The following is a 72,089-nucleotide window of genomic DNA, read 5'->3' on the forward strand; positions in this document are numbered from 1 at the left end:
TCCTGGTTATGGTCACAGCAGGCCCAGAGCCAGGACTCCTGGTTATGGTCATGGCTGGCGCAGGGTCAGGGACACTTGGCTATAGTCATGGCAGGTTCAGGGCCAGGGACTCATGGTTATGGTCATAGCAGGCTTGTAGCCGGGGACTGCTGGCTATGGTCAGGGCAGGCTCATAGAACATAAAACAATACAGTGCAGAACAGGCCATTCAGCCCTTGATGTTGCATTGACCTGTGAACTAATCGAAGCCCATCAGCCTAGACTATCCCATCATCATCAATATGCTTATCCAAGGACTGTTTAAATGTCCCTAATGTGACTGAGTTGCCTATATTGGCAGGCAAGACATTCCATGCCCGCACCACTCTCTGAGTAAAGAACCTGCCTCTGACATCTGTTTTAAATCAATCACCCCTCAATGCCTCCTTGTACAAGCAGATGTCATCATCTTAGGAAAAAGACTCTCAAAGTCCATTCTATTTAATCCTCCGATCATCTTGTCTGTCTCTACTAAATCTCCTCAGTAAAAACAATGACCGCAGATGCTGGAATCCAGATTTTGGATGAGTGGTGCTGGAAGAGCACAGCAGTTCAGGCAACATCTGAGGAGCAGCAAAATCGGTGTTTCGGGCAAAAGCCCTTCTTCAGGAATATCCTGATAAAGGGCTTTTGCCTGAAACGTCGATTTTGCTGCTCCTCAGATGCTGTCTGAACTGCTGTGCTCTTCCAGCACCACTAATCCAGAATCTATTAAATCCCCTCTTAGTCATCTTCTCTCCAATGAGAACAGATCCAAGTCCCTCAGCCTTTCCTCATAAGATCTTCACTCCAAACCAGGTAGCATCCTGGTAAAGAGCTGAAAATGTGTTGCTGGAAAAGTGCAGCAGGTCAGGCAGCATCCAAGGAGCAGGAGAATCGACATTTCTGGCATAAGCCCTTCTTCAGGAATGAGGAAGGTGTGCCAAGCAGGCTAAGATGAAAGATAGGGAGGAAGGACTTGGGGGAGGGGCGTTGGGAATGCGATAGGTGGAAGGAGGTTAAGGTGAGGGTGACAGGCTGGAGAGGGGGTGGGGGCGGAGAGTTCGGGAAGAAGATTGCAGGTCAAGAAGGTGGTGCTGAGTCCGAGGGTTGGGACTGAGATAAGGTGGAAGGAGGGGAAATGAGGAAGCTGGAGAGATCTGCATTCATCCCTTGTGAGTGGGATGAGGCGCTCTTCCTCCAGGCGTCGTGTTGCCATGGTCTGGTGATGGAGGAGGCCAAGGACCTGCAAGTCCTTGGTGGAGTGAGAGGGGGAGTTAAAGTGTTCAGCCACAAGGCGGTTGGGTTGGTTGGTGCGGGTATCCCAGAGGTGATCTCTGAAACATTCCGCAAGTAAGCTGGTGGGTGGCACGGTGGCACAGTGGTTAGCACTGCTGCCTCATAGCGCCAGAGACCCGGTTTCAATTCCTGCCTCAGGCGACTGACTGTGTGGAGTTTGCACATTCTCCCCTTGTCTGCGTGGGTTTCCTCCAGGTGCTCCGATTTCCTCCCACAGTCCAAACATGTGCAGGTTAGGTGGATTGGCCATGCTAAATTACCAGTAGTGTTGGGTGCAGGGGTAAATGTAGGGGAATGGGTCTGGGTGGGTGCGCTTCGGTGGGTCAATGTGGACTTATTGGGCCAAAGGGCTTGTTTCCACACTAAGTAATCTAATCTAGGTGGCCTGTCTCCTCAATGTAGAGGAGGCCACATTGGGTGCAGCGGATGCAGTAAATGATGTGTGTGGAGGTGCAGGTGAATTTGTGACGGAAATGGAAGAATCCCTTGGGGCCTTGGAGGGAAGTGAGGGGGGGGGGGGGCAGGTATGGGCGCAAGTTTTGCATTTCTTGCGTTTGCAGGGGAAGGTGCCGGGAGTGGAGGTTGGGTTGATGGGGGGGGTGGTGGTGTGGACCTGACGAGAGAGTCGCGGTGGGAGTGGTCTTTCCGGAACGCTGATAAGGGAGGGGAGGAAATATATCCCTGGTGGTGGGGTCCGTTTGGAGGTGGTGAAAATGATGAAGGATGGTACGATGTATCTGGCAGTTGGTGGGTGGTAGGTGAGGACCAGTGGGGTTCTATCCCAATGGCGATTGGAGGGGCGGGGCTCAAGGGCAGAGGAGCAGGAAGTGGAGGAGATGTGGTGGAGAACATCATCAACCACATCTGAGGAGAAATTGCAGTCTTTGAAGAAGGAGGCCATCTGGTTTGTTCGTAGTGGAGTTGGTCCTCCTGGGAGCAGATGCGGTAGAGGAGAAAGATTTGGGAATATGGGATGGCGTTTTTACAGGGGGCAGGGTAGGAGGAGGTGTAATCTAGGTAGCTGTGGGAGTCGGTCAGTTTATAGTAAATGTCCGTGTTGAGTTCGTCGCCCGAGATAGAAATGGAGAGGTCTAGGAAGGGGAGGGAGGAGTCTGAGACAGTTCAGGTAAATTTGAGGTCAGGGTGGAAGGTGTTAGTAAAGTGGATGAACTGTTTAACCTCCTCGTGGGAGCACGAGGTAGCGCCGATGCAGTCATCGATGTAGCGGAGGAAAAGGTGGGGGGTGGTGCCAGTGTAGCTGCGGAAATCTCTGCACGCTTTCCAGTGCTTCCACATCCTTCATGTAATGGGGTGACCAGAATTGTGCGCAATATTCCAAGTGCGGCTGCAATAACATTTTGTACAGTTGCAGCATGATAACCAGAACTCAATCACTCTACCATTAAAGCCTAACACACCGTATGTCTTCTTAACAGCGCTATCAACCTGGGTGACAACTTTCAGGGATCTTTCCACATGGACACCAAGATCCCTCCGCATATCCATTCTACCAAGAATCTTTCATTTGACCCAGTATTCTGCCTGCCTGTTATTCTTTCCAAAGTGAATCACCTCACATTTATCTGCATTGAATTCCATTTGCCACTTTTCAGCCTAATTCTACACTTTATCTAAGTCTCCCTGCAACCTGCAACATTATTCCACACTGTCCACCGACTTTAGTGTCATCTGCAAACTTACTAACCCATTCACCTATGCCTGTGTCCAAAAATGACAAACAGCAACAATCCCAACACCACTACTAACTGAACTCCAGGCTGGATATTTTTCATCAACCACCACTTGTTGCCTTCTTACTGAAAGCCAGTTTCTAATCCAAACTGCTAAATCACCTTCAATCCCATGCCTCTGCATTTTCTCCAAAAGCCTATCATGTAGAACCTTATCAAAGGCTTTATTGAAGTCCATGTTTACTATGTCAACTGCCCTACCCTCATCTACATTCTTGGTCACCTTCTCAAAAATCTCAATGAGGTTTGTGTGACACGGCCTGCCCTTAATGAATCCATGTTGACTATTTCCAATCAAATTGATGCTTGCTAGATGATTATAAATCCTCTCTCTTATAATCCTTTCCAAAACTTTTCCTACAACAGACATAAGACTCACCGGTCTATAATTACCTGGGTCATCTCTACTGCCCTTCATGAACAAGGGTACAACATTTGCAATCCTCCAGTCATAGAGATGTACAGCATAGAAACAGACCCTTCGGTCCAACCCATCCAGATATCCCAACCCAATCTAGTCCCACCACTCAGCACCCGGCCCATATCCCTCCAAACCCTCTCCATTCATATACCCATCCAAATGCCTCTTAAATGTTACAATTGTACCTGCCTCCACCACTTCCTCTGGCAGCTCATTCCATACACGTACCATCCTCTGTGTGAAAAAGCTGTCCCTTAGGTCTGTTTTATATGTTTCCCCTCTCACCCTAAACCTATGCGTTCTAGTTCTGGACTCCCCGACCCCAGGGAAAGGACTATATCTATTTATTCTATTCTTGTCCCTCATAATTTTATAAACCTCTATAAGGTCTCCCCTCAGCCTCCAACGTTCCAGAGAAAACAACCCCAGCCTGTTCAGCCTCTCATAGTACAAATCCTCCAACCCTGGCAACATCCTTGTAAATCTTTTCTGAACCCTCTGGTACTAAACCTGTCAACAATGATGATTCAAAGATCAAGGCCAAAACCTGGGCCATCTCCTCCCTAGCATCCCAGAGAATTCTTGGAAAAATCCCATCAAACTCAGGGGACTTATCTACTTTTACACCTTCTCAAATTGATAACATCTCCTCCTTACTAACCTCAATCCTTTCAAGTCTAATAACTCATATTTCATTCTTCTCCTCTACAATATTCTACTTTTCCTGAGTGAAAACAGATGAGAAATATTCATTTAATACCTCTCCGATCTTCACAGGGTCCACACACAACTTCCCACTTCTGTCTTTGACAGGCCCTATTCCTACCCAAGTCATTTTTTTATTCCTCACACGTCTATAGAAAGGGTTCTCCTTTATTCTACCTGTGAAAGACTGTTCATATCCCCTCCTTGCTCTTCTTAACTCTCTCTTTAAATGTTCCCTAGCTAATCTGTAACTCTCCGTTGCCTCATCTGAAACATCTCATCTCAATGTCACAATGTCTCCCTCTTACGCTGAACAAGAGATACAATTGCTTTCATAAACCACAGTTCCCTTACCTTATCACTTCCTCCCTGCCTGACAGGGACATACCTATCAAAGACACACAATATCTGTTCCTAAAACTGGCTTCACATTTCGATTGTCGCCATCCCTAGTATTTTGCTGCCCATTCTATGTCTACTAAGTCTTGCCTAATCACATCATAATTGCCCTTCCCTCATCTATAACTCTGCCCTGTGGCATGCACCTATCCCTTTCCATTGCTAAACTAAACGTAATCGAACTCAGGGCCAGGGACACCTGGTTATGATTGTGACAAGCTTGGAGCCAGAGACTCCGGTTATGGTCATGGCTGGCTCAGGGCTGGGGACTCCTGGTTATGGTCACGGCAGGCCCAAGGACAGGATTCCTGGTTATAGTCACAGCAGGTCCAAGGCCAGACTTCTGGCTATGGTCACAGCAGGCCCAGGGTTGGGGACTCCTGGTTATTAGATTAGATTACATTATTTACAGTGTGGAAACAGGCCCTTCGGCCCAATAAGTCCACACCAACCCGCCGAAGCACACCCACCCAGACCCATTCTCCTACATCTAATACTACGGGCAATTTAGCGTGGCCAATTCACCTAACCTGCACATCTTTGGACTGTGGGAGGAAACCAGAGCACCTGGAGGAAACCCACACAGACACAGGGAGAATGTGCAAACTCTACACAGTCAGTCGCCTGAGGTGGGAGTTGAACCCGGGTCTCTGGCGCTGTGAGGCAGCAGTGCTAACCACTGTGCCACCGTGCTGCCCACAGGCTCAGGGCTGGGGACTTCCAGTTATTGTCACGGCTGGCCCAGGGCTGGGGGCCCCTGGTTATGGGACGAGTGTGGGCTCATTATGTGACCTGATGTTGGCAAGGTGGGCTGAGTGGTGAAGATATGGCATCTGAAGAGTGACAGCTCCTACATTGGCATGTCTGGCACAGGGGCAGAGGGTTAGCGGCACAAGTGTCATTAATCAGTCAACTCAGGATTCGTGGCGGAGGTCATGGAATGAAGATGGACATTCTTTCAGTTATATATTTTTATTTTTAAACTATTCAAAGTGGTGCTGGATTGTGGCAACAGTTGAAGCTTTTCACTGTGTTTTACTGTATAATTCACTAGTACCAGAATCATCCTAGTGAGCCTTCTCTGAACTGTCTCCAATGACATAAATATATTTCTTAAGTGAAGGGTCAATTTCTGCTCACACCACTTTGCAGTTTCACCAGCGCCTTGTCAAGTTGAAGTAAGATTTCCCTTCTGTTACTCCAACCCCCTTGAAATAAGGACCAGCATTCCATGTGCTTCCTGATTATCTACTGTACCTGTGTACTAGCTTTCTGTGTTTCATGTACAATTCCCCCAAGTGTCTTTAAGTTGCAGTTTTTCTACAAGTATGCTCTTTCCCCCCTTCCAAAATGAATAATTTTGTATTTTCCCACGTCACATTGCATTTGCCAACTTTTTTGCTCCTTTCTTAAACTAACAATATTTCTCTATAAACTGTTTGCATTCACCTCACAACTTGTCTTTCCACCAATCCTTGTGTTGCCTGCAAATTCGGATATAGTACATTCACTTCTTTCCTCCAAGTCATTAGCATATATTGTAAATAGTTGGAGTCTCAATGCTGATCCCTGTGGAACCTCACTGGTTACAGGTAAACAACCTGAAAAAGAACCCCTTGTCCCCACTCATTGTATCCTGCCCATGAGTCAATGCTCTATCCATGCCAATATACCACCTCCAACACCATGGTCTCTTATTATATGACATAACCTTTTGTGAGGCAGCTTGTCAAATGCCTCTGAAAGTTCAAATACTACACATCTACCTGTACCCTCTATGCATTCTAGCTGAGACGTGTGCCAGCCTTTAAGCATCCTCATGATATATTTCTGACCCATTTACACCATTCTGCTTCACTCTGGACAGCACTGGCAGCTATCAGTTGTAATGATGCAGCAAGGACAATGTGTGTTCAGGCACACACACCCAGCTCATAGACTGGGCCTAGCTTTATCTCAGGGCTGTTCGCTGGCTGTCATTGCACTCATTCACTATCAGCGTTCCTGCATGCCCACGATCCTCCTGCTTTGACTCTCCTTTTTGTGTTTTGTCCACTCAGCCAAGCTCACATTACTTCTGTTTTGACTTGCTGTTTTGAGCAGACTAAGAGGAAGAAAATATATTGTGGTTGGCAGCAGGCCACAGTCAAGTTAAGGGAAATAGACTTTGGTCAGAATGTAAGGGTAGCCTATGACAGCAGTCTAGGGCTTGGTTATGGCTAGTCAGCAGTTTGGAATGGTCAGAGTCAGGATCTGCTCTAGATAGAGGGTAGGAGCTGAGTGTCAGGAATCCATCTTGATTCTTTCTGTTGTCAGATGTCTTCAACTGACTTGGCCTGCTGTTCCTTCATTGTCACTGGGTCAAAATTCTGGCACACCATCCTCAACAGCATTGTGGGAGTCCTACAGCAAGTACATTGTAGCAGTTCAAGAAAGCAACTGAATGCCACCTTCTCAAGGGAAACTAGGAATGGGCAATTAATGCAGGCTGAGTAGGAGATGCCCACATCTACTGAATGAATAAAAAAGAAAATGGTTTGACAAGGCTGCCCAAAGGAAACAAACATTCTAGGAGACACTCAACAGCTTCCAACTGTTATAATACGATGTGTAAATTTTGTTTTTATGGTGGATAGCTGGTAAGGGCGTGATAAAGAGAGAGGGCTGAATGCAAGGTGGTGTTTAAAGTAGTTATCAAGTTTACAATATATATGTAGATGAGCCATCAGTTGTACCAAGCTGATATTCATAAGAACAGGATCTTTTACGTTGCTCACTCTGGCTTCTCTTTTTATCATGGAGCTAGTCAGAAGTCACATGACACAAGGGTATAGTCCAACATGTTTATCTGAAATCACAAGCTTTCAGAGCATAACCTTTTCGCCAAGTAGTCAAAGGGCTACACTCCAAAAGCTTGTGATTTTAAATAAACCTGTTGAACCATAACCTGGTGTCATGTAACTTCTAATTTTGTCTACCCAAATCCAACACATCATGTCTCAGGGCTAAAAACCTGTCCGCAGATCACTCAGGATGTGAACGCCAAGAAGATCTCATGTCTTGGCAGTGTCAAACAAAAAGGCAGGATAGTTGATAATAGAATTATACTCTTTTCTCAATTCCCACAACATGAAAATCTGGCCCTCCAAGTGAAAAGCAAGACAGTAATGCGATACATTTGTAGACATGACGTATCACTGGCAAGGCTTCTGGCAGAGTATGGTGTCCAATTCTGCACCCCACACTTTAGGAAGTGAAATCAAAACCTTAGAGATGATGTGGAGCAGATTTGCTAGAGTGATACCAGGAGTGAAGGACTTCTGAAAAATAAGGAACTTGGGATTGTTCACTACAGAGCAGAGAAAATCAAATGGAGTTTGATGGAACCCTTAGACAGAATGTGTTTCTATTGAAAGAGGAATTGATAATTTGATGACACAGATTCATGTAATTGACAAAAATAAACAGGATCAGTTGGGAGATTTTTCTAATGCAGCAAGTTGTTATGATCTGCATGCATTTCCTGAAAGGATGGTAGAACATAGAACATAGAACATAGAAGGATACAGCGCAGTACAGGCCCTTCGGCCCTCGATGTTGCGCCGAACGAATCCTACCTAACCTATACTAGCCCAATAACTTCCAAATGCCTGTAGAAGTGGATTCGCAACAAATGTTGGATAAATCTGAAACATTGACCAAGGGATAGCATCGTTATCCAAAAGCCAGCACAAGGCACAAAGCAGATGAGCCATTATCTTCCCTATTGGATGGTTCAAATCAGACAAACAGAAAAATACTTGCCATTGAAGTAACTTAAGCAGCACAGAAGAAATTAAGCTAATGAAGTGGGAACGAACAGTGAAGACAAATTAAAGTGCAATGGAGATAGAATCAACATAGAAGTCACATGATCTGATTTCAAGCAGAACAAGCAGATAGCAGCTGACTTGTATAACTAAATGAGGAACTGCTGACAAAGCAAATAAAAAACGTTCCGTTTAAGGGTAAATTGAAAGGAACTAGAAATACTTTGAAAAGATTCAAAGTTTTAAGTCTTTTGCCTATAAGATAGTTTGCAGGCACCATAACGGTCACACTAAAATCATTCAGCTCTGAAACAGTTCAGCAAAGTTGATCAAACAGTCGACAAGTTGGTGTCTGTACACTTGAATTTTATTTTAGTTTTTTGGAGAACACAAAAGGTCATATTTCAGATATCTGAACGGTAATAAACAGAGCAACACTGGGGGTAGGAGTTAAATTAAATAACCCCCTCAAAATGGGAGCAGGATTGCAATGTGAATTGAACTCTCACTGACTGAGAACGAGATACTGCTCCCTGAGCTTGTGCTGAGGCTCACTGGCGTACTGCAGAAGGCCTGCCACAGAAATGCTGGCGTGGGAACACTGTGGTGGGTTGAAGTGGCAGGCAACTGGAAGTTCAAGGTCAGTTTTGCAGTCAGGACATAGGTGTTCTGCAAAGCAATTACCCAGCCTGCATTTCATCCCCCCATTGTGAGCAGTGAATACAGTAGACCAGATTGAGTGAAGTGCAGGTAAAGTGTGGCTTCATGTGGAAGTTGTATCTGGGGCTTTGGATGGTGAGGAGGTAAATGGGCAAGGTATACCTTCACAATTGCATGGGAAGGTGCTGTAGGGGATGAGGAAATGTTGGGAGTGAAGGAAGAGTGGAGCAGTGAGTGACCGCAGTGAGTGGTCCTTGCAGAAGTTTGACAAGGGAGGGCAGGGGTGGGGAATATGTATCTGGTGGTGGCATCCAACTGGAGATGGCAAAAATGGAGGCTAATGATCCTCTGGATATGGATGCTGGTGGGCTGGTAGGTAAGGACAAAGGGGACCCTATTGCTGTTGTGGGAGGGGGGAGGAGGGGGAGGTGGGTGGTGGTGGCGAGGGCAGAAGTGCAGGTGATGGGTCAGACCCGGCTAAGAGTCTTGTCAACAATGATGCTGTGGAATCCTGGATAAATTAAAAGGAGATGTTGGGAGTCAATGACGAGTATACCAAAGTTTTTTTCCAGCTACTAACATTTCTGATGAAGAATCACTGGATTCGAAACATTACCTCCAGTTTTATTCCCACTGATGCTGCCAGATCTACCTTGTTTGTCCAGCAATTTCTGTTTTTGTTTCAGATTCACAGCATCTGTATCTTCCTGTTTTGTTTGTATTTAACTCTCTGCTATACCTTTTCTAGGTATTCCCACCCTGAAGAAGTTCTGCTCATCTTTCTAACTTTTCTTCTTGATCACTATTGTTATTTTTGTGTTTTGAATCCCCCCAGGAATAGAGGGGGGATGATGTGATGTGCAATATTCCTTTCAGAGTTGTTCTCGCTGGATCCACACTCAGTGCCATGGGCTGTATAATGCACACTCAACTTCTTTCTCTATCAGCACTGCCTCACACTGGCTCACAGCTGCCTTGCACTTTCAATTCTACTTCATTCTCCAGCTTGTTCAACGTTGTAATATGAAATTGTACCTCTTCCTTTAGGAATGCAAGCTGGAATGACTCAGAGATACCCACACCCCTCTGGAACATTGCTGCCACCCCTTCCCTCTGACTCTATCCTTTCTCCTGACCCCACCACCTATCAGGTATTCACTATCCACTCTGACCTTCCACTCTCTGATACTGAATCTTCTTGTATTCAGCAAAAGTCTTAGTTTTATTGCTCTGTGCTCCCACCTCAATGGACTTTGGGCATAGCATAACAGCAAACTTTTCTTCCAACACCTTCCCCTCTGTGCCCCGTTCTTTGGACAAGTTTTGCTTCTGAATTTGGTGTTTATTTTTTCATATTGACAATGCAGAAACTCTTCCTTTATCCTGCCTACGTCAGTGGTACCTGCATGGACTGTGATACTTGGATCCTCCCTCTCGCCATAGCAAGTTCCCCTCCAGCCCTGACAGGATGTCCCAAACCCTGGCACCATGCAGCCATCATCGCCATCAGGCACACTATGGTGCCAAAACTTCTAACTGTAGGGTCTCAAATTAACACTGCATTCCCTCTTACTACCCGTCTTGAATGGTTTCTTGGCTCCATGGTGCCATGGTCAATAAGTTAATCCACCCTGCAACCTTCTGAATCTTATCCGAACAAGCTAAAAGAACTCCAAAGCTGCCAGACAAGTCCAAAGGCTGAGAGTGCTAAACATTTTCCTGCCTCACTCACACCATCCTGCCCTGACACTGACTAAATCAAAAATTCTTACCTTAAGTGGTGTGACTGCCTCCTTGTACAAAGAGTACAGGGGCCCATCCCTCTCCCTGATCAATCACATTGTGTGCAGTTCAGACTCCAGTAATGAACTTTGACGTGAAGATGCTCAGACTTCAGCACATACCTCAGATGTGTTTGGATCACACAAGCATCCAGCAGCTCCAACATGCTGCACCTGTAACACCACACTTGACTTGCCACTCTTAAAGTGTTTGATGTAATTATTTAATTATGATATTGAATTATATAGTTAATCTTGTTTATTAATACCAGCTGCTGATGGTTTGCTTTGCTTTTAATGGGGTTTGTATGAAATTAATCAATTGAAAAACATGAATGATTTACTGGTGATAGTTAATAGAATGAAAATAAGTACAACAAGCTGAAAAATATCGTTCAATAAGACCACTTTTGGATATAAAGAAAACAGAAGTAAAACAGTTGTTATACAATTTTGGACTTCAGCAATAGAATAGCATTTCATCACTTAGCATGAGTGCCTAACACCACATAAAGTCCTGATGGTGGGCTTATGCCCGAAACGTCGACTCTCCTGCTCCTCAGTTGCTGTCTGACCTGCTGTGCGTTTCCAGCACCACACCTTTTGACCATATAAAGTCCACCAGCAAAGATTGAAGGGAAGGAGCATTGTGAATGCTGGTGGTATTGATTTGGATATTGGATTGAAAGAAATGTGACCATGGCTGATCATGGGAGAGGTCTGCACCGATATTTATGAATGCTGCACTGAATGTCTTAGTGGAAGATTTGGAAATCTTATTCTCAGCATGCCAACCAACCTTCAGACATACACTTCATGGGCAGTATTGAGAGATAGAGATAGAGATAAATGTCGAGTGTTTAGAGCCACATACCTGATGTTTAATTATTTCAAACAAAATGTCAGTGAGTGCATTTTCAAATGTCATGTTCCACCAACTTCACCACTAGCCTCATCACTTTTCAAATGATGAAAAATGTATTACTTGCCCAAAACAATCTCCATCAATCAGGAACATTGGTTTTATCTCACCTTCATTTACTTAGTTCTGTAGCAAGGCTTTCATTTGCATTTAAGCCTGCACCCATTGCCAACTATTAAAAAATCACAGCTTAATTTTCCAAACATAAGAACACCACCACCTTATGGTTCCCCTCCCAGATATTCATCATCCTGATTTGGAAGTGTGACAATGCTGTCCCTTTCACAGGTTATTTTGTCCTTGACTTTTTTTCAAGAGGGGTCGTAAAGTCAGAGGTGCCACTATGTTTAGAAATGGCTACTTTAAACAATGGCAGCTGTGTGGCCAGTTCTCTCAGTTCCGTCTTTTTTTCTAGTTTAGTTTGTTTCAGCAAGTAGTCAGAAACTGCTCATAGCAGAGAAGCGGTTCCTGTGAATTAAGGTTCCATGCTTCAACAGATGTTTCTTGCCTGACTCTTCTCTCTGCAATCTCTCCTGCCTGTAAGAACCTGAGTTTGAATTTACCATAAGCCAAGGGATGTGTGTTTATAGGATGTTGTGGATATTGGCATTGCTCTTTCATTAAGTTGTGATTTCAAGTTGGTTGGGTTTCCATAAAGTAAAAGTTTTCTACATCCTGTTTTCTTTTGTATGTGTTTCAACCGTAGTATGTAAGTAAATGTTGTTTTGCTTAAAGCCGAGTGGTTTGACCAGCTGTATCACTCCTGGAATATCCACTTCACATCTGCCTTTAAAATAAGAAAAAGGTAGGGTCTGCACTACTTTGCTAAGGTGTTTTTGGGGTGGGTGGGGGGTGGGGGGTTGGTGCTCTGGCTTGATCTATAACAGATGTATCATTTCCTTAATTGTTGAACTCGGTCCATAAAATGCTGTGGGCATATATACACCTTGCAAATTACAGCGGTTCAAGAAGAGAGCTCAACACTACCTTCTCAAGTGCAATTAATGATGGCTTAAAAAGCTGGCCTAGCGACCAATGGACACATGCCAGGAACAAACAAAAAAATGACCAGGAGCAGAAGGAGGCCATTCAGCAGAGGAGTTAAATGAGGACGTGGTGTGGCAAGTGAAAAACAAAATTGGTAGACGTATACACCCAAATACACAGCGCATTAGGAAACTTCCCAAAAAGCCTACATTCAATGTCAAGAAGCATGAAAGAGTCACAGGCTTCAATTTGTATAGAGTGCTGGATTTCATGCAAAATCTGAAGCCCATGGTTTCCAGTGTATAAAATGAGCAGCTCCATCAGCACACTGGTGGGATCTATTATGATGCAGCGTTTGAAGGGTAATGCCTCCATTGCGTCATAAACTGCATCGCAAACTGCAACTAACCAACGTCTGAGCACTAAAGTGAAACCCCGGACTACCCTTTCAGCTTGTTGCCATAAAAGCTCAAACTGCTGCCTTCTGGTCTCTAGATACCAGCTTTCAGTATGATGGAACATTCCACCCCTCTGTCCGAGCGGATTACAGATTAACTGAAGTGCTATCCCATTGAAGTGGCACGACTCCATGGAGCTATGCCCTCTCAGATGTTGTCACTCTCACGGTTACCTGCTGTCACTCTGCTCTGTTGCTTGTTAGAGCCAGCTCATACGGTTGCAGATCAAGCTAAAATGCTGCCACCAATGACTATGTGCAGAACTGCTTGGGATAATCTTCCAAAGCCTTCTGTAGTACCCTCCACTGCAGGTTAGCAACTTTTGCGCAGCCGTTCCGTTGGACTGGAGAGGAACCTATCAGGAACATTAGGCGTTGGTATATGGAGAGGTACTGAGGAATCGTTTGACTGTTGCATGCAGGAGAAGATGAATTATATATTTGATTAAGAATGTGTATTTGGCTTTGGTTTTTACCTTGCATTGTGAGAATGTGAATATTAACCCAAGTATTCCAATGGTCAGATAGTTTTTTGAACAGTGCAGGCTGGAATTGTGCATCAAGGCTATTTGAATTCGTCAATGGGAATTGTCTGGGAAATTGAAGATCCTGATGGATCTCAGATCCTCTTACACCTGAGACCGTCCAAAAAATCCCCTTAACAACAGAAAACTAGGATTATTCTGTTTCCATTAAGTTGATAGTTATCCAGGAAATGTTATGCAACTAGAAATTATCAAGCTGGGCAATTATTAAGCTGGCCTCCCGACTTGCTACACCTCCCCATGAACTATACCTCCTTTCCTGACCTCTTACACTCCCTAAACCATCCGCCTCCAGACACTTGACAATGACGCCCCATTAAATTATCTCCAAACCTAACACACTTGCTCGCTACCCAGAGGTCCTGTATTCCCCCAACCTCCCCCCCACCCCCCCCCCCCACCCCCACCCCTGAATTCCTTGGACCCTATAACAACTCTCTGTTTCCTTCCAACCTCCCTCTCCCACTCCCCTGCTGCTTGTCTGAATCCTTGGGAGCTGACCTCTGCCTTCCCCCTCTAGGACTTGACACCGTTCCTGTAGCCAAACCCAATATCTCTCCCACCATCGCTATCACCCCTACACATCCACTCCTCACCAGCTGCACAATCCTATCCATCATTTACCTGCCATTCCAACAATCTGGCACCCTGCCCATCTGGTACCTGGATACCCTCTCCTCCTGGCAGCCCACCCATTTGCCAACTTCTCACTGACAGGTAGTGCCATGGGCTGTTCCCTCATGATGCCAAGATTGAGTAGCAAGGCCATATATCATGAGATCCAGTCGTAAGTACTCCAAGCCTTTCCATTTCAGTGTAAGTGGAGGATACCAATGGTCTGTTCTGAAAAATCACTTATAGCAGAAAATCTCCCATTGCATGCCTCAAAGATGGGGAGTCCAGCCTAAAAGTGAAAAGGTTTGAAACATTTGCATGTATCTTCAGTCAAATGTGTTGAGTAGATGATCTATCTCAGCATCCTTCAGTGATTCCTAGCATCACAGATACCAGTCTTCATCCAATTCGATTCACTCCACATGATATCAAGAAACCGCACTGGATAATGTAGAGTCTGTGGGCCCTGACAACATTCTGGCTACAGTACAGAAGACCACATGCACGTTCCCCTGCAAGCCGCTCACTACCCTAACTTAGAAACATATCGCTTCACTGTTGCTGGGTCAAAATCCTGGAATTCCCTCCCTAACCGCATTGTGCGTCTACCGACAGCAGACAGATTCCAGCTCACCACGACCTTCTTAAGGGGAAGTAGGAACAAGCAATAAATGCTAGCCAGCCAGCAATGCCCATGATCCCACTAATGAAAGAAAAATAATCAATTATTTTCAAAAGTTTTATTTCTCATCTACATTGCCTTTTACTTTATGTTTCATGTTTCAAAAGTAAGATGTTTTTAATTAACTCTTCTGTTGAAAGCATTAAATAGACAGGAGAAGTTGAAAGATGAAGGCTGCCAGATGGTAGCCAGATGAGGAAATGTAGATATCATCAGATTACTGAATTCCTTTTGTGGTTGAAAATTCAGTTGAGACATCAGTGTTGACCGGTAGTTCCCCACTGCTAGAATGCGTTCATGTTTAAACATTCTGAAGTTGTCAGAAATAGTACAAATAAATTTAAAATGGTTTTCTCTGACACTCCAACTCATCTAATGGTAAGTGGTTTGTTCAGTTAGACTTTGCTGTGGCTGTAGAACTATAGTGATCAAGTTCTGTATGAATAACGAGAAAAATTACTTGTAAATTGACGGAACCAAAAAGACTCAAAAGAATTATATATTCTGTCAGACTTGTCTTTTATAATTTTGGAAACTATCCTTGTCATGTCAATCTTGAAATTTTCAGAGAAGATGAATCAAGCTAATATAAAACACTTGGGATTAAAATCATTGTTTTTTCTTGGTGCTGGTGTTTTACCTCTATAATTCATTGGTGTGTTGAAAGCAGAGTCATTTTGTTTTCTCGACAATGAGCAGCTTACCGTTGACTGAGCTTGCTGTGGATATAAGAGTCCATTTGCAGAATGCTGCAGCTAGCACTGGACTTGGTTCAGCAGTAGTATATACCGAAATAAAATTGTGCTCCTGGATGTTCGAGCACATAATTTAATTGTGAACTCATTGAATTGAACAAGCATTTCCCTCTGCCTTTTCTCATTGCATCCCTTTTGAAAAATTTTTCCAAGTGTATATTCACCTTTGCTCTTCTCACTCTGGCCTTGTATGTATTCTTCCTCTTTCTATTCTGTCTTTCGGTTCCAATGGACTGAACCATCCTTTCTTAGGGTTTGCTCCATCGCCCCACATTCAAGACAGTCCAGAGATGTTTCTCTTCAGCACCTCCTTTTCTTACCACATCAAACATTTCCCAGTATGCCTCCATCATTACATCTGGTCATAAATTGATCATTGGCTTCAACTCCACTTCCCCAAGCACTCCCCATTTCCCTTAATTCCCTGACAGACCATGCAGTTGTCTATCTCAGCATTAAATATATGAAGTGATGACATATTCATAACTCCTCTGGGGTACAAAATTCCAAAGATTCACAATCAAGTGAGAGAAGAAATTTCTCCTTAATTCAGTCCTAGTGACCGAGCCTTTACTCTGAAATTGTTGTCATGTGTTCTGTATCCCCCATCAGAGGAAATAACCTTGCATTATCCACCCTGACAAGCTCCTTTATAGGTTAGAGTTTTATTCAGCTGATAGGTGTCTTGTTCACTGACTGAAGAAATTACAGGAGACACTGTGGGACTAATGGAGAGCCATGATGGACAGTGCCTTCCCTGCAGTTGGGTTCCCTGTTACTGTTAATGCTCCCCTCTCAGAACTGTTAGCCATCAGAGGTCGACAAGCTGTCAATGCCAGAGGGAAGCATTCCATTGCACCCATCAGTCACCCAGGATCATTGAGGGAGTGAAGACCAAAAATGAGTGAAGGCAGGAGGGGTGTTGAAGGGTAGGAGTTGGCCTGACACCAGGGTGGAGGCAAGGACAGAGAAGTAGCTTTCAGTAGCCACCCTCATGGCCAATGTCCAGTCTCTTGTTGGAAAAGATATTTGTCGTTCATTTAATCCTGGAGCCATCATTAAATTGCAGTGGCGTTTTAAAAAATTTATTCATGGAACATGGACACTCCTGGTCAGACCAGTATTTATTGTCCACCCCTAATGTGCCCAGAGGGCAGTTGACCATATTGCTATGCAAAGACAATATATTTTCTTCCCTTGAGGGCATTAGTGAACTAGATGAGTTTTTACAGCAATTGACAATTGTTTCATGGTCATCATTAGACTATTACTTTCAGTTTTGATATTCTACTGAGTTAAAATTCCACCACCTGCCATGGTGGGATTTGAATCTGTGTCCCCAGAACATTACCTGGATTCCTGGGTATAGTGATAATACCACTGGGCCAACACCTTCTACTGAGCCATTGTCAAGTAAACCATTAATGAACCTAACAGAAATTGTGTCACCAATATCTTGGAATTCTATGTCAACCTTTTTCACCCTCTAGCTTAATTGAGTAGGTTTGTTGGGACATTGAAGTAGAGATCTCTCTCACAGTAAGGTCAGCCTGTGCACCATGTTTCCCACTAGAATAGTCTGTATTAAATTCAGCCAATTATCTTGAACATTGCATTGAGATCTTCTAGGAGGAAGTGAGATCCTCTCCTAAACACCAGAGACTGGTGACCCAACTTATTCACCTTCTCACCAAAGGAGAACTCTCTGATCCTAGAGAGCAATCCAGATTCTTTAAAAATAATTAACGTTTCTATTCTTGCAACTAAACTGAGTAACCTCAGACTTCCTTACATTATACTCAATTGTGTCAACTTGTCACCTACTCACTTAAACCTGTCTATATTTCTTTGCAACATTTTATGTGGCAACTTATCAAATGTCTTTTAGCCATCCAGTATACTACTACTGTAGATTCCCCAATATCTATCTTATGATTTACATCTTCAAAAATTCAGTAAATGTGACAAATAGGAGTTCCTTTTCAGGGACTTGTTCTGATCATGCTATGTTTTTCTAAGTGCCTTGTTAAGATTTCCTTGCTAGCAGATTTCAAGGCTTTTCCAGTGATTGATGTCAGACCAGTTGGGTAGTACTTCCATATTTTCTTTCTCCCTCCTTTCTTGAATAGCAATGTTAAATTTGTTAACTTTCAATCCCCTGGAATTGTTTCAGAGTACAGTGAATTTTGGAAAATCATTGCCATATTCATTATGTTTGGAACTACCTCTTTTGGAAACATATGATGTAGGGCCTCTGATCCTGGGGATTTGTTGGATTTGTTAGTTCCTGGAGTTGTTTCAGTATATTTTCTCTTCTAACTTTAATTACCTTAATTTTCTTTCTCTGGTTCCCCTTGTTTGCAAGTTACCCTTTTTTTCTGAAGACAGAAACAACATATTTGTGCAATGTCCAATTTGCTCAAAGTCAATGAGCAAAAATTATGCTGAATCCCATTGCAAAATAAATACTTAACTGAAACAAGGTTATTGTTTCTGAGAAATTTTAAAAAACACATAATAAATTTCCAACTGGAGTGGGATTCTAATTATAAATAGTGGTTTCAATGATGAAAAAATTAATGAAACATAATGGTTATCATAGATAGAGAAAACTTCGCAACATTTTCTCCTAATGGTGACATGGGTTGGGTATAGATCTGATGAGGTCTGGGTAGCAATGATGATCTGGTTTGCCGACCAGTTACCTGCCTTCTCTTTCCTGATTCACAAGCTACCCAAGTTTACAATCGATTATTTAGGAATGAGAATTGAAATTTTGCTAAATTGTGAGAACACCCATAGCATAAATTTCACTTCTGAACTGAGGTTTCACTTGGAAATTTAAGTACACAAAAAGATATTTAAAGGAAAGAACTTATGTTTTTACTTATGTTTCTATAAACCCTTGATTCATTCTCACATTCTCGTCATTATTTCAAATCCTTCCATGCCCTCATGACTCTACTTTGTTTTTTTTCCTTCTCTGGCCTTGCACCTCTCTGAGATGTCTTACAGTACTGGCCTTCTGCACATTTTTAAAAATTTCTTGATCACAGTTGGTGACTAAGTTCAAATCTCTGGAATGTTTCCCTAAGTTTCTCCATCGCTCTCCTCAATGAAGTGACTTGCTAAAATATCCTTCATCCTAACATTTCCTCAAATAAAGATGTATTCTACCTTGCACTCATCAGGACAATTCACAAGAATACCAATCTAAGGGGCAACCAAAAGTATACTGTATGAGAGAAGAACCCAGATTGGTTGGAAAATGGATTCAGGTTGATAGAGATGGTGCCATGGAGAATGCCCCAGTTAATAATGGTTGACACTTAATTGTCATCTTTGTTCAATAGGATCTGTTCCAGCTCACTGACACCTTCCAAGGTTGATTAGGGATGGGCAATAAATATTGGCCCCACCAGCAAATGCAAATATTCCTAAATGAATTTTTAAACGTCAGGTCAGGGTCTCAAGATAATACACTAAGAAATGAATCAGCACTGTCACCTATTTTGTTATGCAGTGTCTTTACATTTGTGTTTAGTCTGTAAAGAACAAGACTCTATGGTTTAATATTAATAGCTTCAGTTACATGCTACACTGCAAGCCCAAATAACAAATTGGTTGTCAGTATAAGTCTTAGCACACTCAGGATAACAAAAGTTAACCAATTGCACAATCACATCCAATGTTGGACACCGCATTGTAACTTCTGCGAGTAAAGGCCGATAGTGAATACTTAATACCTTGGCTTTTTCAAACAGCCAAGGGAATATGCTGATTGATATGATCAACCAGTCTTTGAGACATGCAGCTTACATTCTTGGTATCTGATCAAAGGTTTGATCAAACGGTTTTTAAAAATTCTCTTGGAGGATGTGGATGTCACTGGCTGGCCAGTACTTATTTCTCATATATAGTTGCCAGTGAGAAGGTGGTGATTAGCTGTCTTCTTGAAAAGCTGTCGTTTACTTGCTGTAGCGGTCCCACAATGCAGTTGGGAGTTTCAGTGGAAGCGAAGGAATGACGATATATTTCCAAGTGAGTATGGTAAGTGGCTTGGGGGGGAGCATGCAGGTGATGGTGTTCCCATGTACCTGCTTCCTTTGTTCTTCTAGATGGAAATGGTTGTTAGTTTGGAAGGCGTTGTCTGAGGATCTTCATAGAATTTCTGCAGTGCATCTTGTATGCAGTACACACTGCTGTTACTGAGCGATAGTGGTGGAAGGAGTGGATGTTTGTGGATGTGGTGCCGAGCAAGTGGGCTGCTTTGCTCTGGATTGTGTCAAATATCTTAAAGTGTTTTTGGAGCTGCACTCATCCACTTAGCTGTGAAGGTAGCTGTTTAATGCTGCTGCTCTTCAGTAGGAACTGAAGTGGTGATACCATCAAGCAAAAAATATGTCTGTCTATCATATTAGTTAGTAACATGATGTATGAATTTCATTGCTGGTGTGATGCCAGATATGTAGTTCTGTCTTACCCAACTGAATATTTGTTTAATTTCACAGTATCAAGTCTTGTTTGATAATTTTCATGTGAAGTGCCTTGATACGTTTTAGTTGTTTAAAAGTACGATATAAGTGTGAGCTATTGTTGGTGTTGTTGTAATGGAAAAGTTGAGTTTTCTTTGTTTCGCCAGTGGGCAGTGGCACAGTCCAATGTGTACTGTAGGAAGTAGTGTGTGATCAAGATCTGCCATTACAAGAAGTTATAAATGGTATTTGTGAGGAGAAAATTGTGGCACAGCAAATACCTGCAAAAAAATCTTAATTTTATACAATTTGGCGTTGACTGCAGGGCTTCTCCAGTTCCTTGACTGTAACTTCGATGGAAGATTTCCAGAAATCTCAGAAGAAATACAGGGGTAAAGGGCTTATTTCTGATGCTTACAAAATCTTCTGTTGAACTTACAGCAGGAGATTACCAGAAACTTATGAAATTCATTGTATTTCCACAATACTAAGATCATTTGGCTATATCTTTTGGACGAAAGAACTGAACATAAAGAATGAGATGAGAGTGCTTATACTTGACATTAAGATGGCACAAAGGAGCCCTAGGGATAGAAATCAAGAAGAAAACTTTCCATTGGTTGAAGTCAGACTCAGTATAAATGTCTGTGGCTGTTAAACATCAATTATCTCTGCTCCAGGACATCTCTACAGGAATTCCTCAGAGTAGTTTTGTACGTTCAACCCTCTCCAACTGGTTCATCAATAACCTTCTCTCCTATCAAAAAAATGGGAATGTGTGCTGATGGTTGCACAATATTCAGTTCCATTTACAGCTCTCCAGATAATGAAGCAGTCAATGTCCATATGCAGCAAGATCTGGACAACATTCAGGCTTGACCGGATATCTAACAAATAACAGTCACATCACATACAAGATGCAATGCAGCAATTTTCCAAAGCTCTTTTGACAGCGCCTTCCAAACCCATGGCCTCCACCATCAAGCCAAAAATATGCCTATCACATAAGTTAGTAATATAATTTATGAAGTATAAAGACAACAGACATGTTGAGTAGAATAGGTAGATTAATTAGTAAAGTTAGATCACATGGGATTTAGGGTGAGCTTGCTAATCGGATACAGAACTGGTTTGATGGTGGGAGACAGAGAATGATGTTGGAGGGTTGGTTTTCAGAGAGGAAGCCTGTGATTAGCAGTCTTCCACAAGGCATGGTATTGGGTCTAGTTTTGTTTGTCGTTTATGTAAATGATTTGGATGAGAATTTAAGCAGCATGGTTAGCAAGTTTGTGGATGACACCAAAATTGGTGATATAGTGCAAAAGGTTATCTAAGGTTACAAAGAGATTTTGATCAATTGGATCAATAGGCTTAGGAATGGCAATGGAGCTTAATTTGGATAAATGTGAGATATTACACTTTGCTAAAATAAACAAGGGCAGAACTTGTACAATTAATGGAAGGGCCCTGGGTAATAGAACAGAAAGACCTAGGGGTTCAGGTATATACTTCTTTGAAGTTTGTGTCACAGGTAGACAGGGTGGTAAACAAGACATTTAGCATGCTTGACTTCATTGCTTAATTCTTAAAGTATAGGAGTTAGAATGTCATGTTGCGATTGTACATGATGTTGATGAGATCTCTTCTGGAGTACTGTGTGCAGTTCCAGACATGCTGTGATAGCAGTATATTATTAAAATTGAGAGTGTTTGGAAAGATTTATCAGGATGCTGCCAGGGATGGAGTGTTTGAGATATAAAACTAGGTTGGATATGCTGAGACATTTTTCACCAGAGCATAGGGGTTTGAAAGATGACCTGATAGAAGCTATGAGAATCATGAGGGGTTTCGGTAAGGTGAATACCAAAGGTTTTTTTCCTCAGGTTATCCAGGGTTACTGAGGTTAATTGCGGCACTCTGACAACTTCCTCAGAACAACTGAGCTCAGATTAGGAAAGGAGGTTGGGGCTTCTCTGTCTGTATTAGTCAGTATTTCAGGCTGGAAGGTTATGACTGAGCCAGTGGATGGTTGGGTGCAGAGAGTGGGTGCGCAAGCATCTGGGTTTCAGAGACATCTCCACGATTAGACAAAACTATTAATATCTGGAGTGATGGAAGCAAACCAGGTTACATTGGAGGTTCGAGTAAAAAATGAGGTCTGCAGATGCTGGAGATCACAGCTGCAAATGTGTTGCTGGTCAAAGCACAGCAGGCCAGGCAGCATCTCAGGAATAGAGAATTCGACGTTTCGAGCATAAGCCCTTCATCAGGAATAAGAGAGAGAGAGCCAAGCAGGCTAAGATAAAAGGTAGGGAGGAGGGACTAGGGGGAGGGGCGATGGAGGTGGGATAGGTGGAAGGAGGTCAAGGTGAGGGTGATAGGCCGGAGTGGGGTGGGGGCGGAGAGTTCAGGAAGAGGATTGCAGGTTAGGAGGGCGGTGCTGAGTTGAGGGAACCGACTGAGACAAGGTGGGGGGAGGGGAAATGAGGAAGCTGGAGAAATCTGAATTCATACCTTGTGGTTGGAGGGTTCCCAGGCGGAAGATGAGGCGCTCCTCCTCCAGCCGTCGTGTAGTTGTGTTCTGCCGGTGGAGGAGTCCAAGGACCTGCATGTCCTCGGTGGAGTGAGAGGGAGAGTTAAAGTGTTGAGCCACGGGGTGATTGGGTTGGTTGGTTCGGGCGGCCCGGAGGTGTTCTCTAAAGCGTTCCGCAAGTAAGCGGCTTGTCTCACCAATATAGAGGAGGCCACATCGGGTGCAGCGGATGCAATAGATGATGTGTGTGGAGGTACAGGTGAACTTGTGGCGGATATGGAAGGATCCCTTGGGGCCTTGGAGGGAAGTGAGTGTGGAGGTGTGGGCGCAAGTTTTACATTTCCTGCGGTTGCAGGGGAAGGTGCCGGGGGTGGAGGTTGGTTTGGTGGGGGGTGTGGATCTGACGAGGGAGTCACGAAGGGAGTGGTCCTTGCGGAACGCTGATAGGGGAGGGGAGGGAAATATATCCTTGGTGGTGGGGTACATTGGAGGTTCAGTGTGTCTGCTGAACTGATTGGTTTGCAGACACTCGCATTTCCAGTTTGAGGTGACTAAATTTGCTGGTTTATTCAAGCATACCATGCAAGCTTCTAATTCCCAAAACAAGCTGGAACAGCACACAGCGATGTTACTGTTGTAATATTCAAATTGGGCAATTTAAGGGCCAGGGGAAGCCAGCCGACCTGTCCCGCCCATGCTGGCTCTTTGAAAAAAAATCAATGGCTTACTCTTTCGGTAAAGGTCTTGAAGTTTTTTATTCTTTTCTAATAATTATTGTTTGGTTGTCCATAATCTTACTCAGCGATAAGTAAGCTATGACTTTCTTCATGTTGGAGGAGCATACAAGATTGAGAGGTGATCTTATAGGTGTTTATAGAATGATGAGGGGCATTGGCATAGTTAATGGTGGGTGTTATTTCCCTGGGGTGGGGGATTTCAAGTCGAGAGGGCACATTTTTAAGGTGAGAGGAGAGAGATTTAAGAAAGACATAAGGGGCAAATCTTCTACATAGTGGCTTGTTCGTGTGTGAAATCAACTTCCTGAGGAAGTGATAGATGTGAGTACAATAACAATGTTTAAAAGATATTTAAATAAGTACATCAATAGGAAAGGTTTGGAGGTATATGGGCTAAGAGCAGACAGGTGGGACCAGTTTAGTTTGGAAACATAATTGGCATGCACTAGCTGGATGGAAGGGTCTGTTTCCATAATATATGACTGCATGACTCTAAGACAAATTTGAAGGAAGGGCACCATTTAACTGGGCAGGTGGATGACATGTGGAAATCCACTAATTTCTCACTTCTGCCACAAATTGAGGCTCTTAAGTATGAAACTTTTAAAAGTAATTTCCTGCCACTATTGATTGAATTCTAACTGGGAGATTTACTTAGAGGAAAGCCCATAGCAAGAAGCGTTACAGTCTCAGTGATGGGGTGTTCTCCCTTCTTGTCAGGTACTCAGTGTTTGATTGAAGGACTAGGCACTCAGAAGGGCTTATGCCTATTGAGAAGCAAATTCAACCATGAAACAAGTATAATGGGGAAAAGGCAGGAGGTCAGTTTGAGGATTATCAGACCAGCCGTGATCTCATTAAACAACAAAATCCAACTCAAAGGGCTGAATGGCTACTTCTGCGCTTATGTCTTTAATGGTCTTATCTGGAGGGACAATGGCAGCAGAAGTATGGGAACACCACGACCCACAGGCCCCTCCAAGCCATTCACTATCCTGATTTGGGAATATATCACCATTTACTCGGTGTTTTTTGGGTTACAACTGGGTGCCATTCTGGTCGCCTCACTATAGAAAGGACGTGATTGCTCTAGAGGGAATACAGTGGAGATTCACCAGGATGTTGCCTGGGATGGAGCAGTTTAGCTATGAAGAGAAGCTGAATAAACTCCAGTTGTCTTCCCAAGAGCAGAGAAGGCTGTGAGATTAGTAGGATTACGAGGAGCATCGACAAAGTGGATAGGAAGCCCCTATTCCCCTTAGTTGAAGGGTCAAAGCAAGAAGGAATAATTTTGAGGTGAAAAGCTAGAGGATTAGGGGTATTTGAGGAAACATATTTTCCCCAAAGGGTATTGGGAATCTAGAATGCACTGTCTGGGAGGGTAGTTGAAGTGGGAAGCCATGTAACATTTAGAAAGTACTTGGATGAGAACTTGAAATGTCATAACAATCACAGCTATGAGGAGAGTACTGGAGAGTGGACTTAGTGAAGAATTACAGTACACTTTCATCAGTCTAGACTCGATGAGCTCAAGGTCCTCTTTTGTACTCTATGACTTTCTAAATAATGATTCTAAACTAACCCCACCCAGTGGCACTGTGGATCTACTTACAGCAAACAAAACTGTGACTGTTCAGGAAGGCAGCTCACCTCCATCTTTGCAAAGGCACTAGGGAAGGACAATAAATATTGGCCCAGCCAGTACCATCCAATGAATGAATTTAAAACTAAAACAACATGCACTGCCAACCCCATGGCCCCTTCCCCTGACACCTGCCCTGTGACCTCCATCTTGCCCCCACTCACCTAAGTCTCGGTCCTTCACTGATTCTTGGTCACTGTATGATGCACTGTTGCCAGCCTGTCGTTACTGCCAGAGATGCAGCCTGCAATGGACAACTGTCAGTTTCTGATTAGCTGATAAGGATTGGGATTTCAGCCCCTTCATTCCAGGGAAGGCCCACTACTGTCCACTTAAGGTATTAGGCCTTCCTCAAGTAAAATGCTTTCTCGTTGCCCCCACCCCCCACCCAGCCTATGAGCCAGCCCCTTGTTGCCTGAATGAATTTTCACCCCTTGGAATACCACCAGCTGTAGCTTCTCCCTACGTCACCCAGCATCCTGCCTTGGCATCATTTGGCTATGTCTTCATTGCCACTTGCTTAAAAACATGGCAATCTCAGACAGAGATGTGCTTTCATCGATATCAGATAGATTGCAGCAGTTCAAGAAAGTGATTTAGCAGAACATTCTCATGGGGTCTTAGGGATGAGAAATAGAATCAGGCCTTGCCATCCTATGAAAAGAAGACATTTAAGAAGTAACTGGTTGGATTTGGCGAAATTGGTCATCATCTCAAAGGTTTTGAAGGTTAAAAGTTTATAGGACCTTTAAAAGGCATAAGGGATCTTTAAGCTATATAAACAGAGCTATGGAATGCAAAAGAAAAGATGTTATGGAGTTTGGATTTCACAGAACGGGTCAGACCACTCATTCCAGCCCTCCTGCAAGGAAGTCATTCCTGGACAGACTGACTTTTAAAAAGCCTGCCAGGCAGTGATGACCAGCTGAAAGGTGGACTGATCAGCCCAACAGTTAGACTTTGTCCTTCAGCAGACAGGATTCCTCACTCTTGGAAGTTGTTAGCTAATCTGATTTGTTGACAGTTCTCGCAGTCCCTGGTTTTGTTATTCATTCACATGATAAGGGTGTTACTGGCTAGGCCACATGCCCATCCCTAATTGCCCAGAAGCCAGTTAAGGAAAGCCCACATTGTTGTGGATTTAGAGTCACATGCAGGTTAGAACAGGTAAAGATGGCAGTTTCCTTCCCTGGAGGATACTAATGAACCAGATGGGGTTTTCCTGGCAATCAACAATTGGATTCACTCTTAGTTTCAGATTTTTATTAAATTCAAATTCCACCATCGGCCATCACAGAGTATAACAGAGGCCCCCAGAATCTGGCATCTCTGGACGAACAGTCCAGCGAGTAATAGTACAACCAGTAGCAGCACTGCTGGGACTGCACCGAGTTCCCAGGAAGAAGATCACAGTGACAAGAGGCAGATGGGGGTGTGGGTACAAAAAAACTTAGGGAGAAGGAAAATGGGGATTGGAGTTGGGATTTGGCGGGAGCAATCAGGGTTGTTTCTGGTTATTTTACAGACAAACAATTAAAGAATAACATGCATATAGAAGATAGATTGCTGTCTGAGCCATCTTCTTGCTGACTCATTTAGCCATCATAAGACCGGAACTATGGAAACACAAACAAAGAAATTGTATTGCATCAAGGCAAATTCTAGTCCCGGTCCAGTAAACAGTCACACAACTGAGAATAGCTCAAATAATTTCTGCAAATCCACCTTTAGTGTGGAAAAACACTTCAGAGTAACAACAGTACTGGTTGTAATAAAACAAAACCTGTGGCAATCTAAGTGAGTTTTGACTGAAGATAAGCCCAAATGTATCTTTTGGGCAGCTTTTTGGAGAGATAATTATGTTATTTTTGAAGATGACCAATCCTTGTCCATTGTGGGATCTGTCATCTCTATCTCAATGTGGCACTGAAGAAAAGAATTGCTTGAGATAGCTCACTACCACAAATCCCTTTTTGTTTTTATTTGTTTTAGGGCCTTTATGGTGATTAGTGATAAAGGGTAGTCTACAGTAACGTATCACAGAAGGCGCATTGATTTTAGAAAACAGCAAGGTTTAAGTATGATAGCTATAAGTAACACTTTGTTTGGCCATGGCCACTGTAAGATTCCTCCCATTGTCTCCACCCACAGACTGTGGCTGACATCAGCAGAATGGGTGGAGACAATATTACAGGAACCTAAAACCCATCAGAGCCATTGCTGTATGCAATACAAGACAGAACAAGGGAAAATATTTCACAGTGCAAGACTGAGGTAACTGAAGACTCCGTCACCAGTGATGGAGAGGAGGGAAGACCATCTGTCGTACCCAGAATAGCATGAAGTCTGAAATTGCACTTGGCAAGGTCAAAGGTAGGAAGAAGTGGAGTTATGAGAACTTTGTAGATTAAATCATTTTGAAATGACTACTCTTGGATAAGGTTTGATATATAAGCAGGACTTAGCTATAAACAAAATGGATTGTGACATATTATACTGTTCTGACATATTTTTATAACAAGATTAAAGACTTAACCTAAAAAGTGGCACTGCTGTGACGAAAAACGCCCAGATTCAGATTACCTACAGTGTGGAAACAGGCCCTTCAGCCCAACAAGTCCACACCGACCTGCCAAAGCGCAACCCACCCATACCCCTACATTTACCCCTTCACCCAACACTAGGGGCAATTTAGCATGGCCAATTCACCTGCACATCTTTGGACTGTGGGAGGAAACCGGAGCACCCAGAGGAAACCCACGCAGACACGGGGAGAACGTGCAAACTCCACACAGTCAGTCGCCTGAGGCAGGAATTGAACCCGGGTCTCTAGCGCTATGAGGCAGCAGTGCTAACCACTGTGCCACCGTGCCATCCACTTTTTTTTTCTCTTTTTAATATTCTAAATGCCCGAAACGTTGACTCTCCTGCCTGACCTGCTGTGCTTTTCCAGCACCACCCTCTCGACCCTGATCTCCAGCATCTACAGTGCTCACTACATCTGGTCTGACCAGATCCTTATAAAGCCTCAGAAATGCATCCCTGATTTTATTTCAAGTCCCTTTATCCATCTCATACAAAACATGGACTTCTATTGTCATGTGAGTACAATTCTAATGAACAATTTTGCACATTCAGTCTTATGAAATGTAAGATAGTGTAAGTTACAGATGGAAGAGCAAAATGTTATCCATCCCAGAAATCTCAAATAAAAGCAAAATATATTGGCATGATTTAGCAAGCATCTTGGTGAAGAGTGAAACAGTTAACTTTAACATTCAGCAAGATGTTTCTCAAGCCAGCAGTTCCACCATTTTCAGATTTTAATTACAATAGGGGTTGTCGTAGACTCATAGAGTCATACAACACGGTCCAATCAGTCCATACTGAACATAATCCCAAACTAAGCTAGTTTCATCTGCCTGCTCCTGGCCCATATCTCTCCAAACCTTCCTGTTCATGTACTTACTGAAATATCTTTTCAATATTGTATCTGCACCCACCCCACCACTTCCTCAGGAAGTTCATTCCACACACGAATGAGCCTCTGTGTAAAAAATGTACCCTTCATGTCTTTCTTAAATCTCTCTCCTCTCACCTTAAAAATGTGCCCCCATGTCCTGAAATCCCCCATCCTAGGGAAATGACATCTACCATTAAGCCTGTCTATGCCTGTCATGATTATATAAACTTGCATAAGGTCACCTCTCAACCTCCTGCGTGAAACCTCCTATCTTCCTCCTATGTGAAAAGAAGTCCCAGCTTTGTAATTCTTTGTAATTCAAACCTTTCATATCTAGCAACATTCTGCCAAATTTCTTCTGAACCCTCTCCAGCTTAATAATATCCTTCTTATAAATGGGCGACTAGAACTGCACACAGAAGAGGCCTCACCAATGTCCTGTGCAACCACAACATGAATTCTCAATGCCAATATTCAAAAGGCTGAGCAATGAAATGCCTTTTTAACCACTCTGACTATATATGACACAAACTTCAAAGAATTATGTACCTGAATCCCTAGGTCTCCCTGTTCTACCACACTTTCCAATGCCCTACCATTAATTGTAGAAGACCTACCCTATTTGCTGTACCAACATGTCCTCTGTGTTGAACTCCAGACTCTTGCTCACAGCATGATCACATACCTATAGGGTGTGGACTTTGGACTTGGATTGCAGCTAACAGTTACCATCACTGAATCTGTCAGTCTTGTAATATAATATAGAAACAGGTACAGCGCAGCACCTCACCTTCTTACGACATGTTTTGATGATAATTCCCTGTAACTATCGCTGGGTAGGATTATGGATAACCAAACAATAATTATTAGAAAAGAATAAAAAACTTCTAGAGTTTTATTGAAAGAGTAAGACACTGATTTTTTTTCAAAGAGCCAGCACGGGCGGGACAGGTAGGCTGGCTTCCCCTGGCCCTTAAATTGCCCAATTTGAATATTACAACAGTAGCATTGCTGTGTGCTGTTCCAGCTTGTTTTGGGAATTAGAAGCTTGCATGGTATGCTTGAATAAACCAGCAAATTTAGTCACCTCAAACTGGAAATGTGAGTGTCTGAAAACCAATCAGTTCAGCAGACACACTGAACCTCCAATGTAACCTGGTTTGCTTCCATCACTCCTGAGATTATTTATTTTGTCGAATTGTGGAGATGTGTCTGAAACCCAGGTTCTTGCGCTCCCTTCTTCACATCACCCACTCTCTGCACCCAACCAGCCACTGGCTCAGTCATAACCTTCCAGCCTGAAATACTGACTAATACAGACAGAGAAGCCCCAACCTCCTTTCCTAATCTGAGCTCAGTTGTTCTGAGGAGGTTGTCAGAGTGCCCCAATTAATCTCAGTAACCCTGGGTCAGAGAGTAGGGAAATCAATCAAAAGCTTATCTTACAATCTTACAACTCCAGTTGAATGTCATGTGGGAAAGGCCATCGAGTGAGGATTGTGTTGACTTTGGTTGTAAAATCTGTCAAATGTCCTGCTCATACCCATTCCCTCGGAATGATATGAGGTTGCAGTTTGTGTGACTGGCATTTGTGGAACTCATACCCCAGTTAAGTTCTGTGTTTTTAGGCAAGGAAATGCAAGGCAATAAGTAAAAGCAAAGTCTGTTTTGCATGATGACTAACTGAGGAAGTGTCTGGTCTAATTCTTTGAAAAGGATTGTGCAAGGTCAAACTTAGATCAATATCAGCAGAATAACTTCAACTGGTCAGCACTCCAAAAAATGTCAATGTCACAATATCAATGACTTTTTACTATTGATGCATCATTTAAAACAGATTTAGTAAACCTGCAAGCCTGCTGAGAGATAAAATGCAAAACTTCCAAATCAATGTGTAAATAAAGCATACACTTGCTTCAAGTAGGCCATTTAGCCCAACCTACCTGCTTGCCTGATACATCATATCACACTTGATTCATATTTGATTCCTAAATATTCTAGAAAAGCAAAGTTGCAGATTTCCACTACCCTTTGTGTGAAAATGTGCTTTCTGATTTCAGTCCTGAATGGCATTTTATTTTGTCACCCTCATCTGTGTTTTTAACCAAAAAGAATTGTTTCTATACACCGACTATGTCAATCCCTTTATCATTTTAAACACATTATTAGATCACCCATCAACCTTCAAACTTAAATGGAATAAAAGCCAACGTATATAATCTGCCCTCATAATTGAACCCTTTGAGATTTGCTATCACTCTGTTGAATCCATGTCATGCCAATTCCAACACCAATAGAATGCTTCATGATGTGCACTACCCGGGACTGAACCTAGTACTCCAGCTCTAATGTAATCAAAATTCAGGGCAACAATTTTCTAACTTCAACCCCTATGTATTCCTTAAGAAAAAAAGGCGACATTCCATCAGCCTTTCTCAACAACTGTTAATCAAATCTACCACATTGTAAGTGAACAGCAACAGCCTTTGTTGTATGTAATTATTTGCTGAATATGACAATAGAGGATAATCCTATCTGGAGCTCTACTCACCCAGGTTCCTTTCCATGTGATCTAATGTCACAATGACATTACTCGCATTGCACATGTTCAGAGTAAAGTATAATTCTGCTAAATCTAAATTTTTACTGCAGTTTCTTTCACTATGCTTTTCTTTACCTTTAACATTTAATTATAAACATCTAACTCTTTTTACTGCACTTGACCAACAAGACTCTTGCATCTGGAACAAATCGATACAGCATCCTTGGTTCTCTTCAAGGACTTGTCGAATCTATATGCTGTCTTGTCATTTTCTTGGAGGGCTACTACAGTGCTGGATTGGAATGGCTGCATCTGCCAATGGCTCAGCTTTTGGCTGTCACACTCACAAATGACCTGAATGTAGCTGCAATGAAGACTATTCAAGGAAAAACTGATAAACAGGAGAAGACTCCAAGGGCCAAAGGGCCATGTCCTCTTTCAAAAGGAAGGCAGTAAATTGAAGTTTTCACTCTCGTTTTTGTCTACTTTGCTCTCTCAGGGATGCTTTTAATAGACAAAAAGGAAAACCAATGGGGCTTTGTGGACTGTGTTAGGGATGTGGAAATTAAGACCTCTCTGCTGTTTTTAGGATAGGAATTTCTCTTTCTGTCAATAATAGTATCAATTTAACATTTGCTGGGATGCAAGGCTGCTGAGATGCAGCTAATGACATAACTTTTATTTTCATGGAGTGGAGCTAGGTCCAGTTTTAATGCCTGGCCCTAAGTGCCCTTGAACTGAATAGCTTGCTTGGCCATTTCAGGTGACAGTTAGGAGTCAATCCCATTGTTGTGGATCTGCAGTCACATGTCCTGAGATGAGGATGGCAGTGTTCTTTCTCCAAGAGGCATAAGTGAACCAGATTGTTTTTCATTTAAGGTTTCCTGGTCCTTATTACTGAGAACAGGTTTGAATTCCAGATGTTATTATTTCAATTCTATCAGTTGTCGTGGTGGGATTTGAACTATCTCCCCAGAACTTTAGCCTGCGTCTGTGAATTACTAGAGTAGTGAGATTCTTACAATGCCACCACGTATTAGATAATTTGCTCATGGGACAGGTGTTAGAATCAGTCTTTACAGAAATTAAAGATGAAAATCTCAATGAAATCACAAAGGAACATCATGGCTTTGCAAAGAGCTTTAACTAATATACTGTGAATAAAGGGGGCCCTTAGATGCACTCACTACATTTGGACTTCCGGAAAGTATTTGACAAGATGCTATATCGTAGAATCCCTACAGTGGAAACAGGCCATTTGGCCCAACAGGTCCGCACTGACCCTCCGAAGTGTATCCCACCCAGGCCCATTCCCCTACATTTCTCCTGACTAGTACACCTAACCTACACATCCCTGAACACTATGGACAATTTAGCATGATCAATTCACCTAACCTGCAAATCTTTGGCTTGTGGGAGGAAACCGGAGCACCCAGAGGAAACCCACGCAGATACAGAGAGAGAATGTGCAAACTCCACACAGACAGTCGTTAGAGGCTGGTATTAAATGCAGGTCCCTGATAGTGTGAGTCACCGTGCCACCCTCTTATTGAACAAAGTAAAAGCTAATAGTATAGGGGTAAGATATCAACATGGATAGAAGATAAATTAGCTGACAGAGAACAGAAAGCATGTGTAATTGAGAGTTATTTCTGATTGGCAGAATGTGATGAATGGGGTCTCAGCTTTTTACAATTTATATCAATAGCATGGTTGCTACATTTTCAGATTGCACAAAGGTAGGTCGGAAAGTATGGTCTGAAGAAAACATAACAAGGATGGAATAAAAACAAAAATTGCTGGAAAATCTCAGCAGGTCTGGAAGTACCTGTGGAGAGAAATCAGAATTCCTTCCTCAGCTTAGCTTTTCAAGTAATTTCTGTTTTTGTTTCTGATTTACAGCATCTGCAGTGCTTTTGGTTTTTATAACAAGGAAGGAGACTGACATAGATAGGTTAAGTGAGTGGGCAAAAACCTGGCAGTTTGAGTATAATGTGGGACAATATGACGTTGTTCTCTGACAGGAAAATTAGAAGTGTATAATATTATTTAAACAGGGAATAACTGAATTAGATGTGCTCCTGTGAAAGCTTAGTATGTGGCTACGTAACTAAATTAAGACAATACTAAATGATTATCCTTTATTATGAGAGGAATTGAACAAGAAATTAGGGATGGTACATTTCAGTTATATAGAGCATTAGTGAGACCATATCTCAAGTATTGTGTGTAGATTTGGTCCCCATATTTAAGGATGAATGTCATTGTTTTGGCAATGTTTCCGAGGAGGTTTAGTAGATTGATAATAAACTGGTTTTCTTGTCTGGTAATTTTATGTGGACAGACTGGACTTGTTTCCATTGGATTCTAGAAGAGTGTGGGGTGATTTAATTGAAGTGTATAAGATCCAGAATGATCTTGAGAAGCTGCATGCCGAAAGGATGTTTCCTCTTGTAGGCGAATCCAGAACATGGGAACACTGTTTAAAAATTAGAGGCCACCCTTTTAGGAAAGAGATGAGGAGATTTTTTTTCTCTCTGTCATAGGGTTGTGTGACTTTGGAACTGTCTACTTCAGAAGGCTCTGAATACAGGGCCATTTAATATTTTTAAGACAGAGATACATAGGTTCTAATTAGGCAAGGAAACAAGGACTATTGCAGTTAGATGGGCATGTGGAATTCAAAACAATAGCCTAGTGATATTATCGCAGGTCTGTTAACCCAGAGTCCCAGGTAATGTTCAGGGGACCTGGGTTCAAATCTCACCACAGCAGATGATGGAATTTTGAGTTCAATAAATACCTGGATAAAAGAGTCTAATGATGACCATGAAATCATTGCTGATTGTCAGAAAAACTCATCTGGTTCACTAATGTCCTTTAGAGAAGGAAACTGCCATCCTTGCCTAGTCTACATGTGACTCCAGACCCACAGAAATATGGTTGACTCTTAATTGCAATTAGGAATGGACAATAAATGCTGTCTAGCCAGTAATGCTCTATTTTGTGAATGAATAAAGAAAACAATCCACAAATTCAACTGATAAATAATCCACATTATCAAATGTGATCCACTCTTTTAAACAAAACTTCAGCTTTTCCAGAGTTACTGTGACAGTTCAGTTCATTACTGTGAGTTACAATTCTTGATGTAAACAAACACACGTATTCCTTCAGCAAAACATGGAAAAACTATAAAGCTAGTGACTTTTCTAATCATTAGATCATCACCAGGTTTCAAATATTTTCTCATTCTTATTACATTCAACATAATTTTAGCTACTTAATTTTGGCTAACACAGCAAGTTTAAGGTTAATACCTGCAGACATTCACTTTTTGTGATGAATGAATGAGGGCTCTTGAAGCCCTTCATTCCGTAATTTCTGTAGATTTCTTGATTTAAATAATATTCAGTTCCTTGAGTGTTTCTGCCAAAGTGTATTTTCCCACATTATATTTCATTTGCCAAGTCTTTGTTCACTTGTTCAACCTGTCCATGTCCCTCTGCAAACTTTTTGTACCATCCTCAAGATTTGTCTTCCCACCTATTTTTGTGTCATCCACAAACTTGATTATAGTACGTTTGCCTTCCCCATCCAAATTATTAATACAAATTGTAAATAATATGACCATATCACTGATCCTTGTGGCACTTCATTAGTTAAAGATTGCATAAAAATGTTCCCTGTACCCCAACTCTGTCTTTCATTCGTTATCCAATCCTCTATCCATGCTAATCTATCCTTGGGCATTTATCTTACTAAGTGGCCTAATGCAAGTTTCTCTCCAAGCCACTCATCACCCTAACTTGCAAACATAGCATTCCTTCAGTGGGACCTAAGGACATGTGAGTCTACCTACACCAATGGACTGCAGCAATACAACAATGTAACTCACCACCACCTTCTTAAAGACAGCTAGAGATAACCAATTATTGCTGGCCCAGCCATTGAAGTCCAAAGCCCATGAATGTACAAAGTGCAAATTGTTGTAAAAACCCATTTACTTCATACATGTTATTAGCGAAGCAAGCCTGCCATCTTAACCTGGTCTAATTTATATGTGACCACACCTATAGAAATGTGGTGACTTTTAACTGTCCTCCAGAATTACAGATGGACAAGAAATGCTGGTGCCCAGATCCCATAAAATGCAATATCTTTTCTGGATGTGAATTTGCTCACTGAGCTGGAGGGTTCAGTTTCAGATGTTTCATCACCATACTAGTCATCCTCCAGTGAAGTTTGTTCACTGATGATGTTACCTAGTATGGTGACAAATATCTGAAACCAAACCTTCCAGCTCAGCGAGCAAACCTGCATTCAGAGCCTCAACCTGAACTACAAATCTTTTCAAAATTTGCTAATATCTCTTTCATGTTTGACTCTCCTCAGAACAATGTAGTGATGACATTAGCTTTTCAAGTGTTCAAGAAGATATTTGTAAGAGTCATAAAATATCTCTGAAACCACAAAATGTCTGCACTCTTGCTTACTGCTCAGCATTTTTGGCCACTATGGTGTCTATTTATATATCTTCTGAGTTATCACACAAACCTGACTAATCAAGTTCAATGAACATAGATCACATGCAGATTAAATAGATTTCACTTTAAATCCCCATGAGAAGCTCATAGGGAGCAGCTACAGTCCATGCATTGAACTCTGAAAGGATGCCGCTAAATTAGGAAGACAGAATTTTGACCTTGCAATGGAAGAAAAGCAATATATGATATGTAAATCAGATATGAACTGAGGGTCGACCACATTATTATTGCAGCTTCATCCAGGCAAATGAAGACTATTCCCTCAAATATGAACAGAGATCCAGTCAATTGATCTTCTCTCCCTTTTTCCACTAAAATCACCAACATGCAAAGGCGAAACAGTACAGACCAAATGGAAGGAGTATCAGATATCGGGAGAATATATACTTAGTGATTGGGCAAGTGCACAAAGATGCTCACCTAAAGTTTATTAAAATTCAGGCCCTAGTTTTCACCTGCACAAGACTGGAATTCTGCAAATTCCAAACCTGATGCTGTTTGCTAATCAAATTCTAAGGGAATACAGCCAACTCTAATTTGCAGGAGTGATGGAGGAAAGAGCCCAACAGCCTGCTGTTTCTGTCTTTTCTGGTTACACATGCATTTGATTAAACAAAAGACAACTCACCTTTACATCAGGAATTTCTGTACATGCTTCATCCATTTTATACTGAATATCAAATAGTGCTCAATTGTGGGCAACAAGTTGTTAAACTATACAGTTTGTGTCAACTTCAGTTAGCACGACGGATATCTTTAATTTCACAAATGATGCAGTCCTAATAAAGATAAAGTAATAATTATAGGCATGCCTAATAAGCTACACTTTAATGTGGCCTGGTGGTTCAGTGGTTAGTACTGCTGCCTCACAATGTGAGAGAGCTGGGTTTGATTCCACTCTCAAATGACTGTCTGAGTGGAGTTTGTACATTCTCCCTGTGTTTGTGTGGGTTTGCTCCAGTTCCCACCCCACCACACACACACACACACACACACACACACACACAATCAAAAGGAGTGCCAGTTAGATGGATTGGCCAAGAGAAATACAGGAATAGAGTGGGATGTTCTTTGAAGGATTGGTATGGACTTGATGGATTGAATGGCCTGTTTCTACACTGGAGGGATTCTATGATTCTTTTTGAGACTCTGTCCTGGTTTCACTTAACAAGAATATCACAATGGCTTCTCTACTTAAAGGATCATTAATGGTAGATGGGGCTGATATTTAGTGAAGGATCCCATTGGCTTCAGACAAATATGCTTTTTGCCAGCTCCACTGAACATAGAACATAACATAAAACAACTGCTGATGCTGGAAGTCCAGAACAAAAGCGGAAGTTGTTGGACAAACTCAGCAAGTCTGGTACATCTCCAGAGAGAAAGCTATGAGCCAGGAGGTCCAGGTTTAAATTCCATCTGCCTGTAGGAGTGTCACATAATGTCCAAAAAGCATGATTAAAAATAACAGACATCAATATGCAAAATCAGTTGACTTTTTCTGCCGATTTTTATTTTCTGCTTAGTTACTGCCAAGCAGGAAGGCTTAAGATTGCATTTATATGTGTCACTTATTCTGGTGTTCAAACTCTGAGCTTCAATTTTTGAATGGTGACATACCAGCATATTGTTTGGCTTATGCACCTGCTTATTATCAGAGAATCCCTAAGTTTAGCGTAGCCATGTGACATAGAACAAATCAAAAATCATTATTATCCTCCCGTTCCATTGAACAATTAAACTTGTGATTAGCAGATGTCTGCAGGAGTTAATTATATGACAATTGATAAAAATTACAAAAATGTTGAAGTATCCAATATGACCTTTACATCACAATCTTTTTCTTTTCTATTTCAGATATTTATCTCAAGAAATCTGAGATAATACTCGTGATCTTTATTTTCCTCAAGGATTGTACTATGTCGACTGCTACGCCAATTACACAGTCTCTTAACAATGGTAGTGCAGTTAATGTTCCAGCGATTGTCATCCCTGTGTTGTTGATTCCTGCAATTATTGGACTTATAGTCTGGGGCTATATACATTTTAGATCCAAAGGTTTTTATATCCCAAATGTACTGATGAGATCCAGGAGGAGTGACAGTGGATTGGATGAGAGACAGCTCGATAATCAGCAAGAGCACATCTACAATTCTAAGATAACTAATCATTCTGCTGAGCGAGTTTCTAGCTCTAACACCTCTCCAAAATATGAAGCCAATCATGCACTATATCACGCTCAACCTAATTATGAAAATGTTATGATTGATCCCAATAATCAGCCTGAAAATTCAGAATTCACATCAGCTGCAGACCATCAGCAAATTCAGATTTCTCCGACTGTGGATTATAATGAGACTATTTATGAAAACAGCTCATCATTGGATATTTCACCCGTGTATTGTAATTACACAGGCCCACCAAATGATGAAAATGATGATACTTACATCATTCCAAGCGAGTAGTTACCTGCATGATGAGGACACCAGACTATTATCAAACTGGAAAGGAAGATCGTTTTTGTGATTTGAGACAGTGAACATTGGATGGGCAATGTCTCAATATTATTTATTGAACAGAATATGGATTTGAGACACAGTATGAAGAATAAATATCTCAGTGTAATGCAGAAAACTATAGAACAATGAAAAATCCTTTTTCATACTTCAAAGAAATGCGTGCTGGCAATTTGAGCTCCGAACATGACATACAACAGAGAAGAACTTTGAAAAACATTGTATTTTGTATGTCAGATATTTTGTCATCCTTCCAAACTGAAATGTCTATAAAACTGGTTTGCAGAGAATCAAATGTTTTCTACTCAAAGACTGGCCATCTTAGGTCATACTTAGACAATTCCAGCCAAGAGTCCACAAAGCAATTATGGTGAAAGAGATCAACAAGAAAACATTCAGGCTTCATCTAGTCACTCATCTGATCAATTTTTCAGTGGCATTTTCATCCATTAAGGAGAATTTGCATTTATCATAGCGGCTCAGGTTTAACCGCTATAATAACGATGAAGTTGTCAGCATTAGTTATCACCACTCTGTGAAACTGATAGGTACAGAGTTAAAAGTGGCAGACCAGAAACTGATTCCCTACTCCTCCATTGGGCGTGCAGTTGAAGTCTTCATCAACACAAATCAATTAGAAATCACTAAATTTTCCACCTGTAACTTGTTCTTCTCACTGTTTAAACCACTTGATAAAGTGACACATTTTTGAATGAGCTGTAGCTGGGTTCAAAATTATATAATATGTCAAAATTACCATGAATGACTCCTCTGGTTCAGAAAGGCTAATTGAATATTTGTGAAATGTCGAATTTCTCTATTCCATATTAAAAATTCAAAGTTTGTTAAATATTATTTCAAGTTTGTTGATGCTATTTCAGCATCCATATTAATTGTGTATATCACATCTTTTTGTTTTAATTTCTGTAAAATTATAGAAAGTGTATGATGAAACATGGCGTTATTTCCTTGTTTGCTGTCTAAGAGAATTCTTCAATGTGACAATGCTGTCATGAAGTCAGCTTCATGAGATCAAAGTTGCTGGAGATCACCAATAGCTGGCGCCAGCAATGATTTTACTATCAAGAAAGGAGAAACTGATCCACTTGATTCACTAGATCAATGAGGGCAGGTTTCTTCACAGTCAGCATTGGGCACTACAACTTTGTTGCTCACTTCAAAGTCTGAATCATTATTCATTTTTTACTAACTATAAAGTAACTAGATTGCAGCTTTCTTTCTTGGCTTTCTTATAGCAATGTATCACCATTAGTACCAGCTCTGACCTGGACTTTTAGGTCCTGCAGGTGCCAGGATCAAAGGAGGGCTGGCACCAAATGTAGCAATTCCAATTTCCCTGCTGGTTCATGCATTGCATCCCACTCTCAAGCCTTTTTCCTCAAAGTTACTATGAAGTGTTGACAGGGCTATTCACCCATGCATGGTGGGTAGATGATTAAGATCATTAAGGCCTCCTTAGAACAATTAAAGGAAGCCACTGAGACTTTTCAGCTTCTAGTCTACCTGTTGGCAAATCTAAGGCTAGAACTCCAGGTAGGCCCAGACATTGTTCTCACTAATTCATATACAGTAATAACCACAGTGACAGAGCCACTCCCTCCACTCCCCTCCACCCCACTTTTTTCCCCTTCCTCCACAGCAGTGTCTAAGCTGCAAAAGCTATTTTTATATTTAGATTGTAGTATTTTGGAGAGAGGGGAGCTCAAAGAATTTCACATCTCTCTTGTCACCCTTCTTGAGATAAACACAGCCTGATTCAAATTGCATTGAAATTCACAAGAGAATTCAGGGACTTTTGGGAGTCATGTTTAAAAGCTCGCTTGTGTCTATTCCTAAAATAGTCATTGTAGTTTACCACTAAATCTATATTAATATAATTGCACATTCATGTCAAAGTTGCTTCTGCTTTTAAAGAGGGAACATTCCCAGATAAACGTGATTCATTTACTGTTCCCCCAGAGTTGTATAAAGATGTGCTCTGCTATCCATTACAGACTCATTTGATATTAATTATTTGGTAGTTTTTATGTGTTCATTTCCTAATTCCAAATTGGCGCTCCAGGAAATGCAAAGGCAAAGGAGAGTGGGGGAAAAAAAGACGGTGACTACTTGCACTATCAATGTGTGTTTTTCTTAGAATGTACAAACATTATTATTGACAGGGGGACGAAAGCATGACTGTTAAAATCTGCCCTCTATTCAGAGGTGCAAAGTACTCATCATCCATATTTTAAATTTTGACTGTTGTTTCTTACCATCAAAATTACCTAATTTAGCTGAAATAGAGTGAATGCTTTTCAGATGTTGCTATATACATGGTTTCAGAAGAATCAATAGTTACAATCATTATTACTGTGAATATAAGTTTTCCAGATTTTTTGAAACTGCAATTCAGACCTATAAAAGCTACAACTGTGCACTATGCAAATAACTATAGATTACTGTTTGCTTAATGGCATCTTGTTAGGTGGTTCTTTGATTTTTGAATGTACAAAATAAAAATTGTGTCTTTTACCAATTTTGTCCAAATGTCCCTTGGTTTTAACTTTAATTTTTTAATCTTGATTTACGCAATACAATAGTTGTTAAACAAATATCTAAAAAAAAATTAAATTAATATTATAAACTCATATTAATCAGTTTCGTAGTTCAAAACAGAAAATGCCTTTGACATATGGCACCTGCAAGAATGGAAAAGGTTAGATTTTAATTTGTTAAATTGCCAGTTTTTTGGCAGTCTCGATTTGTGAAACATTACTGCAGATTGATAGGTTGGGATTGAATTTACGTAAATTTGCCACATTGTATTTTGGTAACACAAATAAGGTCAGGACTTATGCAATTAATGATTAGGCCCCGGGTAGGGTTATAAAACAAATAGACCTCGGGGTTCATGTACATAATTCATTGAAATTTGCTTCACAGGTAAACAGGGTGCTTAAGAAGGGATTTAGCACCTTACCTTCATTACTCAAACTTTTCGCTATAGGATTTGGGACGTCATACTGAGGATGTACAAGATGTTGGTGAGGCCTGTTCTGGAATACTGTGTGCAGTTCTAGTTTCCCCGTTATCAAAATCCTATTATTAAATTGGAGAGGGTTCAGAAAATAATTACCAGGATGTTGATGGGAATAGAGGGTTTAAGATATAAAAATAGACTGGAAAGACTGGGATTTTTTTCATTGGAGGGTAGAAGATTGAGGGTGACCTTATTGAGGTTTATAAAATCAAAAGGGGCATAGATAAGGTGAATGGAGTGGGGGAGTTCAAAAGTAGGGGGCATATTTTTAAGGTGAGAGGAGAAAGATTTAAAAAGGAGATGAGGGGCAACATTTTTACACAGAGGCTGGTTCAAGTGTGGAATGAAATGCCAGAGAAAGTGGTGGATGCATGTACAGTTACAACATTTAAAAATTTGTTGGGGTAAGTCCATGAATAGGAAAGGTTTGGAGGGATGTGGACCATGCACAGGCAGGTGGGACTGGTTATGCTTGAGAGCATGGTTGGCATGGACTGGTTGGAACAATGGGTCTGTTTCCATGCTGTGTGATGCTATACATGGTCTGAAGTTTACTGCTGCAATTGCTCAGCAGGATCTAAGGCCACATTTAGTTTATTGTTGTAGAGGAACGATCACCAGTGAATCTCAACAAGAAGAGACTCTTATCTTAACAAAACACAGTTTATTGCTTAATAGCAATGAGTTACACCTTTCAGTACCTAGTTAGACAGTGAGAGGAATTTTATTCTCATGCGTGAGCAAAGACGGGAATGTTGGAAAAGTATGATGAGGATGAAAAAAATCAACATCTGGACATAGTGAAAAATGCTGGCAATTTTTCTTTTGAAGTCTTAAACAGCATATTCAGAATCTCACTACTTAAAAGTAACCATCTTATTCCACGCATTTGCATCTCATTAACAGGTTGCATGTTTAATTTATAAACTATTGCCAACTTTCCTTCTTCCTCTAAAAAAAACTGGAGATAGCAAATTCCTAACATGAAAGTCTCAGGATGTACTTGGGCATTGCTGCTCACAGATTGCTTGGCATGGCCACCAGCTAAAGTATGTACAGCGCAACAACTTCATATGCTCCACAGCTCCCATCCTCCCTGACACACATCATACAAGTTGGCATTGGCAAGCCACCATCCTCACCATATCATCTTATCTGCTTTCAGGCCAACTCTAACAGTACTTCAGTCATTTACCACTTGAGTTTGGAGCTAAGCAAGCCTGCCAAAATACTCAGCTATCAATTTGATTTCACATTCTGCTGGTACAGCTTTCATATACATCAACATACAGCACCCTGACTCACTCTCAACAATGTAAACTCTAAATAGTGGATGCCATTAGCACCTGGAGCCTGCCAAGAATAGTTGACTGACTCCAACTATGTAAAAGGAACTATGGTTGGACTGAATGCCATTTCCTAGAACAACTCTGGAGGTGAAGCTCTCCTGCTGGTTGGCAGGACCTCTGTTAGCGACATCAAATAATGCCCAGTGTCACAGCCTGCTCATCCTGTCTGATCCACAGGCACAAGTGCCACACACTGAGAAGTTGTCATCTTAATTTATCAGTTTGGACTAAGAATGCAAAGGCAGTGTTGACTGCCTTAGGAAGAATGTTGAAAATGTTGCAGTGCCTCTCCTACAAGTGCAATGCTTCTTCCTGTTTTGCTTTTGCAGTCTGACAGTCCAGTGTTCAGCTCATCACCCATGAAACCAAGTGGTTCAGATGGACAATCCAAGAATCAAACAAGAACCTCACACTGATTAAGTTTAACACTTACTTCTTCCTGCCTATTGAACTATTTCACAATGCAGACTATGTTATCATCAGTTCCCTTTCTCCATGCCTTGTTTCTCCTTTTGATACTACTTAAGTCACTGTCTCATTTAAAAATCTACCTTAAATCCTTCAGTCCTCCCAAACTACCATTTGATTTCCATTATTCTTTCCAAGCTCATTGAAAGCAAAATTTCCACCTAATTCTTCCATTACCAACTGTTTGAATTCCTTTATTCTGTTCTTTTTCTTTGAATAGCATCAGGTCAGGTTTTTTTTTTAAAATACCCATAATAATCTCTAACTGATAGCAACATATTGGTCTACTTCAAATTGCTTCAATCTTTGATGCAACTGATAAATCCATCTTTCATTCCCCTATTCTTTTTCATGACCATGCAGCTCTGGAGTCATACAGTGATACAGCACAGAAACAGATCCTTCAGTCCAACGCATCCATGCTGACCAAACATTCTAATCTGACCTAGTCCCATTAGCCAGCACTTGGCCTATATCCATCTAAATGCTTCCTATTCATATACCCATTCAGATGCCTTTTAGATATTATAATTGTACCAAACTCTACCACTTCCTCTGTCGTTCCACACATACACCACTCTTTGTGTGAAAAAGTTATCCCTCAGATAAATCTTTATAAATCTTTCCCCTCTCACCTTAAACCTATGCCCTCTAGTTTTAGACTCGCTTACCGTGGGAAAAAGACCTTGACTATTCTGCCTATCCATGTCCTTCATGATTTTATAAAAAATCTATAGCGTCAACCCCTACCTCTGATGGTCCAGAAGAAGAAAAGTCCCAGTCTATTCAGCCTCTCCCCAAAACTCAAACCTTCCAACCTTGGCAACATCTTTCTAAATCTTTTTTGTGCCCTTTCAAGTTTAACAACATCCTCCCATTGAAGGGCACCAGGAATTGTGCGCAGTATTCTAGAAATAGCCTCACCAATATCTGGATGGGTATATGAATAGGGAAGGTTCAGAGGGATATGGGCCGAACGTTGACAAATTAGTTTAAATTAGGTTGGGATGTTTGGTCAGCATGGTCAAGTCGGAATGCAGGGTCTGCTTCGGTGCTGTAAAGACACAACATGACATCACAACTCTTATACTCAATGTTCTGATGATATCTTTTCAGTGCCTTCACCTCATCGATTTACATGGGCACCTTTGATGGTTCCTAAACTTTTTGCTTTGTCATCTGCTGTCCCTGATACCAATACTATTTACTTGTGAGAGGCGAGTCCCAGAGGTGACTGGTGCAGAGGGGTGTGGGGGAGGGGATGGTGGTGGAGTGAGTCCCGGACCAGAGGCTGGAATGGGGAGGCCTGTCCCAGACAGGAGGCCGGTGCGGAGAAGCGAGTGCCAGTCTGGAGGCCATGGCAGGGAGATGAGTCCGAGACCGGAGGCCGGCACGGGGGTGGGTGGCAAGTCCCGGACTGGAGCCCTGTGCGGGGAGGTGAGTCCAGGACAGGAGCCCTACACGGGGTGGTGAGTCCCGGACTGGAGGCCATCGCAGGGAGGCGAGTCCCAGAGTTGAGGAGGTGCAAGAGTAAGCAATGCATGACCTTGCACTAATGCATGCAGGATAATGACATTCTTCCAGACTAATAATGGTAAGATGTATTTCCAGCCTTCATTCATGATAGACACACAAACTGAAACCTCAATTTCTTTTTGGGAAAACCAAGCCGGTCTGAACAAGATCACTGGACTCAAAATGTTAACTCTGCTTTCTCTCCACAAATCCACCAGACCTGCTGCTTTTTCCCAGCAATTCCTAGTTTTTGCTTCTGATTTCCAGCATCTGTAGTTCTTTGGGGTTTTTTATTTCTTGTTAGACTCAAAGCTATTACCTCTCTCTTTCAATATAATTCCCAGCAGAACTGAAAATCTATCCCATTACATTTCCAAGAATGCCTGTCCCACTCTCTTACTGCCTTCCCCTCCCACCTTTGAGAAATTTTGTTACTTTTGTCTTCTTCTATTCAATTCCACTCCTCTCATATTGACATGGTTACCTGTCTTTCCTTGGCCTCATGTGTCCTAGCACACTAATTCAGAAGCTTCAGTCTCACTTCGAAATTCTTGACTGTCTCCCAACACTTCCCAACTCTCACTCACTGCTTTTCTGATTCTGATGCAATGTATGCACTCCATCTTTCAGTCATAACTCTCCCCCGGATCGAAGTTACCCTCAAAGCCCACCTTTTCTACCAAATCCAGACATCTTCCTTAATTCTTCCATCAATTCCTACTTCGGGTCCAAATTTCCTTTTTGTGAAGTTTTAATAAGCCACACGTTCTTGGGTTAAAACTCAAGTTTTAACACTGCTGGCCATTCATTCCTTATCTAATATACATTCAGCCATTGTAAGATGGGCAACATGGGTTATGGTGAGTGGGGGCAGCGGGATGTTGGGCAGAGCTTGTGGAGGGCAATTCTCTGCTGTTCAGTTGATGGTCAATTGCCTTGTGCTATTTTCAAATGGGCCTGTAAAATGGAAAGCAGCCCATTATCAATTTTTGGTAGGGCTTCTCAGATATGTCAATTGGAGGGGGGGGGAGGGTCTTACACCATTTGCACTTTCAGGATCAACTTTCAGCTTGCAACGTATTTATTATTGAGTGGCTGTAGCAGGGTGCCTGTGTGGTGCTTTCAGCTCATTGGTGTAATTTGATTGAGAACTCACATCATAAACAGAGTTTGGCCTCCCAACAGTAACCCAATAGGAAGATAGCACAGCTGCTTGCCCAGTTCCATGTCTATTTTGGGTATAAGTTGCAAGTTTTTATTTGTGTTACATTTATGGTGGGTGGCAACCGACTCAGAAGCAAGGTGGAAGGAAGGTAATAAGTAAATGTGTATACATTGTTGTGGTTCTGCTCGCCGAGCTGGAAGTTTTTGCTGCAAACGTTTCGTTCCCTGGCTAGGGAACATCATCAGTGTGGTGGGAGCCTCGTGTGAAGCGCTGCTTTGATGTTTCTACCGGTATTTATATTGGTTTGTTCTTGCCGCTTCCGGGTGTCAGTTTCAGCTGCAGTGATTTGTATCTGGGGTCCAGGTCGATGTGTCTGTTGATGGATGTTCTTGCCGTTTCCGGGTGTCAGTTTCAGCTGTAGTGGTTTGTATATGGTGTCCAGGTCAATGTGTCTATTGATGGAGTTTGGGGATGAATGCCATGCCTCTAGGAATTCTCTGGCTGTTCTCTGTCTGGCTTGTCCTATGATAGTGGTGTTTTCCCAGTCAAATTCATGTTGCTGGTTGTCTGAGTGTATGGCTACTAGAGATAGCTGGTCGTGTCGTTTTGTGGCTAGCTGATGTTCGTGGATGCGGATTGTTAGCTGTCTTCCTGTTTGTCCTATATAGTGTTTTGTGCAGTCCTTGCATGGTATTTTGTAAACTACGTTAGTTTGGCTCATGCTGGGTATTGGGTCCTTTGTTCTAGTGAGTTGTTGTCTGAGCGTGGATGTTGGCTTGTGTGCTGTTATGAGTCCTAAGGGTCGCAGTAGTCTGGCTGTCAGTTCTGAGACACTCCTGACGTATGGTAGAGTGGCTAGTCCTTTTGGTTGTGGCATGTCCTCGTTCCGTGGTCTATCTCTTAGGCATCTGGTGATAAAGTTGCGTGGGTATCCGTTTTTGGCGAATACCTTGTATAGATGTTCCTCTTCCTCTTTTCGCAATTCTGGTGTACTGCAGTGTGTTGCGGCCCTTTTGAATAGTGTCCTGATGCAGCTTCGTTTGTGTGTGTTGGGGTGGTTACTTTCATAGTTTAAGACTTGGTCTGTGTGTGTTGGTTTCCTGTGTATCCTTGTGGTGAATTCTCCGTTGGGTGTTCTCTCTACTAACACGTCTAGGAATGGGAGTTGGCTATCCTTTTCTTCTTCTCGTGTGAATCGGATTCCTGTGAGTGTGGCATTGATGATTCTGTGTGTTTTTTCTATATCTGTGTTTTTGATGATTACAAAGGTGTCATCAACATATCTGATCCAGAGTTTGGGTTGGATTTGTGGTATGGCTGTATGTTCTAATCTTTGCATAACTGCCTCTGCTATGAGGACCCAATACCCAGCATGAGCCAAACTAACGTAGTTTACAAAATACCATGCAAGGACTGCACAAAACACTATATAGGACAAACAGGAAGACAGCTAACAATCCGCATCCATGAACATCAGCTAGCCACAAAACGACACGACCAGCTATCTCTAGTAGCCATACACTCAGACAACCAGCAACATGAATTTGACTGGAAAAACACCACTATCATAGGACAAGCCAGACAGAGAACAGCCAGAGAATTCCTAGAGGCATGGCATTCATCCCCAAACTCCATCAATAGACACATTGGCCTGGACACCATATACAAACCACTACAGCTGAAACTGACACCCGGAAACGGCAAGAACATCCATCAACAGACACATCGACCTGGACCCCAGATACAAATCACTGCAGCTGAAACTGACACCCAGAAGCGGCAAGAACAAACCAATATAAATACCGGAAGAAACATCAAAGCAGCGCTTCACACGAGGCTCCCACCGCACTGATGATGTTCCCTAGCCAGGGAACGAAACGTTTGCAGCAAAAACTTCCAGCTCGGCGAGCAGAACCACAACAACGGATACCCGAGCTACAAATCTTCAATCAGATTTTAAATGTGTATACAGTTTGTGAGACAGTCAACACTGGGAATGATGGCAGAGAGGAGAAATTGTCATCTCTGGAAGCACATAGTACAGATTATGTTAACCTGAAAGCAAAAGATTAACTCATCTACTTGCCTTGGTTACAAAGTCAGAAAATAAATCCAGATTACTCTAGAAATATATTGTTTTATTGTGAACAGATAAATTAAAGTTTTGTACACATGTACCAACCAGAAATATTACTATCTTTGTTCTTATCAGATGTTAATGATCCCACCTTGAATTCCAGAGTTTTCTAGTACCTCTTCATCACTTTTCCCTTTTTTTCACTTTTAATCAATAATTTTAAAAAGGTTAACTTCAGTCTCATTCCCGGATAGACTGAATTTGCTGTTGACAAATGTGGTCTACACAAGATGTGTGGAGACCAAAGATTATCTGATACTGAAAATGTTACCAGCTGCATTACAATGCAGTAATTCCACAGAGTTTCACATCATTTCACAGGGTCCATTTTGAATACAACAAAACATTTTGCAGCATTTACAGTTTCTCTCAATTGATGCATGATTATAAACTACAAAAAGGAATATGGAGAAAATTGCGAACAGATTCCCATTTTAACATGAATTATCTAAATGCAAATGTGAGTGCCATTTTGGAATCTATAATGGATACTTTTGTGGTTTTAAGATCACACGATTCCTGTGTAACATCAGTGGTGCAAACTTTCAATTTGTCCATGCATTCTCAGATTTGCAAATGACATAGCAAACTATGTGTGACTTGTTTACTGAGCATTGTAAAAAATTGAATAAAGTTTACCTGTCCCTTGTTTGGTACTTGGTTAAAATTCTAGAGTTCCCTTTCTAACAGCACTGCAGATGTGACTGCAGGGCAAGGACTACAGCAGTTCAGGAAGGCAGCTAATGCCATCTTCTCAAAGGCACTTTGGAATGGCAGTAAGTGCCTATCACCTAGCCACTGAATGAATAAATAAATAAAACAACTTCTTAACACTATGGTGGCTTAGTGGTTAGCACTGCTGCCTCAGAGCACCAGTTCCGCTCTTGGTCGATCATATGTGTGGAGTTTGCACATTCTCCCTGTGTCTGTGTGTGTTTCCTCCCACATTCCAAAGATATGCAGGTTAGGTGGATTGGCCATGCTAAATTATCCATAATGTTCAGGGATATGTAGCTTAGGTACATTAGCCATGAGAAGGGTAAGGTGGGGGATTGGTCTGGATGGGATGTTCTTCGGAGGGTCGGTGTGGACTTGTTGGGCCGAATGGCCTGTTTCCACACTGTAGGGATTCTATGGAAACAGAAAAACCATCAACAGTAGTGCTGACTGATTTTAGCCATATAGATCATAACATGGCAATCAATAATCTCCTTCACTCACTTGTGAATTTGTTGTGAGATTTATTTCTCAACAGTCGACAATAAATGTTCAATTTGCCTTAGGTGCCTATGTCTGGATAATGATACAGACTGGGACCCCACAATTGGAAGGTGTCATGTTTTAAATCATTATAGACTGTGTTTGCATTGATATTGCCCTGAATATTTATTCCTATAAATATGTGGAATTCCTGACTGTCTTTGAGTGTTGTAATCGAAAGCAAGTATCTCACGTACAAGGATCAATCACTTTGTTGAGTAAGTGGGCAAAAGTGAATCCCATGAGAATGAATCCCAAAAAATTGTGTTTCAAGTGGAAATCCCCAATCCCACTCTGATCAATTTAGACAACACTAAGGCAAAACAAGCATCATTAAGCTGTTAGAGACCTACATTCAAAATGATCTCCGGAAATTTGGTGCAGCTTTTTTGTGGGATCATTCCAAAATTATCGCAATCACTACATAGCACACCCTCCCTGCTGTCCATTTTGTCTGATGTGAGCTGGATTCTCCCATTTGCTGTAGCTGGAGGTGTTTACTATTGTTGGGGTAATGCAGGATCCGGATGTCATTCCATAATTAAAAGGCAATTTCACACCAAGTTAAACTCTGGTAGGACAGAGCTGGTCTCATAGTTGAAGTCATGAGGAAATTGTCCCAGTTTATGGATGAGGTCCAAGACATCATAGTAGATGGGATGGTGCAGACGCAGAATGTTCTCTTCCCCTGTACTGGTAGAGGAAGCTATGACGCTAGAAAGCCATGACCTTAGTAGTGTTGCGACATGGTTCAATGCACTCTTTACAGTCTGGAGGAGCGCCCTGCAACACTGAAAGAAGGACAATTACCTTTTCTAAGCTGCAAGGATAAGTGCCACTGTCTGTTCTCTGCTACTCACACTCTCCTTATCTCTGCTACTGCATCCAGTTGGACCATGACTGGTGCTGTACCACTCTCAGTGTCACATATAACAATGTCTCTCACTCGCAGTCATCCCCCTATCCCACCCCCTACCCATCTTACGTACCCTGCATGCCCTCTGCACTGCTTGCTCACTCACGTGGGAGATCTCACCAATTTTCCTCCACCTTGGGGGTGACATGGTGGCTCAGTGGCTAGCACCACTGCCTCACAGCACCAATGATCCAGGTTCGATTCCAGCCTCGGGTTACTGTCTGTGTGGAGTTTGCACATTCTCCCTGTGTCTGCATGGGTTTCCTCTGGGTTCTCACGTTTCCTCCCACAGTCCAAAGATGTGCAGGCCAGGTGAATTGGCCATGCTAAATTGTCCATAATGTTAGGTGCATTAATCAGAGGGAAATGGGTTGGGTGGGTTACTCTTCGGAGGGTCAGTGTGGACTGATTGGGCCAAAGGGCCTGTTTCCACACTAGGGAATCTAATCAAAAACCTGTGCCAGCAATAACAGCTGTGCTATCCACCTTTATCTCATTCAAACCATCTCGTTCTCTCATCAAAGCCCAAAATAGGGTCGAAGGTGCCAAGGTGGGGAGTGGGGTGCCTAAAGTATGGCTTCCCACCTTCAAGGAGGGGATCTTGGGCCAGCCCTGTGGCAATGCTGAAAGTGTTGTGTTCCAGTGAACAAGTAGCAGGAATTATCCATTGTTGCGCAACTTTCCCACTACACCCATGTATTATTGTTGTCGAAATCTCTACCCTCTGGTCAGAATGCAGTCTCTCACACACACAAATGGGATGTCCATGGTCTCCGTGGTGAAAAGGGCAGCACCAAAACCTTCTCCTCTAATCCTGAGGAAGACAAGACAGATGTCTCAGAGGAAGCAATGGAATGGTTGCTCTCTGCAACCCCTACTCAGCATCAATTCTTTAAATTCTATCAGTGGTGCTGGAAGAGCACAGCAGTTCAGGCAGCATCCAACGAGCAGCGAAATCGACGTTTCGGGCAAAAGCCTTTATCAATTCTTTAAATACTAGTCCCCTATGTACCATCAAGCCTTTTAATGCATATTTCCAATCTGCCATAGGAAAATCCCTCATCATGCCTCCATAACTGTTCTTATTTAGATTTAAGATGCTAGTTTCAAATTGAGCTATATCTTTCTTCAAATTTAAGGGAAACTTCTATCATATAATAGCCACTATCCCTTATTAATTAGTTTTTTCTCATTGCATAACTCTGGATTTGGAATAATGTGTGCTTTGGTTGGTTCCTTAGCATATTGCTAAAGAAATCTTATCTCGATAAAGGAATTCTCAAGGTATTCTTCTTCATCAGCATATGTGCGCATTAGATTTACCTAGTCCAAGTGTAGATTAAAATCACAATTGCATTCCCTTAGTTATACATACATCTAATTTTGATTTATACTGTGCCACATCAATACTGTTGTTTGGTGGTCCAGAAACAACGCCTAACTAAGTTTGCTGCCCCTTCCAGTTTCTTAGTTCCACCCAGATTCTCCATTCCTTCCTTCCAATCAGAGTTTAATACACTGATGTATTAAACAACACAACCAACCTCCTAGCTTGTAAATTAAAAAAAAATTACAAGTGTTTTTTTTGATGTATGCAATGTAAGAGAGAGGCAAGACTGGACATTGGACTGCTAGAAAGTGAAGCTAGAGAAGTAGTACTGGGGAACAAAGAAATGGCAGAGGAACTGAATACGTACTTTGCAGCAGTTTCCACAGTGAAAGACATCTGTAGCCTACTAGAAGTTTGTAGTGTAGTGGTCATCACTAAGGAGAAAGTGCTAGAGAAGCTGAAAGGTCTGAAGGTGGATAAATCGCTTGGATTAGATGAACCACACCCCAGAGTTCTGAAGGAGATAGCTGAGGAGATTGTAGAGGCATTGATAGTGATCTTTAGGAATCACTGCAGACAGGGAGGGTCCCCAGGACTGAAAAATGGCTAATGTAACACTCCTGTTTAAGAAGGGAGGGAGGCAGAAGGCAGGAAAGTATAGGTCAGTTAGCCTGATTTTGATCATTGATATGATTTTAGTGTCCATTATTAGGGATGAGATTGCAGAGACCTTAGAACTGCATGGCAAAATAGGGCAGAGTCAGAATGGCTTTGTCAAGGGAGGTCATGCCTCACAAATATGTTAAAATTCTTTTAGAAGGTAATGAGCAAGTTAGACAAAGAAGAGCCTGTGGACATGATCTATTTGGATTTCCAAATGGCCTTTAACTAAGAGCGGCAAAGGAAGCTGCTAAATAAAATAAAAAGCCATGGTGTTAGAGACAAGGTACTGGCATGTTAGATGATTGTCCGATTGACAGAAGGCAGAGAATGGAAAAAAAGGGGTAATTTTCAAGATGGCAGCCAGTGACTAGTGAAGTTCTGCAGGTGTCAGTGCTGGCACCACAATATTAACAATATGGACAAAGAAGCTGAGACCATTGTTGCTTAATTTGCAGATAATACAAAGATAGGTTTTGGGACAGTTAATGTTGAGGAAGTGGGAAGGCTACCGAATGCTTGGACATTTTAGGACATTGGGCAAAGAAGTGGCAATTCAAATACAATGGGAAAGTGTGAGATTACATACTTTGATAGGAAGAATAGAGGCATAGACTATTTTCTAAATGGGAAAAGGCTTCGGAAATCTGAAGTACAAAGGGACTTGGGTGTTTGGGATTTTCTCAAAGTTAACAGAGAGGTTCAGTTGTCCATTAGGAAGGTAAGAGGGCTCGAATATAAAAGCAGAGATATACTACCTAGGATGGATAAGGGTCCAGTAAGTCCGCATTTGGAATATTGTGAGCAGCCTTAGGCCCAGAATCTAAAGAAAAATGTCTTGTCTAGAGGAGGTTTAAAAGAATGAACACAGAGACAAAGAGCTTGTTATATGAGGAGCAGTTGAGGACTCTGTGTCTGTACTCAATGGAGTTTAGAAGAATTAGCAAGGATCTCATTGAAACTTACAGAAAATGAGAGGTCCGATTAAGGTACATGTAAAAAAAGACATTTCCACTTGTCGGAGAGACTAGGACCTGAGTGCAGCCTCAGAATGAATGGAGAACAATTTTAAACTGAGTTGGGAAAGAATTTCTTCAGCCAGAGGATGGCTAATCTGTGGAACTCATTGCCGAAGAGAGCTTGGAGGCCAAGTCATCATGTAGTTAAGGCAGAGATAGGTAGGTTCTTGAGTGGTAAGGGGATCCAAGGGAGAAGGTAGGAAATTAGGGTTGAGAAATATATCAGCCAAAATTGAATGGCAGAGCAAACTCAAAGGGCTGAATGGTCAAATTCTGCTCCTATGTCTTATGATCTTATGATCTTTTGGCTGTCCCTCCTGAACATCAATATTCCTTAATGTTCAGAGCTTTACCTGGGTCACTCTGCAACCACTTCCTGTAATATAAATTAAATCATAATCGATCACTTCTACCTGCACCAAAAATTCATCTTTCATATTGTGAATGCTACATACATTCGAATAGAGTATTTTTTAACACCTGTAAAGAACTTAGCATTTTGTTGTTCTGTATTTTTGACGGTGGTTTGAAATAGGAAAGGAGTGCTGTCAAAGCCAAGGATTTCTGAAGATTTGCTATTTCTTTTAGAGAATGTTACCTGATGGTTGTTGGGAGCTCTCTTTATATAACTGTTGGTCCGAGCAGTGGGGAAAGATTGTTTACAGGTGACATACAACCGGGACTGTGCACAAATGAGGATTTGGCTAGTAACAAGTAGCTGATTGGTCTGTGACATTGTGACCAGTTAATTGTGACTATGGCTTCCTACCTGTCGGCAGCTATGTGGTGAGCTCCTAGGTAGCTGAACAGCTTTGGGATGTTACTGTTTGGGTCAGATGCCATCAGGCCTCAGGAAGGGAAGGAGCTATTTTCACTCTGCAGTTAAAAAGCATCTCAAAGAAACCAGTTTATTACCACTAATCACTGTATCCATGACTTTCAATTGATATGCCTGAGACCTTTATATAAGCAAATCAGTCACGCTTCGCCTTCTGCAAACAACTGAAGGTGCAGGCCGAAAGAAAATCTAGAAGCATTCTTCTGATAAGTGATCACTGCAGCAAAGCCTGTGGACAGTGATCTCGGAACCTTCTTCCCAGTGTTTCCTTCTTCCCATAACACACATTGTCTGTCTGGTTGTAGAAGGGGAGTTTTTTTTTAAGTGGTGAAAGGTTTAACTAGTAGAAATACATGTTGATGGTTTATAATTGTTTATATGTAGTTAGAATCTATTTGTTTGAAATGACTAATAATTCCTATTAAGCACAGAAGCTTGGTCCATGCTTTCTGTCAATGTGGGTCCGAGCTACAGGCAAATTGGGGAATTCTGAGTACTTTCTAAAATCTGTAACTTTTGTGACAACTCCAGGTGTAGTGAGGCTTGATTTCTAATGCACTCCCCAATGAGGCATAACATACCGATCTGACATTTATTGGATATATTTCTGCTGGGTTTTTTTACTTTTATTTGCAGCTTTTCTACTTCCCATAACCAGCTTTGTTATTACCCCAGAGGAAAAGCTATACTGGAGCTTGGTTTTGAAGTATATAAGATAAGTTGGATCCATATGTTTTATTTGCCAGTTTTACATGTTTTTTCTTTAATTAAGTTCCTGATAAACTAACTTAAACCCTCCAATAGCATTAGTAAATTTCTCCATGAGAAAATTTGTTACAATTCTTCTAAGCTGTAACCTGTCCTCCTGGTACACGTCCAGTTGCCCAGGACCAGTCCAGCTCCTCCAGAAATCTAAACTATGCACTATTTTTCCAGCTACTTGTTCATTTACCCAAACTTCCTCTTTCTATACTCCTTAGCATGTTGTACTGGGAGCAATCCTGAGATAACTGCAGTAGAGGTCCTGCTTTTCAGCCTCTTGCCTAGTTTTCTCAATTCTACTTTCAGGACTTCATCTCTCTTCCTGCCTATGTCATTGGTAACAATGAGGACCATGACCTCTCGATCTTCACCCTTCCCAAAAGAATGTCCTGCAGTCACTTTGTGGAAACGGGGAACTGCACACCATTTTCAAAATGTTATTTGGCCACAGAAATGCCTTATCTATCAAATTACCTAAAATACTGTCCTCCCACTCCTCTCCTTTCTGCCTGGGCAACTAAGCCACTTGCAGTGCTATGAGCTTGATTCATACAACATTCATCTAATGAACTATTGCCTTTCTCGGTGCAAAACCAGTTACTGAGTGAGATGGACTCCGGAACACTAGAACTATCTGCATGGTCTTTCTGGGTCATCCATTACCTCTCCATCTGCCTGTTCCTAAAATTCAATGCGAACACTTTGTTAAATATGGTATCCACATAATTGACAGCTTTGTAGATGCACCATAGCAACTCCAGCCACTGTTCGATTTCCAAACGCTAGAGCTCAGATTTCCCAGTTAGATCATCCATACAGTGATGCTGCCTCTCAGGTTTGGTAAGAACCTGAGAGGCAGCGTATTTTCTTGCTAATCAGATGGTATTGTCTTAGTTATTTCTCATGGCACTTTTTTAACTTAAAACTCCAATCGTATTATAAGACCATAAGACATAGGAGCAGAAATTAGGCCATTTGGCCCATCGAATCTACTCCACCATCCAATCCTGGTTGGTAAGTGTCTCAACCACATTTTCCTGTTTTCTCCACTTATCTTTGAACCCTTTGGTAATCAAGAACTTCTCAATCTCTATTCTAATTATAATCAATGATCTGGCCTTCTGTGGCAGTGAATTCCATAGATTCACCACTCTCTGGCTGAAGAAGTTTCTTCTTATCTACAGATAAATGGTCTTCCCTTTATCCTTGGGTTCCTTGTCTCTCCTGCCAATGGAAACATCTTCTCAATGGCCACTGTTCAATATTCTGTAAGTTTCAATCAAGTCCCCCCTTATCCTTCTAAACTTCATCGCGTATAGTCCCAGAGTCCTTATATAATAATGAAAAATCCAGCAGAAAGCATGAAAACTCATACAAGTTTCTCAGAAGAACCTGCAATGCTCATTGCCTGCAGGGTAGTAGAACATATCAATTTACGTGCCTGACCTGCATTGCCAACAAGTCACACTGAAAAAGTAGTGTATAACATATTGCCACCCTATACTCGAGCATAGTAAAGAGATAGCCAATATTTTGTAAGCATTTAATAATTGAGTTGCCTTGAGATAAAGCAGCATATGAGCTGAATATAGACTAACCAAATGGGCTTTGGCACCTCCACGTCCATTCACATCTTCAGATTCAAAATAAGTGACCATAGGACATCATGATGAACTGAAACTATTGCGTTCACGCTTTGAAGTTACATTTAGCACAGTCAGGCTTCACCACTATTTGGGAACAGATGTTCATCAGTTGACATATGCTAAACCTGTGTTAGACCACAGCAATGAGAATTACTGGTTCATCATGGCTATTGCTCATGCTTCAGTGTTTAGTATTCAGAGAACTGGGGTTAAGATTTCCACAAAGTTTATCTGGACTTCATAGTTTCTGTGCAAGGCAATTCACAAACCTCAGGCTGCTAGACCTGTAGTTGCATCACTTCCTGAGCTGAATGTTCCCATGATAATTGGAACCACATTACAAGGGCCTAGCCTTGATCACTTTGTAGTTGTTTCTGTAATAGCTATCAGATCAGACATATTTATTTATAACTATATCATTAATCTATATTATTATGAATGCTACATGCATTCAGATGCAGAACCTTTACACTGAATCTTTCTCAATCCTTGGAATCTCTGGCCATATTTTCTGAAACATTTGTAAAGTTTTTATATCTATCCTTCCTTGACACACTCTGGTTCTCATTACCTAAAACAACTGCCTGCCCTATTAACTTGGTGTTTCCCTCAGAGTCAGCTGAAGGCCTGACTAACAATATTTCTTCCATTTGCCCTAGGACTCTGCCAGTACCCTATGGATTGAAACCCATTTCTATCATACTTGTCTTCAAAACTTGCATTCATTTCTCTCATCTTAATTACCCTGCACTCAGGTCATAACCAGCGATGATTATATTTGAGGTTCTTTTTAACTTAGCCCTCAGCTATTTGAATCCCAAATCTTTTCTAATTCCATCTCTGTCTTTGGTCCTTCCTGTGGACAATTACAACTGATCCTCTCCCTCTTCTACAAATTCATCTCTAACCGAAGCAGGTATCACTGGCACTATGCAGCCATCACAGCCTTTGGTCTCTCTCAGCTGCAGAGAGATTGTTGAGAACCACAAAATCATACATTTCTTCAGTACAGAAGGCCACTTGACTTATTGTTTCTGTACCAGCTCCCAAAAGAGCTATCCAGCTAGTCCCACTCTCCAGCCCTATCTCTGTAGCCCTCTTTCATCATTTTCAAATAGATATCCAGCTCTCTTTTGAAATGTCCTCCACCTTGAATTCACCTCCACCACTTTCCTAGGCAAAGCATTGCAAATCCTAAGAATATTTGGAGTAAAAATTTTTTCCTCAGCTCACTCCTAGCTTGCTTGCCTACAATCTTGAAGTTGTGATCTCTAATTGCTGACATACTAACTAGTAGAAATATAATATCCTCCTTTACCCTGTCAAAAATTTTCAGAATTTTGAACATCTCAATATGGTCACCTCTTAATCCTCTCTGCTCCAAGGGCAATAAACCTAATCTCTCTAACCTTTCTTTGAATCTAAAATCCTTCATTCCTGTTATCATTCTAATAATCTTCTGTAAAGCCTTTCCAGGGCTCTAACATTTGTCCTTCAATAAGGTGCCCAGAACAGAACGCAATACACCAAATGTAATCTGACCAATTACCTGCAGAGGTGTAGCATCATTTCCTTGTTTTTATACATTATGCCTCAATTTATAAACCCACGGATCCTATAATTCTTCTCAACAGCTGTTTCAACTTGTTTGGCCACCTTCAGAGAATCATGTATGTGAATCCTGAGGACCCTCTGCTCTGTACTCCCCTCAATCTTGTACCATGGAGCCTGTATCGTCTCTCTGTGTTTCTTCTATCAAAATGCATTACCTCGCGCATCTCTGCATTGAATTTCATCTGCTACGTGTCTGCCCACTTGGCCAACTTGTCAATGTTGCTCTGAAGTCACTCAGCATCATCCTCACAATTTACTATTCTCCCTAGCCTATTACTTTCTGCACATTTGAAGATTTTACCCTCAATACCCATCTCCAAATTGTTTATATAAATCAGAAAAAGCAAGGGTCCTAACACCAATCCCAGAACACCATTTGCAACTCGTCTCTAGTCTGAGAAATGCTGATCTATATCTACCCTCTGTTTCCTTTCTTTTAGCTAACTTCTAATCCTTGCTGCCAAGAACCCATCAATCTCAAACATTTATTCTATCTATCCATAGTTAAACCATCCTGCCCTGACACTTTCCTCATTCCTGATGAAGGGCTTGTGCCCGAAACCTCGAATTTCCTGTTCCTTGGATGCTGCCTGACCACAGATCAAATTAGATAACTTCATCCTAACGGATGCAACTGCCTTCTGAAAATGTTCAGGTAACACTTCCCTTTGCCCTCTGCAAAAATTGACTGCAGGTGTGGTTTCCCAGGATCTAACTGGTGTCAGTTGGCTTTCAAACAGTTCAGCCATAAAACATCCATTCAGTCATCCTTACTCTGGGTTAATTAACTTATTTTAGCATATCTATTGCTACCAAAGCTTGATTACCAATATATCATCCAAATTTTCAAAGATCAATGGGAAATATTCAAAAGCAAATAACTTTATTGGTCCACAAAGTGCCTAACTTAATTTCAGGTCTTGCTGGGCCTACTCTCTCTTGGTTCCCCTCTGTGCAGGTGCGTCTACTCTCTCCTGTGCCTCTTCTCAAACTCATCGGCTCGACTTCAAGATTTCTGGAACATAATGGGAAGTTGCACATGTTGAATGTACAGAGCTTTCGTCAGACCTCATCTGGAGTGCTGTGTTCAGTTCCTCATATGATGGAGTGTATAAATACCTTAAGGAAGTATTGGTTTTGGGGATAGAGTGATTTAGATTTGCCAGAGCTTAAAAGCATAAAGTATTATGCCAGGCCCCAGAAAGCTGGGTTTGTTTTCCACTCAGTTTACAATATTGATATTAATTTAACTGGCATATTTAATTCAAGAAAAAGCATTCAAGAAGTAGATGCAGATAAGCTCCTTGAGAAATCCTGAATGAATTCATGAAGGCGAGTGAAAGTGTGGAATGGTCTTTGCAAAAGGCTGTGGAAGTTGATTCAGTAAAACTTTCAAAACTGACTTCAACATTTTTATTCGCTAAGACGTAAGGATCAAAGATAGGCAAATGAACGACAGGTCAACATGAATCTAACTGCAAGGTTTGGGTGGCTGAATTACCTACACCTGACTTTTTGTGTCAAATGCATGGTACCTGGGCATAATCTTGCCCACAAAATAGTTTCTGTTTCCCTAAAATGAAGCCTGAGCTGACTCTTATTGTTCACAAATGAAAATTGAATTTGAAAAGTAAGTTTTGACTTCCTGTGTTTCCAGCTTAGTAATGAAAATGTGTACAACTTAACAGTTATCTGATGCAACACATTGAAGCGGTTTAGGTAATACTGTTTAGCCGAAGCCCAAATTCTATAAATTGTATTTATGGATTCTTCACTTCACTTTCAGCTGCTGTTTATGGTTTTTGGTGGTTGGGATTCACATACTTGCTGATTACTGATTTTCATGCCACAAGGACAGGCATTCTGAGTGATCACATAGGTGAAAAGAAAAAATCAAATGGAACTCTCTTGTCATAGAAGTGCATAGAGCCCAGAAACTCTGCATACTTTTTGAGACAGTTGGATTGCATCGCAACTTTTGATGTTCCAACATAAAGTCCTTACCTCACCTTCAGTATTCGCAATGCAATGAAATCAATCAGCCACCTGTAATGCTACAGACATATAATGTTGCCATTGTAGCGGTATGCTTAGAACCCAGCCTACATGTAAATCCGAGACTTTGTAACAGTGTAAGTACTTAGTGGTATTAATAATCTTTAAGATATCTGTATCAACAAGAACCAATTCTTCATGGAATATGTTACATGGTGTAATATAAAGAGAAATACTCAGACCACTTCACTGTTGCAGTGATGTTTGAACCAAGAAACCACATCTGCTTCTGTTATCATTGTTTTCCTACGAGCAACACAACAGTTAGCAGCCAAGCTTCAAGTCAAAGCTATTAATCAAAAGCTCCATCATAAATTAACAGAAATGCAGAATAAGTGACTGAGTCCAAAAGACCTGCAGGTCAGGTGAATTGGCCATGATAAATTGCCCATAGTGTTTGGTGCATTAGTCAGAGTGGAATGGGTCTGGGTGGGTTACTCTTCGGAGGGTCGGTATGGCTGAAGGGCCTGTTTCCACACTGTAGGTAATCTAATCTAATTAAACAAGACAAATGCTCTGTTGGAGACGATAATCCAGTAAAAATTTTAAACTGCTTGTTAACCAAGTTACAGCCACCTTCAAGTGCATCTGAGATTAGGAAAAGCTTCCACAGTGCCCGACAGATGTAAACATAATTTGCTTCAAAAAATGAAAAAGATCCAAAAATGCATATAGCAACTACTGTGGAATATTAAACCATCTCAGTAAAAACGAGGACTGCAGATGCTGGAAACCAGCGTCTGGATTAGAGTGGTGCTAGAAAAGCACAGCAGGTCAGGCAGCATCTAAGGAGCAGGAAAATTGACATTTTGGGCAAAAGCCCTTCATCAGAAATAGGAATATTAAATATAGGAATATTAAACCATCTGCTAGTCAGTCTTACAGACAATATCCTCATGAAATCTTAATCTTGTTTTAGGATTAAATGTGAGCCAGCTATCATAGTGTTTCCAACAACAAAATTACATGAAAATTCCAGAAAATAAATGTCCATATTGAGTCATAGAGTCATAGAGATGTACAGCACGGAAACAAACCCTTCGGTCCAACGTGTCCATGCTCACCAGAAATCCCAACTAAATTTTGTCCCATCTGCCAGCACCTGGCCCATATCCCTCCAAACCCTTCCTATTCATATACTCATCCAGATGCCTTTTAAATGTCACAATTGTACTTGCCTCCACCACTTCCTCTGGCAGATCATTCCATACACATACCACCATCTGCGTGAAAATGTTGACCCTTAGGTCTCTTTTATATCTTTCCCCTCTCACCCTAAACCTATGCCCTCTAGTTCTGGACTCCCCCATCCAGGAAAAAGACCATGTCTATTTACCCTATCCATGCCCCCCATAATATAAACCTCTATAAGGTCACCCCTCAGCCTCCAATGCTCCAGGGAAATCAGCCCTAGCCTATTCAACCTCTCCCTATAGCTCAAATCCTCCAACCCTGGCAACATCCTTGTAAATCTTTTCTGAACCCTTTCAATTTCACAACATCCTTCCAATAGGAAGGAGACCAGAATTGCATGCAATATTCCAACAGTGGCCTAACCAATGTCCTGCACAGATGCAATACAACTTTCAGACTCCAGTACTCAATACTCCGCCAGCAAAGGAAAGCATACTAAATGCCTACCTGCGACTTTATTTTCAGGGAGTTATGAACCTGCACTCCAAGGTCTCTTTGTTCAGCAACACTCCTCAGGACCTTACCATTAAGTGTATAAGTTCTGCTAAAATTTGCTTTCCCAAGGTGCTGGAAAAGCACAGCAGGTCAGGCAGCATCCAAGGAGCAGGAAAATCGATGTTTTGCGCAAAAGCCCTTCATTTATCTAAATGAATTTATGTAAAAGAATGTATTTAAACTCCATCTGCCACACCTCAGCCCATTGGCCCATCTGGTCAAGATCCTGTTGTAATCTGAGGTAACCTTCTTCGCTGTCCATAACACCTCCAATTTTGGTGTCATCTGCGAACTTACTAACTGTACTTCTTATGCTCACATCCAAATCATTTATGTAAATGAAATGTAATGGACCCAGCACTGATCCTTATGGCACTCCACTGGTCACAGGCCTCCAGTCTGAAAAACAACCCTCTACTACCACCCTCTGTCTCCTACCTTTGAGCCAGCTCTATATCCAAATAGCTAGTTCTCCCTGTATTCCGTGAGATCTAAACTTGCCAATCAGTCTCGCATGGGGAACCCTGTCGAACGCCTTACTGAAGTCCGTATAAATCACGTCTACTGCTCTGCCCTCATCAATCCTCTTTGGTACTTCTTCAAAAGACTCAGTCAAGTTTGTGAGACATGATTTCCCACGCACAGAGCCATGTTGACTATTCCTAATCAGTCCTCGCTTTTCCAAATACATGTATACCCTGACTCTCAGGATTGTCTCCAATAATATGCCCACTACCGACATCAAGCTCACCGGTCTATAGTCCCCTGGCTTGTCCTTCCCACCTTTCTTAAACAGTGGCACCATGTTAGCCAACCTCCAGTCTTCCAGCACCTCACCTGTGAGTATCAATGATCCAAATATCTCAGTAAGAGGCCCAGCAATCACTTCCTTAGCTTCCCACAGAGTTCTAGGGTACACCTCATCAAGTCCTGGGGATTAATCCACTTTTATGCTTTTAAAGACATCCAGTGCTTCCTCCTCTGTAATATGGACATTTTCCATGATGTCACCATCTATTTCCCTACATTCTATACCTTCCATGTTCCTTTTCCACAGTAAACGCTGATGCAAAATACTAGTTTAGTATCTTGCCCATCTTCTGCGGCTCCACCCAAAGGCCATCTTGCTGATCTTTGAAGGGCCCTATTCTCTCCCTTGTTACTCTTTTGTCCTTAATGTATTTGCAAAAACCCTTTGGATTCTCCTTAACTCTATTTGCCAAAGCTATCTCATGTCCTCTTTTTGCCCTCCTAATTTCCCTCTTAAGTATACTTCTACTGCCTTTATACTCTTCTAAGGATTCACTTGATCTATCCTGTCAATACCTGACATATGCTTCCTTCCATGTTTGTTGTCCTTCAACCTAATTAAAACCATTGATTGTTTGAATCAAGAGTGTCATGGTGGAAAAGCACAGCAGGTCAGGCAGCATCTGATGAGCAGGCGAATCGACGTTTCATGCATAAACCCTTCATCAAGAATGGCAATCCTCACTTTCTCCATTGATGGTTTGAGTCAACCAGGTTTATAGCACTTGCTCTTCATGTTAGGATATCTCAACATGTTCCTCAGAGTCCTGCACCTACTGCAGGACAGCATGGCTTGATATGTTTGTGTCAGTGGTAAGATGCTCTGGTAGTCAGCAATGGTATAAGCAATTACTCAATTCCCAATATCTCTCAACTCTGCGTGGATACAGAGGGTTCACCAGTGATACGTCTTTCAGCATCAACAACAGTTTCCACTCAGGGAATACCTTCAAACTCACCAGACTACCAAATGCCACCAGTGTCACAGAGGTAGTAATGAGAAAGCTGTTGCATACAGATGACTTTTTCCAATGAAAAAGACATCCAGATTTTGGCAAACAAATTCTTATGCACTGGTTAAAAAAAATCTCCAAATTGTGGGCGGCACGGTGGCACAGTGGTTAGCACTGCTGCCTCACAGCGCCGGAGACCCGGGTTGAATTCCCGACTCAGGCGACTGACTGTGTGGAGTTTGCACATTCTCCCCGTGTCTGCGTGGGTTTCCTCCGGGTGCTCCGGTTTCCGCCCACAGTCCAAAGATGTGCAGGTTAGGTGAATTGGCCAGGATAAATTGCCTGTAGTGTTAGGTAAAGGGGTAAATGTAGGGGTATGGGTGGGTTGCGCTTCGGCGGGTCGGTGTGGACTTGTTGGGCCGAAGGGCCTGTTTCCACACTGTAAGTAATCTAGTCTCTCCAAGACAGAGATTACATTGCATCCAGCATTGGGCAGATGCTATGAGTCACCAGTCATAACTATTGATGGCACCAGTCTTAAGATTATGGAAAATTTCTCAAACTTTGACCGAATCCTCTATAAGGCGCATTTATTATTGATGATATTACTGCATATATCTAGAAATTCGCAAGGTCAACTCCACTGTCATCATCCTTACCACTCTTTTGTATGGTGCAAAATCTTGTGTCAGGTCGAGGTGGTATATAGGTGGCAATAGTACTGAAGACTTGGGCTCCAGAACTTACTGCAGCCCTAGCCCAAGCTATTCCAGTACTGTTACAGCACTGGCTTCTACCCAACAATGTGAAAAATTGGTTTGTTTTGTACACACAAAGCAAAACAAATCCAACCTAGCCATTTTTCATCCCATTAGTCTAGTCTCAATCATCAGTAAAGTGAGGGAAGGTGTCATCAACAGTACTATCGAGCAGCACCTGCTCAGCAATAACCTGCTCAGTGACACCCAGTGTGGGTTCCACCAAAGCCACTCAGCTCCTGACCTCATTACAGCCTTGGTTCAAATATGGACAGATGAGCTGAATTCCAGAGGTGAGGTAAAAGTGATTACCCTTTAAAGTCTGGTTGAAGATTTGTAGCTCGGGTGTCCGTTGTTGTGGTTCTGTTCGCCGAGCTGGAAGTTTTTGCTGCAAACGTTTCGTTCCCTGGTTAGGGAACATCATCAGTGCTATAGGAGCCTCCTGTGAAGCGCTGCTTTGATGTTTCTTCCGGTATTTATAGTGGGTGTTCTTGCCGCTTCCGGGTGTCAGTTTCAGCTGTAGTAGTTTGTATGTGGGGTTCAGGTCGATGTGTCTGTTGATGGATGTTCTTGCCGCTTCCGGGTGTCAGTTTCAGCTGTAGTGGTTTGTATATGGGGTCCAGGTCCATGTGTCTGTTAATGGAGTTTGTGGATGAATGCCATGCCTCTAGGAATTCTCTGGCTGTTCTCTGTCTGGCTTGTCCTATGATGGTAGTGTTTTCCCAGTCAAATTCATGTTCCTGGTTGTCTGAGTGTATGGCTACTAGGGATAGCTGGTCGTGTCGTTTTGTGGCTAGCTGATGTTCATGGATGCGGATTGTTAGCTGTCTTCCTGTTTGTCCTATATAGTGTTTGGTGCAGTCCTTGCATGGTATTTTGTAAACTACGTTAGTTTGGCTCGTGCTGGCTATTGGGTCCTTTGTTCTAGTGAGTTGTTGTCTGAGTGTGGAAGTTGGCTTGTGTGCTGTTATGAGTCCTAAGGGTCGCAGTAGTCTGGCTGTCAGTTCTGAGACGCTCCTGACGTATGGTAGTGTGGCTAGTCCTTTTGGTTGTGGCATGTCCTCGTTCCGTGGTCTATCTCTTAGGCATCTGGTGATAAAGTTGCGTGGGTATCCGTTTTTGGCGAATATCTTGTATAGGAAGAGGAATACCTATAAATACCTATACAAGGTATTCGCCAAAAACGGATACCCACGCAACTTTATCACCAGATGCTTAAGAGATAGACCATGGAACGAGGACATGCCACAACCAAAAGGACTAGCCACACTACCATACGTCAGGAGCGTCTCAGAACTGACAGCCAGACTACTGCGACCCTTAGGACTCATAACAGCACACAAGCCAACTTTCACACTCAGACAACAACTCACTAGAACAAAGGACCCAATAGCCAGCACGAGCCAAACTAACGTAGTTTACAAAATACCATGCAAGGACTGCACCAAACACTATATAGGACAAACAGGAAGACAGCTAACAATCCGCATCCATGAACATCAGCTAGCCACAAAACGACACGACCAGCTATCCCTAGTAGCCATACACTCAGACAACCAGGAACATGAATTTGACTGGGAAAACACTACCATCATAGGACAAGCCAGACAGAGAACAGCCAGGGAATTCCTAGAGGCATGGCATTCATCCACAAACTCCATTAACAGACACATGGACCTGGACCCCATATACAAACCACTACAGCTGAAACTGACACCCGGAAGCGGCAAGAACATCCATCAACAGACACATCGACCTGAACCCCACATACAAACTACTACAGCTGAAACTGACACCCGGAAGCGGCAAGAACACCCACTATAAATACCGGAAGAAACATCAAAGCAGCGCTTCACAGGAGGCTCCAATAGCACTGATGATGTTCCCTAACCAGGGAACGAAACGTTTGCAGCAAAAACTTCCAGCTCGGCGAACAGAACCACAACAGTGATTACCCTTGACATCAAGGCCACATTCAACTGTGTGTGGCTTCAAGGAGCTCGAGCAAAACTGGAAATAATGGGAATCAGGGGGCAAACTCCCCACTGGCTGGACTCATACTTGGCACATTGGAAGATGGTTGCAATTGTTGGAAGTCAGTGATCTCAGCTTCAGGACATCATTACAGGAGTTCCTCAGCATACTATCCCAGGCCCAAACATCTTGAGCTGCTTCATCAATAATCTTCCCTCCATCTTATGGCCTGAAGTGGGGATATTCATTGATTATTGCACAATGTTCAGCACTATTCATGACTCTTCAGATACTGAAGCAGTCCATGTTCAAGTGCAACAAAACCTGGGCAATATCCAGCTTTGGCTGACAATTGACAAGTAAACGTTGTGCCACAGAAATGCCAGGCTATGATCATCTCCAATAACAAATAATCTCATTCCTGCCCATTGACATTTGATAGTGTTAACATCATTGGACCTCCCACTATAAACATCCTAGGGTTTACTATTGACCAGAGATTCAACAGGACTTGCTCTATAAATACAAGAGCCACTTTAAAAGTGAGATAGCTAGAGTTCAAGTTTCTGTGAGGGTGATTGGCAAGGTTGTCAGGAATGGGAATGACAAGAGATATTAAGACTTTGACGGGAAAAAAAGGGGCGTGACTCAGGTACAGGCAGTTGGGATCAAGGGAATCTTGGGATGGAGGATGCAGGAATTTACTGAAGAAGAAAATCATGAGGGCGAAAGGAAGGCACGAGATAGCCTTGGCTGAGAAGATTAGGGTGAATCTAGAGAGCTTCTTTGTGAATAGTAAAGGAAAAAGAGTAACTAGAGAGAGAATAGGACCCCCTCAAGGACCAAAGTGGGACTGCAGGAGATGGACGAGGTCCTCAATGAATATTTCTCCTCTGTGTTTACTGTGGAGAAAGACATGAAGACTTGGGAGCTTGGGAAAGGTAGTGATGATACCTTGGGGACAATCCATATCACAAGTAGAGGAAGTGCTGGATGTATTAAAATGTATGAAGGTGGATAAATCGCCTGGTCCTAACCAGATATATGCAAGTACACTGCTAGAGGCCTGAGAAGAAATTGCGGGGACCCTGGCTGATAGTTTCGCATCATCGCTAGCCACGGGTGAGTTCCTGGAAGACTGGAGGGTAGCGAATGTTGTACCTTTATTCAAGAAGGGCTGCAAAGAAAAAAACCTGGAAATTATAGATGAGTAAGCTTAACATCTCCGATAGATAAGTTACTTGAGAAGGTTCTGAGGGATAAGCTAGACATGCATTTGGAAAGAAAGGGTTTGATTAGGAGTAGTCAACATGTTTTTATGTGTGGGATATTATGCCTCACAAGTTTGTTACAGTTCTTTGATGAAGTGACCAGAAAGGTTCATAGGGGCAGTGCAGTAGACGTAGTATGCATGGATGTCAGTAAGGCCTTTTATAAGGTTCCACATGGTAGGCTGCTCTGGAAGGTTAGATTACATAGAATCCAGGGAGAGCTCATAAATTGGATATATAATTAGCTTGATGGTAGGAAACAGAGAGTAATAGTGGAAGAATGCTTGTGGGACTGGAGGCCTATGTCTAGCGGAGTGCCTCAGGAGTCAGTGCTGGGCCCATTGCTGTTTGTTATCTATATCAATGATTTGGATGAGAATGTACAAGTTGTGATTAATAAGTTGCAGATGACACTAAAGTAGGCAGTATCATGGACAGTGATCAACGTTCAAGGTTTGTGTAAACAGTTATAGCTCAGGTGCCAATTAAAGTTGTTGGGGTTATGTTCTAAAACAAACAGCCCTCTCACAAATTTGACCCAAGCTTTGAATCAGGTACATGGATGACACTTTTGTAATAATTAACAGAACAGAGATTGAGAGTACAGACCAAATTTTCATACCATGCTCACAGGGATCACATTTACAAGAGACAAGGAAATTAACAATATCCCCCATTCCTAGATGTGATTGTAGAAAAACACAGAAACAGGAAATGCAGAACCAAGGAACAGAAAAGCCGCACACACTGACCTGATCCTGATTTATAATATCAATCACCCAAACACACAAGAAGCTGCATTAGGACCCTGCTCAAAAGGGCCACAACACAGTCCTGATCTGCAAAGGGAAGATGAAGAACACCTCTAAAGAAACCTCATCAAAAATTGATATCCCAACAATGTCATCCACAGATGCCTGGTGGACAAAGAACGCAATGAGGACATGCTATGACCCAACACACTAACCACTCAACCTTATATTAAAAAAAACCTTGGAACTGAGAGTCAGATTTCTCTGACCACTCGAAATTAAGACAGCCCATAAACCAACAGCCAAGCTTAGACAATAACTCACCAGAACAAAAGACCCAATACCCATCATGTGCAGGACAAACATGGTGTACAAGCTTCTAAATGCACAAAATACTGTATAGGACAAACAGGCAAACAACTAGCGATCTACATTTATGAACATCAACTTGCCACTAAATGTCACAACCAGCCGTCCCTAATAGCCATACACACAGATGAAAAAGATCACACTTTCAACTGGGACAACACAACAATAATAGGACAAACCAAACAGAGGACAGCCAGAGAATTTCTAAAAGCATGGCACTCACCCTCGAATCCATCAATAAACACATTGACCTAGACCCAATATACGGACCACTGCTACAAACAACTGGGACTCCCAAATATACTCACAGCAACTACAGTGAGGAAGGTTTTCAGAAATTGCAACCAGACCTTGATCAATTGGGGAAGTGGGCCGAGAAATGGCAAATGCAGTTTAATATAGGTAAGTGTGAGGTCTTGCACATTTGGAAAGTCAAATCAAAATAAGGGATTCAGGATGAATGGTGGGGCCTTAAGGAGTGCAGTGAAACAGAGGGACCTTGGAGATTAGGTGTAAGGTTCTCTGAAAATAGAAACTCAGGTAGACAGGCCAGTGAAGAAGGCTGTTTGCACACGGGCCTTCATTAGTCAGGCCATTGAATATAGATGGGAAAATTATGTTGCTGTTGTACAGAATGTTGGTGTGGCCACATTTAGAGTATTGTGTTCTGTTTTGGTCACCTTGCTGTAGGAAAGTATTAAACTGGAATGAGTGCAAAATAAATTTACAAGGATGTTGCCAGGACTCAACAGTCTGAGTTATCAGGTGAGATTTTTCAGACTAGGGCATTTTTCTTTGGAGCAAAAGAGACTGAGGGGAAATCTTGTAGAAATTTGAAAGATCATGAGAGACATGGATAGGGTAAATGCACTCAGCCTTTTTCGCAGGTTTGGGAATCAAGGACTTGAGGTATTCAGTTTAAGGTTAGAGAGGAAAGAATAAAAGGGAACCTGAGGGGCAACTTTTTTACACAGAGGATGATGCATATAAGGAATGAGCTGCAAGCAGAAGTGGTTGAGGTGGGTATATTAACACCATTTAAAAGGCAATTTGACAAGTACACGAATAGGAAAGGATTAGAAGGATATGGACCGAGTGTATAGAAATGGGGTTAGAGTGGATGGACATTTTGGTCAGCATGGACCAGTTTGGGCTAAAGGGCCTCTCTCCATGTTATAGAACTCTATGGCTGTATGACTCTATAAGAGCAGACCAAAGGCTAGGAACACTGCAGCAAATAACTCACATCCTGATTCCCAAAGCCTGTCCACCAGCAGCAAAGCACAGATCTGTTATCTGATGCAACATTCCCCACTTGCCTGGATGAGTGCAGTTCCAATAACACTTCAGAATCTTGACACCATCCAGGACAAAGCAGCCCACTTGATTGACATCACATCCACAAGTATCCACTCCCTCCACCATTCAGTAGCAAGAATGTGTTCCAGCTACAAGGTGCACTGCAGAAATTCACCAAAGATCTTTAGACATCATCTTCCAAATGCATAATAATTTCCATCTGGAAGGACAAGATACATGTCAACATCATCACCTTCAAGTTCCCCTCCAAGCCACTCACCACCCTGACCTAGATATATATGACTGTGCCTACAGTGTCACTGCGTCAGAATCCTGGAACTCCCTCTATAAGGGCATTGTGGGTCTACCCACAGTACATAGACTACAGCTCACCATCACCTTCTCATGATCAACTAAGACAGGCAATGAATGCTGGCCTAGCGAGCAGATGCCACATATCATGAAGGAACTAAAAAAGAAAGCCATGAATTCTTCCAACAAAATGTTCACTGAGACATCAATGGAGGACAAACTCACAGCTCATGAGGTCCTTTATGGTATTTAGCTCAACAGCAAGGAGACCAGAAAAATCAACACAGATCAGACGGCCATACTTCCCTCATGCATAATTCTGTAGTTATCTTCAAGCAGCTCTTTTATGGGAACTGGACCAGGAAAGATAGTATCAAGGCAATGAATATAAAGGATACATGAACACCCTAAAAAGAGCCTACCAAGCTTCTTGATTACACCTGCCTAGGGAAAGCTCTGTAACCAACCTGCCCATGTGGCGGTAAGTGCTGAAGGTTGGTTCATCTTGCTTCAAGCACAAACTATGCCAGACGTGCAACATTCAGTGTGCCGAGAGCACGGCCAAAGGTTGGTAGAGCCACAGACATTATCCAAGCAGTGATAACATGCATTGTTATTTCTGTGGATGTTCATGCCCATCTCACATCACACTCTTCAGTCGTGAGGAATTTATTTACAGTTTGGACTGACTTCAATAATAAGGAGTCTAACACCAGGTACTTTACAGCTTTCCAGACTCACTATTGAGTTCAACCATTTCAGGTCACCGGTTCCCAATGTTTGGTTTGGTTTTGAATGGCAGCTGTTGACAATGGTTCTGTATTTTACCATTCACATCTTTCTGATGCATCCTTTGTTTATTTCCTTGCTTCAGTACCAAATCTCTTTGAACAGGATCATCTTTTCTTAAATGGTGAAAGATTGGCAAGTGTTGATGACCAAAGAGACTTGGGTGTTCTTCTTCATAAAGCATGGAAATCTGACTTGCAGGTGATGAACGTTTAAAAAGGCAAATAATATGTAAGCCTTTATCACAAAACAATTTGGGACAGGAGTAGAGATGTTTTGTTCCATTGGTTGTATTGCAACTTGAGTCATCATTACCTTGCCTAGGAAAGGATATACATGCTACAGAGAGAGTGCAGTAGATTTTCATCAGAATAATTCCTGGGAGGGCAGGACTTTCCAATGAGGAACAATTGAAAACACTTGATCGGTATTCTCTGGAGTTTAGAAGACTATCCATAGAATCCCTACAGTGTGGAAAGAAGCCACTCGGACCAACAAGTCTACACTGACCCTCTGAAGATTAACCCACACAGACCCATTCTCCCTACCCTACATTTACCCCTGACTAACGCACCTGACCTACACATCCCCAAACACCATGAGCAATTTAGCATGTCCAATTCACCTAACCTGCACATCTTCAGACTATGGGAAGAAACCAGAGAACCCGGAAGACAGGGAGAATGTGCAAATTCCACACAGACAGCCGCGTGATATTGGAATCAAACCTGGGTCCCTGGTGCTGTGAGGCAGCAGTGCTAACTACTGTACTACCATGCCACTAAAAAGTGCTCTCATTAAACTTAGAAAATTCTAAAAGCTCTTGACAGGGTAGATGTACAAAGGTTGTTTCTACTGACTGTGGAATCAAGAACAGGAGACAGTCTCAGAAATAAAGAATAAGTCATTTAGGTTGACAAGAGAAAGAACTTCACACAGAAGGTTGTGAATCTGTGGAATTCTTTACCCCAGTCATTGAAAACCTTCAAGCCAAATATTGTTAGATTTTTCAATATAAATGACATCGAGGGATAAAGGAATAGTAGGAAAATGATACTGAAAAGGGTGGTCAGCA

General features: G+C 41.9%; 1 protein-coding gene across 1 annotated transcript; it reads left to right on the forward strand.

The window, feature by feature from the left end:
* Positions 1–27,420: 27,420 nt before the first annotated feature.
* LOC132819006 (uncharacterized) lies at positions 27,421–40,768 on the forward strand. Its single transcript, XM_060830245.1, has 2 exons — positions 27,421–27,566; positions 37,603–40,768. The coding sequence occupies exons 1-2, from the start codon at positions 27,533–27,535 to the stop codon at positions 38,208–38,210; spliced, it is 642 nt and encodes a 213-aa protein (XP_060686228.1). The 5' UTR covers positions 27,421–27,532; the 3' UTR covers positions 38,211–40,768.
* The last annotated feature ends 31,321 nt before the right edge of the window (positions 40,769–72,089 follow it).

Source organism: Hemiscyllium ocellatum, chromosome 1, assembly GCF_020745735.1.
Source record: "Hemiscyllium ocellatum isolate sHemOce1 chromosome 1, sHemOce1.pat.X.cur, whole genome shotgun sequence".
In the NCBI taxonomy this organism is placed as follows: domain Eukaryota; kingdom Metazoa; phylum Chordata; class Chondrichthyes; order Orectolobiformes; family Hemiscylliidae; genus Hemiscyllium; species Hemiscyllium ocellatum.

Excerpts from the sequence above, each read along its gene's own strand:
- LOC132819006 (XM_060830245.1), top strand. The coding sequence starts at position 27,533 with ATGAAGTCTGAAATTGCACTTGGCAAGGTCAAAG. Across the intron at positions 27,567-37,602 it reads TGCACTTGGCAAGGTCAAAG|ATATTTATCTCAAGAAATCT; the intron begins GTAGGAAGAAGT and ends TTTCTATTTCAG.